A 60,948-nucleotide genomic window follows, 5' to 3' on the forward strand; every position below is an offset into this window, starting at 1 on the left:
TCATACCATCAGCCTTCATGCCTTGGACTGTATTATAGTAATGTTTTAACGCCTAAGTATTAGGTCACTATAACCTGCAAGGCAGAATATTTTATGATCCTACTTTAATTATTCCTGGTTATCACTTAGTGGATCTTTCATCTGTAAATAAAAAAAGAAGCATCGTGGAGCTACATATTGTTATGGTTTTCTTTGAAAAGGTGAATTAATTGTCAAAACATGTATTAGCAAGTCCAGTGATGTTAACTTAAACATATTTTTTCCCGGTATGAATTGATATTTCAAAAGACCCACTTAAGTTGAATTATCACTGCTGGGGATGGAAGAAGGACAACATTACCCAGAATGTAGCATGTAGCCAGGAGATCAAAATACTTATCCAACATCCAACATCTTTTTTTCTTCTTCATTTTTACTTCACTATTTATTATTATTCATGTAGTATTTATTATTGACATTTTTTTTCATTACTTTGCTATTGTGTTTTCATGCCAACCAATGAGTTTCCTTGGGGTTTTTTTTGTCTTCTTTTCCCTTTTTTATTTTTATGACACCTCATCTATTTCCTGATGGCCGCTGACCTTACTTTATCACCATCAAAGTCACAAAGTTCTCTTTACCCCTTGACCCCCAAACCCCCCCCCCCTTTGGTTCCCTGCCTCACAAGGTCACACAGAGAGCCGTAACATTCCCTTTTATATGGGATTTAAACTTTGGTTTTAACCTGATTTCCCACATTTCTCTGGCAACCGCCTCAATGAACTACCCCTCACCCCATTTAACTTTAAAATCCTTTCAAGTCAATAGAGCTAGATGTGAAATTAACCATTTTCTATACTTTTCTATACAATTCTTTAAATGTATCTTCATTGTAAGAAGTGCTCCGTAAACTGTTGGATCTATATAAATAAAAGATAGTAATGATGCCCCCCCCAACATGTATATGTTGTGAAATGTATATGTTACGTATGTGTTTGTCTACAGATATTAAGGTTTACCTATTTATCGTTCACATTTATTTCAGTACAGCCATGTATACTTATAGATTCTATGGAGCACAGAGGTGAAATATGATCAAGGAAATAAGCATTGGTGTCTTTATCTATATGTCCCGACAGACTTTAAGGGTGATTGATGGTTGTTGTTGGGAAATCCCCCATAAACAGGACATGGTGGAAAAGACAATAGCTAGACTTCAGAGAGATAAAGAAGGGGCAGAAATGTCAGGAAGAGGCGTATAAGCGGAATGGGCAGCCTTCCCGCATACCTCTGCTGCAGGTGGAAAGCCACCGCTTTGGATGCGTTAGCTTTGCCAAAAAGATTTATACAGAAGAAGCTCCGCTTGGCTTGCTTGTGCACCTTGACTGTTGTGTTTGTAGGAGCTTTTCGTACACACCATTTGGTTTTTATTCATTGCCATAATTGAGGTTTTGTTTACTAGTATTCGCTCCTGTTGAGTGTGGCACCCTCCCAAAGTTCAGCTTCAGAACTGAGCTCACAATGAAGCCCAGCTCAGGGGACGTATTAAAAAGTAAAGCTTCTCTGTGAAAGTGGAATCAGCAGGAGCCAAACTCTCATCATTTCAACCCGGTATTTAAAACTCATAGTTTTTGTTGCTCTTACAACACTATTCTAACTATATATGTGTGTGTGTATATGTATAATATATATATATCAATAGGAACACCATCTCCATTTTTTTGAGGAACACAGAAATAATGTAATTATTAATCTTTATTTACTTTGGATTTTCTAAAATATGTACCAAAAACAGCTTGAATCAAGAGAGGAGAATACTCCTGGGGACAAATAAATCAGATGTTTCTTAAGTGGAGATGCACCTTCAGTTAAAGATGTTGTTAGCAGATGGCACATCTTCTGATCAGTGGTATCATCTGGAACTTTAGATCCAATAATGCCTGTATAAAATGCAATATAAGGGCACTGGAATTAACTGATGGGTTTCTGTAGGGCCATTATAATAGAATCTTATGATAGAATCTTTGTAGGGATATGTGAGTATTGGTTGCTTGTAGGTCAGCTGCCACCTGTGTGTTCTGCTTGCTGGTCATCGAAATTAAAGTATAACACAGAATATGATATAATAAAAGACACCACAATTTCCACGTCATTTCAAAAAAAGTTTGATTTATTTATGTTTCCTTCACAAGAGAAGCTCAATGCACCGTCTAAATCCTCACAAACGTTTTGTTGTTTAAATTTATTCCAGGACAGCCCCCTCTTTAAGCCCATTTCCCACCCCAGCTTGAAATTGCATAAGAATGTTTTAGCCATTCAACCAGGCAGAGAAAAGTAATAAAATCGTCATTGTTTTGCTACTTCCACATCTATTCAAACGCATAAACTCAGACGCACACACACTTATTGCCTTCTCAAAGGTAAAAATCGAGGAGCAGTTGCCCATTTAGCTCTATAGTGCCAAGAAGAGCTATTGTACAGATTAACATGGAATAAAGAAACCAAAAATCACAAGTCTCACAGAAACCACATATCCTTTACATTATATAGGATTTTGCTACTAATACCTTTTACATCTTTTTTCCTGCCTCCATTAAACATCCGGCCAAACCTGGACACACAGACCAGAAGGACAGAGAAACATGGGAAAAACAGGGTACAGAAGCAATGTCAACTGTATTTGTTTATGTGGTGTATATGTGGAATGGCCTTCCAGCAGAAGTGGTAGAGGCTAATACATTGAGGCAATTTAAGCGTGCATGAGATAGGGATAAGGCTCCACTAAACATAAAAACAAGGCCAAGAACCAAATGGGATTTTACAACTGCTAGTAGTAAACTAGTGAATACTAGAGTAGCTGAGCGGTTCCTATTGGCTGACCAATTCTATGTTTGTAAATGTAAAGAAAATATATAAATGCGTAAGTCCCCCTTTCAAAATAAAATGTAAAGAGAATAAGTGACTTTTAGTATTTAGCTATAATAAAATATTGTATATCTACCCCTCTTCTCCAAAGTAATGTCATTTCAAAAAGCAAAAATATTCCCACCGATCAGAGACAGCACTCCTTCACTACCGAAACAGTCTCTCTGACAAACTAAACATTAGTCAAGTAAGTATAGGATGTTTGGTCAGCACATATGAGACAAGATAGCGTGGTATAGGAGGGACACATTGCACATATTCCAGAACAGCTCATAAATCAGATTAGTTTCTGATTTCACGTTCTATTATTCTGTCCCTCCAAATAAGACTATAATTAAAAAGCCAGTGTAGAAGAGAGTTGCAGGGATTGAAGATAAACCCGCAGTTCTTCTGTGATTTCTAGAAAAATAAGTACAAAAGTTTTTCTTCTTTTTTTTTTACATATTGTTTTCATAAGTACTCTTCTTTTGTGTAGAGAACAGTATTTGTTGATGTTCTTACACCCAGAGTCCATGATGTAATTTGGGCCCATAACCTTCAGGCTTTTTCTCTTGGGAGAGACAGTCTTGTTCCCAAGTTTTGTTAACACCGGAATTGGGGCCACCTGCTCTGTGAATTAGTTAAAGTTCATTAAAAGTATATTTATAAATTCTTCTAATTTACATATTTATAAAGTTTATCAATATAAATGTCTATAATGTTTGTCAGTGTCTTTGAGATGTTGATGGACCCACTATAAATAAGATCCTATGGCAGACCAGTCGTTCAGCTCTGGAGGAAAGGCTTCGTTGAGATCAAACAGGTGTTCCAGATTGGCAGAGTTAGTGAGGTAATCATTCCTCCCCTCATCCCATGGGTGCTGGAGGAAGGAAGTTGCCAGGAAGGTTTCATCAAAATCCATGTTGTTCTGCACCATTGCATGGTCCTGCCCCATGGGGAACCATTGCTGGGGGCAGTCTATGTGCTTGCCATGGACAGTTAGGTCAACAGAGCGGGTCACTGGACTTAAGGGAGGGGTGGCTTCTAGGTCTTCGAAAGCAGAGAAGTTGCCATTGTTAAGAGTAGAGTCAAAGATGACCTCCCAGTCAAAGTCACCTTTAAGGGGTCCCAGTTCTGCTTGCTCTTCTTGGGCTTGCTCATCAAGCATGGGTGAACTGGATAGACGTGGTACCTTGAACATACGTTTGGGTAACGGCTGCTTGCGCTTGTGACCTTTTGCATCTACTGAAGTGTTCCAGACTTGCTCACCCAGTAAGTTCCAGCTGTGCTCGTTTGTAGCTTCTTCAAACTCCTTCAGCAACTGGTGGGACTCTGGGTTGACACTTACCATCCATGGGGATGACCCATTGCATTCAGCAGAGGCTGCTGCCTGGGCACCTGCGAATGCTGGATGAATCTGCACAGGTGGCAGCCGACGCTTCTTAATGGCACCATTCATAAGCCGGTCAGCATACTGTGGGTCAATCTTCCAGAAACCCCCCTTGCCTGGCTCGTCCTTCTCACGAGGAACTTTAATGAAGCACTTATTCAGAGAGAGATTGTGTCTGATGGAATTCTAAGATGAGAAGAAAACACAAAAAAGATGAGCATGATTATAAACAAAAATGTAGGACAGATTTGTCAAATTTGTTACATATTATTCTTCAACACAGAACTAGGGATCATTTTGCTCAGGTGTTTTGTTTTTTTATATATAACATAGGAAAGGCTAATTAATATGGATTGTCAACCAATTGAAGGAAAGAACAAGAATATAATATTGTGAAGCAGTGTAATCTAGCATTAAGAATGCTGGAGAGGTGTCTAGAGAAACGTGACAAAAACATAAGTGAGTTATTATAGAACATCGAAGAACCTCCAGAGGATCTGTATTCCTAACTTAAGTGTAGGCTCAATCCTCTCCTCTATTCAAAGTATGAACAAAAACCATGAAACTCAGCCATCTTTAAAGCACCCATTATCCAGTTCAGTATCTGTAAGTCTCACATACATCTTCTCAGCTGGAAGAGAAGGCAGATGACTTTACAGGACAACTAGGCTTTCAGAATTGAGGAGGAGAATAATGGGGAAATGTTTGCATTTAGTGGGGTAGGAGGAGACCTTAAGGGTAATGAAAAGGAAACAATACGTTCTGCGTTAAAAAGTTTTCACCGCAGCTAGTAGGACCAACAACACATTGTTCTGGAATGCTATGTAAATTGCTCAGAGGCTTTTAAAAATGTATTTCTTCTACTCTTCTCTACATTTTTTCCCTCATCCCCAGGGATCCCGGATATTCCCGATTCGCTTTTTTATTGTTTAATGAAATTTAACTAGGGGGGGGCAAGCTCTAGCTAAAAGCCCCCTACCCACACACATCACCTTTCACTCTATTCATCCCTTTCTGCTGTGGTACTCAGAAAGCTTATTGCTTGGCCCGTTAAACATATTTATCATTCCTGCCTCAGCAGCTTCCATCCTATGTGTAGTGGGGGCACCCCCCACGGCTGACATTTAATTAAACTCCATCAAGAGTCTTGAGGTGAATTTAATCCTATACCTCCAGGAAGGTCGATAGCTGGAAAACCCTGGTTCTTTGCTGAAATACTTTTAAGTTTAGGTAGGTAGGTAGGTAGAAAGATAGATAGATAGATAGACAGTTCTAAACATAAGCAATGCTTCTCTAACTCAAATATTTAATTTGGGGTACATAGAACACTAATATTTGCATCCTGTAGACTCTGTGTGACCCATGCAATGTTTTAATTGTATTTGAAAGAGGCTCTATTCAGATAAATAATAGGTAAACACAAAGATAGGCATGTGTTTCATTAATTAGTCTTTGGGCTGAAACAGTGACACCTCACAAAGGAAAGAAGGAGAAGCTATCATTTTAAACTAGCTGGGAGGGCTTCTAGTATCCCCCTTCCGGGAATCCACCCCCCCCCCCCCAACAGCATGACTGTACAAGATTTCCCCTATAAACCAGTATGGCCTGGACCCTCCCACTACCCATCCATTACTGGGAGACAATGGGGTGTCAGGGCCACACAGAGTCTACAGGATAAGGGGTGGAGAAGGACCTGACTCCCACAGCCTAAAAACAACCTGATATATGGCAGTCTAGTTACTGACCTTGCTTAGGACCCTAGAGCGACCTACCCCTGCCCTCAGAAAATACACCATAACCATTGCATGGTAGCTCCACTCTACTCAAAATACTTTTGAAGGGATGTTATAACCACCGATATATCACAGTGGTGGAAGAGTTAAAGTAATTGTTGGTGCTGTGGGATGTAGGATGTACAATATAGTAAAGCAACAATCACAGCATCACAGAGTAATTATACACAGGGGACGGAAGGAAATGTAGAGACATACCCACTGTGTGCCTTATTGCTTAACGCTACTGTCATGTTTAGTGATATTTTAAGAAGTTGGGACACAGCGAGGTAGGAATACTTTTTGGTGGATTCACAGGCACACAGAGATGGTGCATTAAAGATGGCTGTTTTCTGTGCTATCATGGATGTTCAGATAACTGTCGTATAAAAAGCAGCAACTTACTTTTTTAAATATGACTAAATTGCAGTATTTATAGGAAAATGACACACAGAACTTTCCTCTTTAAGTTTCCCCATAAGACTTTGCCCCATCTCCCTCCACATCAACAACATCAGTACCTGCCAAGTGGGGTCCGCATGCCGAAAGTAGCAGAAATTGTCTGTTATCCACTTGTAGATGGCAGACAGTGTGATCTTAGTCTTCTTGCTTGCCTGCATGGCCATGCATATGAGAGTTGCGTAGGAGTAGGGGGGCTTCACATGAGGGTTGGTCTTGTAGTCAATCTCCTCCATGGGCTGGAGGCCCATGTGTGCCGCTCTTGAGGTAGATGAGGAAGTGGGTTTTCCTGGGGTGTGAGGCATTCCCAGGCATGCAGGATCAGCAGCTAGTGGAGAACAAGGAGCGCCTGAGCCTGGCATGTGCCTGTGCCCCTGATGTTCTCCAGCTGATGAAGCTGTCTTCCCAACATTGGCATTGATGATGGAGAACTCTTGTAGCCATTGAAGGCTTGTAAGGCTGTCATCAAGGTTGACGGAACTGGAGTCCTGTTCACTGTCCCCCTCATTCTGGAAGGTGTGCCAGTTATCTGCCATTTCTGACGGGGCTGCTGCAGGCAAGTCAAACATTCAGAAGGCCTCAGCGGTCCCAAGACTGCTTCTGAAAAGTAACCAGAATTATTTTTTTGAGCCACTGATACATCTTTATCCACCACAACTAATACTAGAAATGTATACTTTATAATCAACAACCCCCAAATCACATACCAACCTTTGATGAGCTCACTCTGAAAGACAGAATTGCATAAAAAGTAGGACATACCACTAAAAATATCAAATGATTTGTATTAGATATAAGAGGGGTTCAAATACCCCTCCTTTAAATCATAAGCCATATTTACATATCCAATATAGATTTAACCAAACCGGAATGGATAGGTGGAGGTTTAAGTGTAGGTGGTGGCGTTCCAAGAGCTAGTCAATCTCTGATGGCCATAAAAAGTTATTGCTTTTACATAGTGTAGCTCACAAGCGTAAAGTCAAGGTTGGCTGGATGGGCTCCCTCCCACAGACCCATACTAAGCCAAAAGTAAATAAGATGAAGGAATTATTTCCAAGTCCTGAAAATAATTAAATTTGGGGGTCAAAGGTGCAGACTTTCTGTAGTTGCTTTAATACATCAAACTCTGTGTTTGATCATTGATGTGATTTTATTAGCTAAACACACTCTATGGAATACTAATAAATGAACAGCACAAAATGCTAGGGAGAATCACCTGATTGTGACTTTTCTCCCCAGAAATGTCCCCCGAACCACTCTTAAGCCTAAAAAGCCAAGTTTATCTACTATAATCAATATCATTGACCAAACATTTCATTTCATCGCATATAACCTTTAAACAAAACATAGCGCAAGACACAAGAATTAATCATTCATGTAACTACATGAAAGATGATCTGGATTTTGCTTAAAATGACATTTTATCACTGTATGTCGAATACAATCAACTTTCAGACTGATCCCCCATTTGCTAAATAAATCAGAATATATTTCATGAAAGGGGAGCAAAACTTATCTGAAAAACTTAAGGAAGCCTGGTATATTTTGAAAAGCATGCCAAGAAAGGACCAGGGGGCTGCTGGAGGGGAGCAAATCAAATAGCTATTGAAGACAGTCCTGTTTAAAATGCATCACACAATGTCTCCCCCATACACCCCTCCATCCTTGGAGTTCTGTGCCAAGCCCTGGGTGACCCGTTAAGCCATTTGTAAACCAGCCACAGTCTTTTGAGATCCATTGGCAGAAAGCACAATAAACTGCACCCCCAGAACCGGTGCCTACAGCGCAATACATTTAAATACCACGTGACTGCAGAAGATTAAGGACCAACCTGCAACACCAAGTCTCTGCCCCAGAGTTATGCAGCATAATCAATGTGCAGATACCATGCCAGGGCTGCTAGTGGGGATTATACCCCCCCGGGTAATCCAGGGACAGGCAAGATACTGTAGGCACAGAGTCTCTGAGATCACCCCCTTTTTACCTGGATAATGGTGAATGAGGACGCAGCAAGATGACCAGGAAGCTTCTGGAACCAGCAGCAGGGGTTGTAATGAGCCCAAGATGAGTTATTGCCCTGCCAGCTCCTCTCTTTATCTGCCCCCTGCTTCTCCTGCCAGGCATTAAGTACCAGAGGTTCTGAAAGGCTTCCCTGGACACCATGGAAACGCCACACCCCCGTAAACAGCTTCCAGTGCAGTTATTGGGTACTGGGTCACCATGGAGAGTTCGGTCCTGCCCCCTCCTCTAGTGGCTCTGCACTATGGGCATTAGCAGAGGGGCAGGAAGGTGTAACGGGGTATTTTATGTATGTATTGAAAACGCGCAGCACATACATACACACGTGTGCCTATGTATATGTAAGTATGTATATATAGTATATAGAATATATAATGTATGGCTATGACTGCAGTTTTTGTTGCAGGCTTTTGAGTTTGTTGCCCTTGCTGTGTAAATGCCCCCCACACCCCGAATAACCCAGCCCGGGCTCAGGCTGAGATGTCTGCATTTTTATCTACAGGGCACAAAACATTATATAAACTGCACCAACATACACTGTATGAGGATCACTCCAATACTACATCCTTATATAATTATATATTAACTATATGTCAGTATATGTATTTATATATCCGCACATATATATATTATTATTGTTATTATTTATTGATTTATAGAGCCCCAACATATTCTGCAGCGCAGTACAATGGGTAAACAGGACATAGCAAGTTCTGCATCATGTAGGAGCAAATGGTAGAGAGGGACCTGCTCAAAGATGCATCTAGTTTGTGTGTGTGTGTATATATATATATATATATATATATATCCTACTTTCCTGACACTTACAGAACTGTTGTATTATTATCCATCTGTACAATAACATGACATCACATTTAGTTTTAAATGCAATGTGTATCATGCCCCAGGTTTTACGGTATACATGCATACCCATATATGCTTTACATACCCATTCCCTGCTTTACATGCGCAGCAGGATGGGAATGTATTAAATGTATGAATATAATGGGGGCAGAGACTGCGCCCCAATAACACAATTCCTTCTGATGGACTCTTTGGCCTCCGTTTTGTCGTTTGGGTGCAGCGCCCGCCCCTCAGCTTCTCCTGGTTACAGCCTCGTCCCCATGTGTGCTGCGGCAGAGCAAAGGACCCATTCATTGGGGTTTTTTTTCCCATAGGCAAAATCTGGAATCTGAAAAGATCCCCCAAAATACTATGAGTGGAGGAGGAGGGTGGGGGTGTCTGGCATTGTGCCACAGACATGCCACCTATTAGCATAACAATGGCATCCTGGGCGAGATACCTGCTTAACCCATTCATTTATGGGGACAGGACTGTCTTAGTGGGTTAATGGGTTAACGTTAAGATAACAAACTGTTTTCTTGGGGTGTGTGGTGCGGTAGGGGGCAGATTTATAGTTATCACTACTAATACCATATACTGAAGGTCTCTGTGCCGGGGAACTGGTTAAGGGGTATTTAACAATAAATATGGAGGGATTGTATGCAGTTCCTGCTTGAGTACTCTGACTCTTCAGACACTTGATTTGTTTTTGTGAAAGACGCTTAGACCCCGTACACAGAGAAGTTCTAATAACCACTGCGCTAATTAATAAAATCATAATGTAAAAAGTATCGCTTGTCTCCAAAAACAGGACACCCCTTCATCACACGCATCTTTAGATCTTCAGCTATACGATTGGAATAGAATTCTCACCTAATATGCAGCTTAAATGTACAATCGGTGCTGCCCGTTTCAATTCGTTTTGTTTCTTATATTTTAGCATACTTTCAAAAATAAGGCTTTCCGCGGGGGCTTTGTATTATTGGAGTTTAGTGTTATTTAAATGTCGTGTGACCCTGTGAATTATTGATGCCGTTTAGATCCCTTACACAAACCCCTCCAAAGAAATGCTATCCTAACATACTAACCGGCTGCGCTGGAACATGTGAGATGCCCCCAAGCCGGGACGCAGCGTAGGGCAGGCTGTGAAGGGGCTTCTGTCCGTGCTGAGCATCTCATACTCTTTTTGTATGGCACCTCCTCGCCCTCCTGTGCCTAGAGGGATGCCAACCATACCCCACTGACGAAGCCAGTGAAGGCCACAACGTACCCTGCACTGGAGCCCTGCAACTTTCCAGTTAGTCTTCTAGAATAGCAAGATGGTTGCCCCCTTAGTCATATATATTATAATTTATGTATATAATTATATATTATAATTTATAATATATATACCTTTTAAGCTGTTATTAATCAGAACGATCATCCTATTTGATGCACAGATGTAAAAATGGGAATTAAAGTCCACTTCACTCAGTTGTGGAGGGAGAGGCATTTGGCGGGACATTTGCCACAGATTTTGTAGAATTTCCCACCAAAAAGTGGCTTCTGAAGAGCTCCCTGTCCTCGCCCTAAACATCAGGACTCTATAGAGGATGGTTGAGCATCTTCGGTGTAAAGGCATTGCTAGTGACCTTATCTCCCGCTGGATCTGTGCTCCGTTCCCTCTCTCTGCTGCATGTACGTCCCCGGGACATTAACATCCCAGATAACAAAAGCCTTTTATGCGTTTCCCTCTAGGGATGTCCAGAGCTCCCCTTGCCTGCTTTGATCACCTGTAGCACTGTTTGTGGATTGAGAAAGCTGTACAGACACTTGTTTACGGGACTGAATTGGGAGCCATTATTATGTGGATGCAGGCTGTCTGCTTACAGTCTAACTCAGCTTAAGTTGAGCATTGTGTCATTGTGCATTGTGTCAATCGATCTGAACCACTGGATAGACCTGAAGATATGGCACCTATAAACAGATTCATATAGAAAACACTAAGGCGATTTACAGCCTAATATACAAGGCGGTGAATATTCTCATTGGACTGTTACTTGAAACAGAATCAGTGACATCATTTTCTACCAGTGTTACCGTATTACATGGCAGGACAATTATATTATGTTCTTCCCAAATAACCTTCTGATCTTACCCAATTGGGCCAGGACTCTTTCCTTTTTTAGGTGCCTTTATGAATATAGTTATCTGCTAATGTTAAATACGGGCACTAATTTAGTTCCATGCCATTCGATTCTCTTTGGAAAATCAAGCTAGATGTAATTTAGATTAATATTACAGCATCTTACCCCAGTGAAAGGGAGGAGAGAACCATGGCAGGAACCCCCAAAAACTGACTCTGAGCCCTCTTCCTTTTATTTTTTATACTGTTTAATGGTTCCCCACGTAACCCAAAGGGTGATAAAGTAAGTGGATGCCCACCCAAGAAAAGCCACCAAAGGTTTCTATCTGCATGAGGTCCATCGAACAATCGAAGGGTTGTGTCCTCACCAGCTTGGCAGTTCTGGATTTTAAGAGTGCGCTAGTAACTGTAACTATAGCTATAACTTTGTACTGATGTGAATTAAAAGCTACTAATTACATTGGCAACATTAGACATGCTGGCAGATACCCCCATTCTTCAACAGGTTTCATTTTAACTTCAGCAATGTAGAAACTAGTAGGATAAAATAGTTGGGATATTCCCCATTACTGGTGATTACATTAGTGTGAGAGCGCACGCCGAGCATAATTCATATGGTTAAGGAACCGGCATATTTGTAAAAGGTACATTTCTCTGCCTCCTAGACATCTGATGGTCCACTGAACAACAGGGAGATCAATACCTCTGTCTTCTCAAATCCCTCTACTGCTCCCTCATTATCTGTCTCCACCGGATCATTTGATATTATTTGATGGGATCAGTACCTTTCTGCTGTGATTCTATACCGAAGGGGGACCGGAACCCAAAGTGTAGAAAGCAGTTAAACCCCAAAACTAAACAGATTAACCCTGAGGGTGTAGGAGTCCATATTTTTTTTGTAAAAGAACTAGACCAATACCCCGCAGCTTTAAAAGAGTTAATAAATGTGCCCCAGACCCCCCATGAATTAAAAATACATATTCTCGGATGCAACAGGAAAAGAAACTGGTTTCGCTACTTGTCTAAAACCAGTTCTAGTTTCCTGCCCCGCTCCAGTCCGTGTATTAAGAAGTGTCTGCTTTCACAGCTAAGACTCCCAGCATCTTCTAGAAAGCAAACAGCGCTGTAGTCCTGAAACTAGAATCTGGCAAAGGTCTCACCCAGAATCTGAAGGGGAATACATCCCACAAATAAAACCCCTGTGTGTTGTTTCTCGATAACTTTAACCTTGCTCTTTCATTGTCCATAATAAACCATTCCTAATAATTGTGATTGTTTGCCCTCCGTATAATTATTACGTATCCTAATGTAAGCGGCACGGATACATGCCAAACCATTGGCCTCAAACAGCTGGGGTGTCTGCTGAGTGTCATTAAGGGTCGCCATATTAGCCATTTCTTAGAGGAACACACATGCATGGCGTGTGATACCAACGGCACATGTAAAGCGCTGCCCTGCAATGTAAGTGATGGTCGTCACGTCATTGTCTTCACTTCCTATGGGGAAGGGTTTGGGGACACTATTGCTTGTGATTTAGTGGGGAAGCGGGGATTTTTGTTCTTGGGGTGTATTTACCCCCACCTGCCCATTGAAGGGCTCCTCATTCTAGAAAAATATGTCATTGATGCATGAAATTACTGTATCAAGGCAGGGCTGGCAGCATTTACCCTGGGGTGCAAGCCCAAGAAAGCGGACCAAACATATTTGACAAAAGACATGCCTAATGGCCTCTATCTAGTCCTTCTATTCAACAAATTCACCAAAAGGAACTGTAGTTAGGAGTAGCCATATCAGTCCAGTAATGTATATTCCACAATCTTCTAATACCTTTTTATTGGACTAACAATATTTTGTAACGACAAGCTTTTGGGTCCAGCCGGTCAGAAATGCTTTTCACTCAATAAAAGGAAGACTCCTGAAAGCTTGTCCAATAAAAAAAGTTTTATACAATTCTGCAACATTCTGTTACATTCTGCAACCTGAAAGGAAAACCCAAGAAAAGGCAGCTAGAAGGGATAGAGTCACGGCATAGATGCCGCCATTTTTATTCGACACCCCAGGATTGCATATATCTAAAGAACTGCAAGAGGAACAAAGAAAAGAAAATCATCAGGTGGTGCCCCCAAAATCTTTCAACCAGCAGGCATTTGTTTGGTTAGGGCTCATCTATTTTGATATGTGTGTGTAGAAAAAAGCATTGATAGGACTAGCTCTAAGAAGGAACATTAGAACATTCTGCCAAGCCCATGGCCTGTGGTCCCCTCTGATCTATAACCAACGGTGTCACAAGACAAAGGTCCTCCACCCACATTCAAACACTTCAATAAAGTTTTACTTCACAGGTGGAAAATATTCCTCCTTGTTATGTCCCTGGAAGAGAGGTCAAGTTGACCAACATCCCTTTTGTAATGAAGGCTCGTAAGTAAATTTCAGGATGTGATACAGTTTATGGACTACAAGAACATGGCCCTGGGGCTCCTAGATAAGTGATATACATTTATAACAGGCCCAGTTCTAACTTCTCGCATTGAGTTTTTCCATGTGATTTCTTTAAATGGCTTTTCTTGGCCCTTTAAAAATGCATAATACAGAATCTGTAGCAATTTAGATGGAAAAAATGAGACGCAAAGTAAAATTGCAAATTCATAACCTCAATAGTAATACATTGAGCCGAGGGGTACCTGGGCCGAGGGGTATCGTCTCCATTTCTGTAGATGTCGTTAGTGCTGGCTTCAGATGGTCCATTTGGGCATCAGTAAGCTTTGGGGACCAGAAGAGATTATAGGAGGTGTGGAGAGCTGGAGACAATAGTAGACTTACAGAAAAGACGTTTTAAACAAGAAATGGTATTTGAAGGCCACATACAATTTTGGGTTTTAACCAGATTTTTATAATAACAACAATGAATAGTATTATTAAAGGGCATTTAACTTAATGCAATTGGTTTATTACTTTATATGTCTGTTTCTGCCAAAAGTATTTTTTATGTCCGAGCAGAAGATGTTCATAGGTCCATCCGAATGACACAGAGAGAGGAAGCATTATTGGTGTTGTATAGATTGTATCTAGATGGATATTTGACGAATCCCTTGGGTTTTTTTGCGTGTGTGTAAATTTATATAGTTTAGTGTTATTTTTTTATGGAGATTTTTAATTGGATAATTTTACATTGCATCTCAATTTTTAACCAAGATGTCATTATTTTTTCCATCATAATCCTGAAAATGTAGTGTTACCCAATCTCTGATTTTCTTGAAATTTGATTGGTCAGGTAAATGAAGTATCTTCTGATTTTGTAGTTCTCTGGCACTTTATGATTGTGAACAAATCTCGACATTGTACCCATAATTTAGGGTGGCAACAAGGTCATTTTGAGGCTTGGTTTCCAAAAAGATAAATACTCTGGGCAAAATTGACTAAAATCCCCCAAATCCTGTAATTTTGTAGAATTAAGGATTAAATCCTACTAATCACACAGCAAGTGGCTCTATGTCTAATTAGCAGGTAATACATTGCAATCAACAGACAAATTCTTGGAAGGGTGAACCACATAAATAAACTGGCTTTATAGAGCCGTCCACTGGATGCTTGTAATGCTGACGTTCCATTAGCATTTCAATGAGCCCCAAAAGACTAATCACCGTGAGCATTGTTGGTGTGTACGAAGGGTTAACCACATTTCTCTTCCTTTGCCCCTTTCTGGCAGTGAAACTGTCACACCGCTGATGTCACTTATCACATCCTCTTTAGTGGACCACCGCCGCAAGAGAAGTAAACACAAAGAGTGGGCTGAAGGGGAGAAAGGACAGAGAAACATGGCCAGAGACAGAAAGTACTAGAAAAAGCCAGCAGTGCGATGTGTATTCAGGGTTAATTGGAAACCGTAAACCCCGACACTTGAAGTTCACATGCTAAGGAGGGCACTTTGGCAGGAGTATGTAATAAGTATGCGGTGCCAAAGCTCATTTCTTCATCACACCATAAGCACGGACATGAATAATTAATCAACCCAAAGCGACAGGACAGGACATTTATATGTAATGAGGTCTTAAAAGTGTCGTGTTTGTAGACCAAAAATGTGATAAATTTCATAAAAATATATTCATTTTTTATGCTTTCTTTACACATTACTGGTGCTTAGGTCTCTTTTAGAAGTGAGGATCTGCATTATAGACACTGCCGGGGCCGGTACGGTCAGTGACCGGTTCTGGGACAGAGAGATGCCACGCAGGATAAGTAACATTATTGTTATTAACATTCCTTTTTATTGAGTCTCTTTAAATAACAAAGAAGTGCGGTTTAGTGATAAAATGTTTGTTTCTTTTAATATATATTGTAGCCGTTTTATTCTTCTATTGTTTTATGTTCGAGTTTAAGTTTCTTTCTGAGCGTTAGTTGTTCTGGAGCAGATACCCAACGCCTCATCCATGTCTGGAACATGCAGGTTGCCGGAAGGATACTCAGTAGCATCCAGAGAGCTAACAGTAGCCAACAAGCTGTTGTTTGAAGACCCCCTGATATAAAACTTTACTATTATGTAACCGGGATATTGTCAGACGCTTCAAAAATGATACATGAAAAACAATAGAGTTTGCTGGTCCGTAAATATTAAATGTTGGTCCGTATTATTAAATGTAATCATAGAAAGATAGAATTTGACGGCACATAAGAACTGCTCGGCCCCTTTTTTTCCTGATGTAAAAAACATCAAACCTTTTTTGAGCCTTGGTTTTGTCTTATGTCTATCCCATAGTCATATGCCTATCCCATGTATGTTTACATTGCCTCAGGTACCACATTTACTGGAAAACTGTTCCACTTATGTAGCACTCAGTAAAGTAAAACTTCCTTATGTTCCTCTGATTTTTTGTTTTCGTCTGGATTGCGTCTAAATTCTCAGTATTGCTGGGTGACACTCACACTTGCACACACTGTAAGTCTAGTGTTACCGCTAGCAAGAGCAAACCGTTGTTGGGCCGCCATGCTTTAGGACTTGGTAGGTTGGAGGGTCCTGGTACCAGATTCCAGGCTTGGCATTAAGGAAGCCAAACTGGAACCGGAGCTGTCCGCTGGTAGAGTTACCTTGAAATCTCCTTTGGATCGCTTGGGGATCCTGCGGAGGAGACGCTCACAACAGGCTTAGCTTCTGCTTCTGTTTCAATGACTTTTACAATTAAGACAATTTAAGAAATTTCATGCTCATTGAGGGATTAAAACCAAACTGCGATCTCTGCACAACGCTTCATGTTTGCCTTGGGGAGCTTGCTGTCTTTTTGTGAATAGACATGGTTGGCATCTTGTCTCGTCCCCTACATAATTTTTACAGGCCACAGAGAAAGGGGGCAAATGCCAGGCAGACCAGCAGTGTAATTTGGCTAATACTTAATCCCCCAAAGGTACGTTGTAGGTATAAACACTGGCCGTTTTTTGGGGTAATATTAGCATATGATTGTTCCTTTACATGTTATAACCATGTTATATCAGTGCTGGTGTACATTTTATCAGACTGTCATGCTGTACACAAAGTCTGATTTCCCACGCGTGTATTTCAATACATGTTTGGCTGCAATATTCAATGTATTGGTAAAACCGCCATCTATTATTTTCCTAGGCAGGTTAACAAGATTTAGGGTGATATCCACTGATGGCGCAGGAATATATGGGATCCATTTCCTATAAATAAACTAGTTGTAATGTGGTCTGGATCCCCGCTACTATTTATTAACCTGGGAGTGCATAGGAGGCTGCATTGTGTTCCCACTGCCCCCGTGTGGCCATACGAGGAACTGCCCATAAACATCCAAAACAGCAAGAAATCAGCACATACCCAGCGAATACCAATCAAATACGCCTATATGAGCATAAATATCGGGGATTCCCTAAATGGCCGCCACTACGTCAAAGTACCCCAAGTTTGGCGAGTTCTATGTCATTTACAGCTATATTGCTTACCAAGGAGCTGGACATCTGGACATCATTAATGCAAATATCCACAAAAAAAAAATACAGAAAGGGGAACACAGCCTTAAGAGCATAAAAGACATATACATTCAGATTCCCGGGTTGTACTGGATGGATACATATAGAACTTTTTTAGTATTGAATCTGGTGCTTTGAATGCAGATTGCAGAAGGGAAAATGTTAAAGAATATGTCATTTGTAGCAAAATAGCTAGGAAATGTGTACATTAATCTATTTTGTATTCCTGTCCATGACATCAGCAGTTAAGGGTATCCTTCTACATTGCCAATGAGTGGGGCATCAAGATGTCACTTTGTGTCCTACTGATATTAGTTACACAATCTAATTCTGCTATTTAAATACACATTACTGTGACCTGTATGGCTGTATACACCTGTATATCCACCAAACATTCTAAGCCCCCCGACATCATGGAAGGAAAGAGGGACAGAATGATTTGATTCCCAAAGAGGGACTGTACCTCCTAACCAAGGACTTTTGGGAGGACTGCTTTATGGAATACACAGACGGTATGTTGTATTCGTATCATTGCTGCCCTGTACGATGCGTACAATTTGGGCTAAATGCAGTGCTTTTGTAGTCAAGAAGATTGTAAATCTCGTGGTATCTGATATAACGTGGGCACTAGAAGTGTAGTCAGGGACATATTTATTATAGATAAGGGGTAAGGCAGTGAAAGTGTTAGATTTATGGCCGGACAAGCTTTAGTTCATGCCCCGGTTGCAGATCTGGAAGAACCGGCTAGGATGAGCGTGGTGTACACTTAGGGTGGGGATGACCTGGAATTGCTGAAGGCATCTCAGATATCTGCAGCACTGGCCTTTTAAAATTAACAGCAGAGCCCTGTAATCTGAAAAGTGGGCTCATTCTCTAGGTTTGTGCTAATGCGTTGATTTATTCGCTGTTAAAATGCCAGTTTGAACATGTTCTGCTTTCCATAACCAGGCAACCTAGGAACATGGCTGAGCAGTTCTGATCCAGAGGTACCGGAAGCACCCCGGTATTAAATCCAGGGGTTCAATAACTTTTTCCACCAACGCTGTGAATCTTTAATGGATGTGTTCAATAAGACATAGAGATTATCATTGTGTTTTATTAGCTTAAGCACGTTGTGTTTATCTATACTGACTTAAATATAGATCAGATCACATTTTATGGACAATTAATGCAGAAAACCAGGGGGTTCCAAAGGGTTCATTTAGTTTTTCTTGTCACCGTATAATGTGATTTTAAATGTAAAACATAGCTTTTATTCCAACAACCTTAAAACAAACAGCCTGGTGCGATAGGGAACACGTCAGCAAACTACCAGCGCATTTCATCCATAGAATCTGAATGAGTTGGTGTAAAAAAAAAAAAGACTAGTATACTTCTATACTTACTTCTTTTCTATAGTAAGTTGTATCTAAAACTATATAGTCCCTGGTGAATGTATAGGGTAGAATAAAGATCCTTATCGGTTTTATTAGGTGTGTGTCCTGCATAGCACATAAATCTGAAAATAAAATAATTAAGATTATCAACTACATTTCAGTGTATGAGTAGAAATCATCGTAATATCATCCGATGTATCGATCGCAGAACAGTAAATTGTACAGGGCTGCGGAATACCCTGAAAGTTTGTAAATAATTACCCAAAAATATATTTTTCCAGTTATCTGGATTTTTCGCTAGTTGTAAAGACTAAAGAAGAAACATTGCGTGATTTAGGACTAAACTTAAACATAACTAAAATTCATTGTGAAAAATGCCAGCTCCGCGCTTTGTGGTTATATTTATGGCTCGAACCCGAGGAAATTCTCTGCTCTAGAATAGGAGATATCTGGGAAATATTTCTTCTGTCTGCGGTGCCCTCTGCTGTTGAAACCTGGGTACTGCATATTCTATTCAGGGCTCCTGATTTCCAAGTCAGGATATGAATTACTGGCATCAAATAAAAAGAACAAAAATGTTTTAATTCTTACTAGCTGTAAGTGGCTTTTGATTCTATGGCACCGGTGGTTGCTGCTAAGTAACCTGGCCCCCTGCAACTTTATTCACTAAACTATGACCATCATATAGCAGAAGATCATTAGGGTTGCCCCTTTAACGCATAGTGACGTCAAACTGCTTTTAATTCACTGAAACTCATCTGCCAAAAAATTTATTGAATAAACCCTGAATGTTAAAGGTCTAGGGAGAGGACCAGAAAAATGTGCCTAGAAGAATCGATGCTGTTTTGAAGGCAAAGGGTGGTCACACTAAATATTGATTTGATTTAGATTTTTCTTCTGTTCCCTCACGTTGCATTTTGTGAAATGGTAAAGAAAATAAACCATGACTATTTTTGAAAGCATTCTTATAGCAGTTTTTTCTCACCTGCCTAAAAAAACTTTTGCACAGTACTGTGTGATTACAGTAATTCATTTTGGGTCACTAGTAAAACAAGTATATATATATATAAAAAATAAATAAATAAATATATATATAATATATATACAGTGGATCTTGTGATGTTAAAGAATGAGACAAAGATAAATCATGTCAGAACTTTCCCCACCTTTAATGTGACCTATAAAGATTTTCATGTCTTCCCTGTCAGAAGCGTTTGTTCAATATTTTGCAGAGTAGAATACATTTTAAAGAAAATCTGCACCGAATTCTGACTATCCAGTTATCTACCTGCATCCAAAAGTGTCTGTAATATGAATTGTTGCCGTAATTACTGTAAGTTGCCGAGTCCCTCAAGTGAAGATCTAGAGATAAATAACGAGATTGAAGCGATTAGCAGTATTTCCTGATGAACTGGCGGAGCCAGCTGTTCCAGCCTAATGCAAAGAAGGGACGGGGTTTGTGTTTAATGAATGTAATTGCTTCTGTTAGAGTCGCTTTTTTGCTGAAGGTCTCCTAAAACTTAGAGTCCCCAACATCGGTAACGAAGAGTAATTGGGTGACCCATTGGGCTTATGGTGTACTAAAATCCCGCAACATCCGTAGATCTGGACGGACACTGCAAAATAACTCTACTCAGTAGCGCATTGCTCCACACATGTCCTAAAAGTGTTTGTTGCAACCTGAAAATATGTTGTTAAAGTATATGATATGGGTTGTATTTAATACAAGGGCAGCTCGCAGGAACGGATAGGCAGAAAGGTGTCACTGGTGCAAATAGGGAAAAAGTCACTAAAAGTTTAGCAATGCTTAGATTTATGAATGAAAAGTTGCATAATAACAAGTGGTATACTATACACCCCATGTATAACTATATGGTTTTTGAACTATACAAAATATGAATATGACATCAGAAGTGGCCAATAATGCATCTACAATGAAGGTATATGCATCCAAAAGTGGTAAGGCTATAGTGGAGACCGGGTGCTGACTGCTGATTCTTCCTCTTCTGGGGCCACACTTCTCAACCGCAGCCCCTAACTCCCATCACAGGCAGAAACCTTCTTCTAGGGTCTCCCCAAAAGAAGGACCTAACAAAGTATTCAAGGAGGAGTAGGGTACAGCTTAGCAAATCATGTGAGAAGTGCCCAGACGGACCAAGTACTCACTTATTATTATTAACCAAAAGGCTGAGAAGTCTTCTGCTGAGACTTTTTAGATAAGTACATCTTAACCATGTTCTTGTACTTTCTATAAAAATGCCCTATGCCTATGTCCAGGAGGCACTGCTCCTTGTTACTGGGACGCATGTAGGCTATCAGTTTCATCTTTACTGTGGGTTTATGGGAAAGGTAGAGACATGTGCATGAAATAACCTGGTTCTGTGTTTCCATTGGTTCAGTTTTTGTTTTATGTGTTCCCATTTAAATCTTTGTAACTATAGCTGGACCAGTCCAACACCTGGCTCAGCTTGTTCACAGTGGAGGAACCCAACTCCTACCCCTTTTTATGGTTTGGTCCATTGACCATTGCTAAGCTCACCAGCTGGCACCGCACAATATTTAACCCGGTGCTGTTTCATTAAACCAGACACCATATAAATCTGACTTCTTTTAACACCTAATATGTATTTGAAGGCGATATATTCTCACAGTTAATCTTCCAGTAAGAAAAAAAAAAACACACGCTCTTCTTGTGAGGATCTCTCTGGATTTTTTTTATTATGTTTCTCAGAAATCTATGCATATTTATTGGAAAAAACTGGTGCCAAATATTTCACGAACGGAAATGGTAACTGAGCTACATTATTATTTGATACCTTAAATAATGTCATTGCAGGCTGACAGCCAGCCCTGGCTTTTAACGGAAGTAAAATTAGGTCATTTTTCCATTGTGACCAAGGTGCTATGTAATGTTTCAGTAAGAAGTGATATACAGTAACATGCTCTTCCCTGCTTCTCCTGATATTGGTGCCAAAGCCCACGGGCTTACATCCCATAGCAGTGAATCCATGGGTTTAGTGCATAATAGCGTATCCAGGAACGTTAAATAGCTGGCCCCTCGGTCTCTCCCTCTTATTGAGTTGGGGCTTGCAATGCACATAGGACACTTTACAAAGCGTGGAGATGGGATCGGACCAGGATGGGGAGTGACTAGTGACCCAAAAATCCCCTTTCCTGACCAAGAGACCCTTCAATCTCATGTGATGTGAGTTTTGTTATGGCTTTTTAGTGTGTCACAGTGTTTTACAGTCACTTGACTTGTATATCAATGGCAGAATATGTGTTCAGCAATTCAGCTGTGTACATAACATACATTATTTCTCATCTAAATTCACCACACTTAATGGCTCTGGATAGGTCACATAAAAAGTCCTGGTAGAGCTGCCCCAGTGCCATACCTCTAACTATGCCCCTAAAACAAAATTGTCCCTCTTTGGCATGTAGAAATGTTGGGATGGTTGCATAGGATCTTGTAGCTTCAGCAGTGCTGGGCCTCCTTCAGACATCTTGATCGGCAGTGGGGCCGGCGCTATTGCGAATGACTTTGCAGATAAAAAGAGCGAAATTCGCGCAAGCAGTGTGTTTGGTGGGACAGTCATTAGCCATATCACAATACAATAACGGGGAGGGTGCATCTCAACAAGGAATCTTATGTTATACCTCTGCCCTCTGATGCAGTCACAAAGCCTTGTTCTCTTGACTGGCCAAGTTCATTAAGGACAAGGCCAGGAAGTTCTCTACAACTGTTTTTTTTTTATGAACAAAAAAACTAATTTGCTTCACTGATCCCAGGCAGGGAGCAGATAGCAACATCTATCCAGGTGGACAGGCCCACCTTGGGTTTGATTCAATGACCCTTCTAAAGTTTAGACTTTCTGAGAATGAAGATCACACACTAAGTACACAAAATATCACTAGCTGCTCTAAAACACATACATTTTCAGTAAACATACCTTATAATTACAGCCAGCATCTACCGCTCCCCAGTCTAAACCACTGCCCATCTAATAAGGTCAAAAGAAAACATCAAACTCATGTTAGTAGATGTTGCTACGGCAGGAGCTCATCAGAGATGCAATCACACATGGCAAATACTGGGATCAGGAGGAGCACTTCTGTAGGATGTGTTCTGGGTCCATACAGAGCTCAACGCATTAATATATTCCTTGATTTTAATTGAACTGAAAGGTGGTAACCCTGTAGCTGGCATAATGAAGATCCTCAGGCTCTTAATATTTCTTATAATATGCATTGATTGGTATGATACAGAAAGTAGATGTGAAGATTTAACTTGACTTTATTATCAAATGCCCAAAATGTATTATTGCATTTTTAAGGAATATTCACGGCGCGTAGTGATTTTTATACATGACACTATCGTTTTTTTTAACGTTTTTCTGGAAGTAGGTTAACACCAAATAAGGTTTCCGCAAGTCATTGAATCGATGGCTGCGCACAAGGCTTGTATTCTAAAGCAAGCGGTAGCGGGTCACCCAGGGCGGTCACTCGGCACGGCATAGTTTTAGGTTCCCTGCTTGCTCATTGATGTTCTGAGCACACTAAGGTCTGATACATGCTAAGGCGCACACATGTTAATCTGTAGCTGGTTTGCAAGGTGATGTCCAGCCTGATATGACCCTGCTGTAACAGCACAGGCTGTAAGGAAAGTGCAAGAAAAAAAGGAAAAAAAAATGCCCTAGAATTGAAAAAGTTGCCTATTTTCTGGTTTCATTAAATCCTATTTAGGGTATACACTCTGGCAGGATGTTTTTTTTTTAGTATTTTTAACATGCATTTAAAAGATATTAAAATAAATTAGCGATTTAAAAATCAAATCTGAAATATATTCATTGTTACCTTCTGATTCCCGTACCATGTATAGTTAAATTATGCACCAGTGTACTAAAAAAAAAAAGGCAGACGTGGAATGAAAGTGTATCGTGTTATTAACATGTCTCTGCTTGGTGTAACCACATTATATCAGAACGGTACAGAATCAAGAGACTTCTAATTGTCAGATCCAGTTCTCAATTTCTTCTGCATTAAAGTGCAGGCTGTCTAAATGACACCAAGTCCCTGCCTTTCCTGCCAGACATCTGGTTAGCATAAAATATACATTAAAACTAAACTGTTACTCCGTATTACAAGTCAACACTTTCTACACTGATAGTGAGCCACGTTCAGATCTGGGGCAACTATCTCACCTATCGAGACCGGAGCAGGGGTAGGCAGCAACAGTCTTTGTGAAGGACATTAGACTAAATGCCCCATGAACAGGAATGGCTTCTATAAGCCTTATCCCGGACACTTTACCTACCCCGAGACTGGAGTAGGATAGGTGGTTCCGGAACGACTATAACTCCTTCCAATCACAAACACACAGTACCTTATACTATATTTCTCGGAAGGCAGGCAGTGAAACAGTAATTTGTGAACAAAGGAAACCATTTATAGAAAATAAACAAAAGCCCAGGCAGTGCTGGGCTCCCCCACCCCTCCGGAGCACAGAAAATATCAATCACTGCTTCTTCTGCATCAGCGCAGCACATTTTTCTGCCCCAATGCTGGAAAAACACCAGCTATATTTCACTATGGAGTGTCACCACCCTTTCACTATTACAGCAGAGGACGTTTCCCACCGGACGAGTGGTCTACAGGTTCTAGCCCTGGCACCACTCACTCATTCCGTACATAATGCACAGGATATAATATATATATATATATATATATATATATATATATATATATATAGATAGATAGATAGATAGATAAATGCAATGGTTCAGAGTTACTTCCCCAGGGTACAAAAACCACACGTATTTCAACAGTCCCAGCCGTTTCTCTATTGCTTAACAGATACAGTAGGGAAATTACCAACATCTCTGTATTTTAAACAGTATAAGACTGGATCCAGGCAGTGCCACTAAACTCTTGATGGGAGTTTTATACACAGAATATGTACACCATGGACCAAATACAAACAAAATATACAGCAGTGGTACCAGCCACCCCTTCCTTCCTTCCTGTGGATGTTGTGAGATGGGTTCACCATAACCCTTCCTAGTGCCGGGAGTGTGAGAGCGTGGCAATGAGCTGGGGCAACTGGCACCAGGAGGGATCAGTGGGGTGTCCTGAGTGACTGTGGTGGGAGCCTCTCTCGGTGGCCTGCGGGGGAAGGTGTCCACAAAGTAAGCAGTACGTCTGTGGCGGTGAGAGAGGCAATCACGCATCCTGAGTGCCCGGCCGGCTCTGCTTGTCACCCACCTCCTGCAGGGAAACACGGGTGTCCAGGGCATGGTATGGGGGCCTCTCTGTGTGTCCAGGGGCATCAGGTAAATTTACATCTGAAAGTAATTGACAGAGTTGGATAAGGAGAATAAGGAAAAGGAGATCACCAAATGGCCTGATGACTTAGAAGAGTGGGAAGGCCGGCTGAATACATGAGAGCATTAACACTACAAGATAGATGAGTAAACTTTATAACAACGAGGAGCAACTGATTAGGTTAGACACAAAAAATTACAATGGATGACAAGGTAAGAGAAATGGGAAAGAAGGATATGGACATGAAATAAATATTATATAGGTCGTTATTAGATACTCAGATCAAATACATCATGTTTATCTGTAAGGACCAGACTGTTAGCATTAATCTGTCCTTGGTGAGAGCGCCGCAGGGACACCCTGGACAGATGTCTTTAACATACCGGCGCAGACCATATTCAAAACCTTGGGACATAAAAGTTCCTGTTCCACTTAGGTTATGCAAGATGACTATATTTTCTGTCATTTTGTTCTTTTATCAGAAAGTTTAATCACGTAAATGCGGTAAAGAAACATCTAATACACTTTTTCCGTTTCTATGGTAATAATATATATCCTTTTTTGTCGTATGACAATCAGGTGTTCTCACCAAAAAATGAGCGAGGCAACATTTTGGTTATTTCTGGGTTATTTTTGTGCATTTAACAGCACTGGGAATGACCTTTCTAATGCTTCAGTTTGTTACAAAAGCTTAAAGCCGGCAGAGCAGGTGAAATGAGACCTTTTGGAACAATAGACTGATGATGGGTAAGGTCAGGGTGTGCGTACCTAATCTCCAGATGGTAGAGGACGTGGATCCAGAACCACTGCAGAGGGGCGGCAGAGAAAGAAAAGGTGCAAGTGAATACATGATAGATGGAGGGTGGAAGGCAGTTTAATGTGAGGGGCAGATAAAGTGATGGCCTTACACTTTTGGAGCATACGGTCATGTGCATTAGCTGGTGGCCACACGATCAGCCACAGAAGCGTCAATACAGTTATAAGGGCAGCATTATTGGCATCACCCCACTGAGTATTTGCACGGTTTGCCTGATGGACAGTCTGAGCCGGAATACAGGGGGTAACAAAGTGCTTGTTACTTTTTACACACAAGGGGCAGCAGAGTACTGTCATCCGATGCAGGCACCAACAACCTCTTTTTTCCTCCAAATCGCAGTTGCAGATAGGCACCAAAGGGTATTTCAGATGAATACGTGGCTGGAATTTGCGGCAACCGCAAATGCAGCAAAATCTTGATATGGAGTTTATCTTGTTATTAGATTTCCTATACCTAGTGGGAAGGATATATTGTGTGACCTGCATACGTTCTGCGTGTAATTCACCGTTCCTCTCAATCCTATCAAACCGTCTTTGATGCTGTTATATTGTCTTTCGCATATAGTCCATATTTAAGAGTAAAGGAAGCTGAACAATTAGTGCCACATACGGTGCCATGAAATGGAATAACAACAGGGAGGAACAATCATGCGAAGTCCTAATGATAGAGTTAACCTTGTCTGGTCCAGTATTCCAAATGTGGAACTCTGGTCTTAAGGCTAGAGAAGCTATGAAGCCCGCAGTAAACTCAGAACCCCCGTTAGGTTCAAAGGTGCACTTGGCATGTACATCATTTACAGTCAGTTTGTCTTGAGTTGGTAATGCATAGGGCAAAACTTCCATGCACCTTTTTATTTCTTCCCCCACTTCTCAGAAATGCCACCTAATGTTTGTCATATGATCCCTGGCACTTATTGTTTGTGATGGTGGTGGGATGGCCACCACTCACCCTTGAAGACTTCAGTGGTTCCCCTCCTCAGAGTAGGACCTAGAAGATCCTGCCCTAGGCTTTGGCAAGTGAGGGAAGAAATGGGCTGCATAGCCCCAGAAGCCAAGGACTGGGGATCCGGTGTCCGTTGTGGCCCTGATACCTCAGGCTTCTCTGAAACAAAAATATCAACATGGCGCATGTATTCTCATGCAGCAGAAGCCTAACGGGGTTAAGAGTATTCCTCCCCGGGTTGCTGGGGAACATGCTGTTCCTATGGGGCTGCAGCAGGTAGGTTAGCAGGGTCAGGCAGAGCACAAAGCAGTGAGCAAGAACTGACACATAGCGAACATGAACTTTTACAGCAGAAAGAAACGGCTACAGCCCTCGACAGCATAAAAGAAAACATAATAAAATAAAACCACAGATAGAGAAGAGAGTGGGCAGATGAATCGGGTAAATCAAGGAAGTGAGGAACAAAATGAACTAATTTATAAAGTAGTGCTTTATTCTGTAGTACCGTTCAATTAAATCAAAACATGCATGGTACAGAAAAAGGGAACAGACTGGACAAGAGGAAATAGTGAGTCTAGAAGTGGAAAACGTAAGAATGAAAGAGACAGAGCATGGCAGCCATGAATTGAGTGAAAGAGTGAATGACTAGGTTTGATTCTGCCCACCCGGGGCACAGGGTGACATGCTCAGTGTCTGGATCCCCTATGAAGTTAGGGGTATTTAAGGGAAGCAGGGAGTTCATGTTCGGGAGGCAGCCACTCACCGGCCAGGCAGCCCTCAGAGCCCCTCACATTGTCCAGAGCGTCCCTCAGCGTGACCTGAGCGGCATTGTTATTGTCACACTCTCTGCCAGTTCTCTGCCCTGCAACGGATTTAAGGAGGTTAAGGGTGGGCAGAGGAGGCACCCAACATACTGCCCCGAAAAGGAAGTACTTAGTGTGCACAATAAGAAGGTTATTGTTAGTGCAAAGCTCACAGCCGACTCAATGCCACTGCCATGCTGGGCACATGGGTGGCTGCATGCAGTCACTCACTCGGGTGTATACACCGTGGAGTGGCATGAAGGGGAATATATGTTTTAATGGAGGCTTCTTTAGCTGCAGGGATATAACCACTCTGCTGCTGGAAGAACCTGCCAAGCATTATGAAAGACCCCTGGAGAGCCTTGCATGTAGGGTGCATAAGCCCTAATTAGTATTTAAAAGGTGAAATAATAAGCGTGTTACCATCGTCCTCCTCTGGGGATGCAAATTCCTCCTCTGTGACGTTCCCCTAGAATACAAACCAGCGTTACAAGGCAGCAAGGCTCTCCTGTGTGCTACTTACAAAGAGCTATTTCATATATATAACACTTTCAAAAAGATGGTCAGCACTCCAGGTCTTTAAATTGACAATTTCATTTTATTCAAAGTCAAGTCGACGTTTCAGTCATTACTGACTTTCATCAGGACATGGTGCTGACCATCTTTTTGAAAGTGTTTTGTATGGAAACTGCTGGTTACTAGCACCGGGCTTGGAATATTTGGAATGGTGTGCAATGGACTCTGTGAGTAAATGGATATATATATATATATATATATATATATATATACATACATAAATATAAAATACAAGATATCATCTGAAATTAAGCTTAATTAAATATGTGAAACTAATTGAGTTTCCTTTCTGATTCTGCTCCACCCTTCTGGTGTTCTCTATCTTAACCACATCTCGTACGCCTGGCTCTTCATTCTGTATCCTCTTCTTATTCTCTACTCCGTCTCACAGACCATCAATCCCATCAATCTGTGTTTCCCTGAAACATTGCTGGCAAAAGTACCTCAACATCAATCTCTTCTCCAGACATGGTTACAAAGTGTCCCTCTGGCGTCTCGACCAGTGAAAGCTGTGAATAGTATGAAAGACTATGTTAGAGTGTCTGACTCCATTTCAGGACTTGGTGGCAATGTTGGAGAGAGGCTCACCTCACCCTCCTCTGAGGGGGATCCACTGGGGGCAGCTGGAGGCGAAGGTGTGATGCCCCCTTCCTCTTCATCCATTCCACCTGCTGTGTAGGAGCCAGACATGGAGGACACTGTGTCCGTGCTGAGCTGGGACTGATGGCTTTGGGAAGAGGCCATGGACATTACTGACTGCGCCAGGCTACTGCTCAGGGGGTCTGCATTAGGAGAACAAAGTAGATAGGGATGAAAAAAAGGCGAGCTAGACAATGGATACAAATATTGGTCATCTAGAGGGTAAGATAAAAATGTAGATGTAAATATAAACAAACATGACGGCAGCAGAGAGCTAGAAGATGGAAACAGAAAGACAAAAAGAACATAAATAATGGCGTAAGAATGGGACACGATTGTGGGAGAAGAAGAACTAAATGGTCATGGAACAACAAACAAAGCAAATCCTGTGATTCTGATCAGGAATTTTGATATCAGCAAACATGCAAAAAGGTCTTTTCCAACTCGACGTTCATGAGACTTTTCATCAGAGACAAAAGAGTCCACATACTGCATATACAAGTAAACCAAGTGCAAACTTCTAAAACTAGAACAATGAGGAAAAATATGTTGGTTCTATGGAGATAATGAGAACTCTGCCTCCAAATCAATCCATTGTGAGCCCTGATCAATATGATCTATTATATTTATACTGTAAAGGTACCCTTAACGTGTGACTTTCAGCTGTGGCGGTGTAGCCTTCAAGGGAAGTCCCTGAAATCCCGGTACCCGAGCTCCCTCTCTGTATGCTGGAAACTAAGTCACAGTTCATCTTACTATGGGGAGTTCTAAGACTCTGCTTTTTTGTTACGGAAAGTCCCTTTAATGTCACTATGGGGGTTTTTATGTGAGATTTGTCCCTCACGATTGGGGCTGCAGCGTGGCTGTCATTGTGTGAACTTCTGAATGGAAGGTTCATTACCTCACTCCTCATTCTCTACACATGAGTGTTTTTTCTTCTATGATTGGCTCTCGGAGTGTGCGTCATGTCCTGTATTGTGGGTTTGCGATGAGAGAATACTCTTTGTGACATATGACTAGAATACATCTAACCACAAACCAACATCAAAATATCACAGAAAGACACCTGGGAAGCCTCCCTGGCTCAGACACGTGTGTACCAGGAACCCGCGGCGCATGATTCTGTGCATGATTATGTTACCTATTATGGTAATACTAACACAGGGCATTTTTGTGATTATGTCACACAGAGTTTGGTGTCACATCCGTATTTGGTGTAATGAAGTGGTTAAAGTAACTGACCTTCGGGGGAAGTGATCGTGGAAGATAAGGGGGTCCCGGTACAGGAAGACTGATCGATGGCTCCAGAGGAAGACAGGGTCAGATTCTCGCTTTCTGGGGTTGCTCCGCACTCCTGAAGGAAGGCATATTAATGAGAAATAGCCAACTAAACCCATGCTCACATTATACCTTGGTGTCTCCATGCTTGGCAAGTTTCTCCCCTCCATCCATCCCTAATACCCCCCACGGGTTGTGCATTTGCCCATTCGTCCTCTCAATCATATCACTTAATTACCCATCACACTAACATACACACTAATCCGCCCCAATCTGTCTTCCATCTGCAGGATTCTGCATTCTAATTAGCTTCATTCTGTTATCTTAATGGCCCAACTCTGGCATTTTTTGCCTGCAAGAATGGCAATGGTTACCTATAGATTATGTGGGCTGTTGTTGTAGGAGAAACTCAATGGCATTGGCCCTAAAACGTACAAACTCTCACTTTTGGTCATGAAGTAAAAAAAAAATTGTCTCCTTGTTCACTTCATTTGCCTTGACCCGCTTTCCAGCCCGCAGAGCGACCGTCTTCTTTCATCCATCCCTCCCTACCACTCTTATCTTGCATTTTATCATTTGCTTGCCTGCTTGCTTTCTCACCTCTGCCAGCTGGGGTGTTTTTTTCCTAGAAGTCAGGATCTCTGCTTCACTAAATGATTTCTCCATCTCATCCTCCTGCAGCACTGAGGAATTCTGGGAAATTGACCTGAAAAACCACACCACTCAAGTAATGAATACCTAATTACCAAGTAACTCTCGGAATGGCTTCGCAGGCAGTGGCACCTTTCACATGGTCATCTAGTCAGATACAGGGTTGTGATCATGTGGGAACAAATACAGATACATTACACATCAAAAAACCTCGCTCACCTGGAGATGCTCTTCTTCAGTTTTAATGCCTGGCTCCCACACAGATGTTGCAAGGGCGAGTGCATTCGAAGATGGGGTAACTGGATGTCACTGCCATAAGTTGGAAGACCACCAGGACGCCGGTTTTCCCCAAGAGCCCGTAATGGTGGAGCAGATGGGGATGGCGTGAGGGGTCCGTTCAGGGCCTCTAGGAGCGAGACCACCTCATACCCAGGAGGCACATGTTCAGATGACTGAGAAGGACAAATAGGGTAGACACCCGCGGTGAGACAGTTGGAACAGTTGGAGATAATGAAGAAAACAAATACCGTATTGGCTCGGATATAGGCCGCCCCCGTATATAGGCCGCACCCTAAAAGTTTGGTGTTTTTTTCTTTAAAAAAGCACCAAAAAAACATGCTGCCACTCTGTCTCCCCCCCCCGAGATATGCTGCCACTGTCCCCCCCCGAGATATGCTGCCACTGTCCTCCCCCCCCCGAGATATGCTGCCACTGTCGTCCTCCCCCCCCCCCCCGAGGTATGCTGCCACTGTCGTCCTCCTCCCCCCCCCGACTTACCAGAGGAGACTCCCGGGTGTCTTGCGGGGCCGGCGGGGGACATCTACGCAATACGCGTATACAACTTCCGGTGCCGGCACTCAGCGGATGTGCCGGCACCGGAAGTTGTATACGCGTATTGCGTAGATGTCCCCCGCCGGCCCCGTAAGACACCCGGGAGTCTGCTCTGGTAAGTCTTGGGGGCAGAGGTAAAACGAATCGTGCGGACGGTCACCGGCTGCGGCGATGCGGGTAAACAACCTCCGCAGCCGGTGACTGTCCGCACGATGCGCTTAGACAACCTCCCGTGCCGGCACACCCCCCCCCCCCCGTGGAAAGTGCTGGCAGGGGAGGCTGTCTGAGCGTATCGGAGAGTAGGATGCAGGTCCCCTGCACCGCTGCGGGGGATCTGTATCCTAACCCTGCTGCCTGCCCGGCGGGCGCTAGACCCCGAATATAGGCCGCACCCCCACTTTAAAGACTTAAAGTGGGGGGAAAAAGTGCGGCCTATATTTGAGCCAATACGGTAGTTACTTTTGCGTAATAATGCTTAAAAGAGAAAGGAAAAAGAAGAATGCAACAATTTAGCAACATACTTCCTTAACCATACAAATATCTAACCAAACAAAAAGAATACGAAAGGAAACCAGTTGAGCAAGTATATGCGAGAAGTACAAATAATATATTTTTACATGGTGCAATGGGAAAAGTTAAGATTAAAAAAACTTATACTTTATTATGTATTTTTTTATGAAAAAGAGGGCTATGTATATATTAAAAAGTAGGATAAGAATGCGTAGGGTCAGTTCTCTTGATTATATGTATTGTACTAAATGCTGCTATATAATGGCGCTATATAAATAAAAGATAATAATAATAATATATAAATACATAACATTGGATGAGTTTTTAATTTTACCCTTGACTAGCAATATATACATTCACACAAATGGCGTACATATACACATATATAAGCGTCTCGTACAGATATTCATTGGCTGGGTTAGCAGGGTAGTGTGGTAGTAGGTATCTTAGTGGGAGAGCTGGGCTTCATGTTTAAAGTGAGTGAGAGAAGACTGCCACTCACCGTGTGCTCCTCTGAGTCAGAGGTCGGAGCAGCGAGGATCGGGCTGAATCCGGCCGGGGAGTGAGGACCAGGGACCTTCCTCATAGCTCGGATTTGAAGGAGAGCTCGAAATGCTGGCGAGTGAGAGGAATGAAAAAACAAGTGTTATCAGAGTCCGTTTGGGTTGGCCACTAATTGTGAGTTTGGGATCTGAGTGTAGAAGATGAGAATCACAAAATACAGAGAAAGACGAAAGGATTTCTGTATCTGTGAAAGAAGAAGAGAAACTACAACGTGTAAAAACCAACAAGGGATAAATGGATGTTTGACTTAGACGGGGTAGTAGGAGAGTGAATGACAAACACTGACTGAAAAGCACAAGTTTAACGCTGGGAGTCTGAGTGTCCGCGGTACTCACGGAGCCGGCAGATGGGGCAGTTACTGGCCTGGTAACGCAAGGTGTCCGCACACGTGTTACACAGACAGAGGTGTCTGCACGGCAGAATGAGCGTGTCCCGGACATCGGACAGACACACCACACACTCTGCGCTGTTATCACTAACTTCGTCTTCCATCACCTGGGAAAGGAAATTATTTCAAAACAGTGTCCTCATCCCACGGCACAAAACGTATACACGTGTGAACACGGCACACAAATACTACAATAAGAACATAGAGCAGTATCCCCCACAGATTACCGAATGTAATTGTTAAAAAGAGGCATATGAAAAATCCAGATAAAACAACAAACTACTTCTACAGCAGGTGTGAATATGCACGTTAATGGGTGTTCTTGAGCCCAGCTACATATTATGGGCACATATACATATACATATATAAGGCATGTATTTTGTCTAAGACAGACAGCATGCTGCAGGCATCATCTCAGCTGCTGGATCACCATGGAGGAGCAAGGGCAAATTTTATAACATTGTCACCACTGGTGACCGTATTGTGCATAAGCACGGAAAAGCCTGTTTGTGAATCCACATATAAATGAATATATTTTTTTACCTTGGGGTCACATGAATTGTACTTATTTTCAATCCCATAGATCTCCTGTAGAAGGTAACTGACTCCATCCACCTGTAGAAGGTGAAAGATAACATAACTCCATAGCAGCCCCACTTAGATAATTAGACCCCCTTCAGTTCTCCCCTTCTCACCACTTGCTTCTGCTTCAAGGGCTTCACACAAAAACCTCCATCCGCATGCTGCAAAGAGAGAAGGTAGTGAGATAAACTACGGGAAAGGGACGTGCATCCGCTCTACAGCCACGGTCCACTCACACCATTGGGAGCTCAGCTGGGTTGCACTCGTTTTACAGGGAACTGAACCAGCCTCCATTCAATAAACAGGGAACTGAACCAGCCTCCATTCAATAAACAGGAAGATAAACCAGCATCCATTCAATAAACAGGGAACTGAACCAGTCTCCATTCAATAAACAGGAAGATAAACCAGCCTCCATTCAATAAACAGGAAGATAAACCAGCCTCCATTCAATAAACAGGAAGATAAACCAGCCTCCATTCAATAAACAGGAAGATAAACCAGCCTCCATTCAATAAACAGAGCTAAACCAACCTTCATTTAATAAACAGGGAGCTCAACCAAGCTGTACTCCATAAATGCTCCAGCCTCCACTTAAGAAAGAGACAGAACTTCAAGGCTAAAGTCACTGCTGAACCCCCCACTCAAAGACAAAATGCATAAGGAGGCTCCAATCACAGCAGACAACCCCAGTAACCCTTTACAGGATAACGCAGTTTAGTGATTAACCAAATCCAGTGTTTTCTGGTTACTCACCTTTTCAAATGTTGCCATAAGAACATGGGAGTGCCCTAGATGCTCTGGGGAAAAAAAGGATATAATTAAAATGTGAGCAGTAAATATAACTGTATTTCTTCGTGTCACCAGCAGAGAAAGTATCCACATACAGCCTACACAAGAGCACGTCCTTCTTCAAACAGGTACCAAACACGCTGACCAAGGAGGAGACCTTTTACCCAACCCGGTTCCTCATTTTTGGTCAGACGTGGCCTCCTCCATCCTGCTGGGACCTCAAGAGACCAATTTCAAACAAACACTATTTCTGAAAGTAGTTTGTCATTACTGCAGGTCATTTGCTGCGTAGGGACAGTTTTTTGGGTTTTTTCGTACGAACTATGAGGATGATGGGGCCTACAAATGGTTATTCATAACTGACTGGACAGGTTCACTGGTTGCCATGGTGATAACACCACTTATAACTTAAAACCTTATACTGAATTCCCTCTTCATTCATAAAACCTCAATAGGTGGAGGCCAACATGTCGCATGCTCCGGTAACTGTGTAAAGTATTATTAGAACACAATGCATTGTCAGGTTTCAGTCTGAAAGACAGACACCAGAATAAAAATATGAGCTGGGGTGGGGAAAAAATGAGTAGATATGAAGAGACATTGAAAGACAGGTAAACATCTCACCTTCTCCTTCCTCCACCACAGCGTGAATCACCATAGGATAAACCTCTCTATCCAGGTCAAAAGGAAGCTGGAAACCACAAGGAATGGTAATTGACATACATACCAGAAATGTGACTTTATATAGACAATCTGAAACACTGAATCTCTTGGCCCATCTAGTCTACATATTGTTCCTAAAGTAGAGACTCAAACCTTAGACAGTCCTTGGTCTTGTCTTATATTCAGAATAGTTTTATGTCTATCCCACACGTTTCAATTACCGTACTGTTTTAGCCTCTACCACTTCCGCTGTGAGGTCGGTCCACTTATCTACCAACTTCTCTGTAAAGTAAAAACTCCTTACGTCACATCTAAGCCTCGGACACTCTAGTTTTAGATTATGATCTCTTGTTCTGACGTTTCTCCTCACTGAGCAGTTATTCACTAATACACTATGTTTTGCATGGTACCATTGCTGATCTTTCTCGCCTGGGGGGGTTGTAGCAGATTCAGCACCAGCTGTGTGTTCTAAATAATATTGAAAGAGTTTCCTAAAGTGATCGCATGATCACATACCTTACATGACACCAAGAAGACTCAATCAATGGCATATTTTATACAAAGAAAAAATAATAATGTTCAACCTAGACTAGAATATCTCAGACTGTGCTAGATATAGCCCACCTTAACCAAGGAGGAGGGGTACTTATTTACCTAATTACCTACAGTAGTATAGTACTTTCGGAATGACTGCTGAAGAATTTATTTGGATTAATGGATTAATAGTCTAACCCCCATATATATGTAACATGGTCGTGTGATACGAGTTGCATGTGAGGTTAAATAGCTGGGTTTCAGATCAGCCGGTGGAGCGCTGGAAAACAGAGAGCAGACGTACCTCCTCTTCCCTCCACTCGGAGGGGTCCACGGTGTGTGAAGGGAGACAGAACTGCTGGCTGGCCCCTCTCTTATAATGCACGGTGTCTGACCGCAGGTTGCTGGACTTGGGGACATAACTGCGGGGCACACGAGCATACAATCCGTTGTCTGTACCTGTGCAAGGGCTAACACACCTAACAGATTGACGATTCACCAACATACTGGGCCTGACCTACTTCCCAATACAAGACTTGACATGCAAAGCTGTTACAGGTCCTTCAAAACATTGCCCGGCCATTAATGAGATATTACATGACAGAGGCCAGCTCCCCGCTGGAGAGATCCAGCCGCCTGCCAATTAATAAGGACACGTTATACAACTACAAGGAGTTACCAAGCACTGCAAAGAACCTCATACCCATTACAGCAACGGACCCATCTACTCATCACAGAATCAGCCCGAACCAGCCACAGCCTGAGCTACCGTTTCAAGACACCCTTCCCCGGGGCTACAGCAGACAGTAGCAACCATCTTTAAAAACACCCTGGCTTTAATTATGCCCATTCACCTGGCAATGCCTCCCTGGAACTCCTCAGACGCCTGGTAATAAATGGTGATTGCAACCCGTGCATCTGTATCAAAGGTGAACTCCACATTGTAACGCACCTTGGGCCGGGTCCCCTCTGCCCCGCCGGTCTTAACTTCTTCAGTGAACCTGCCGAGAAAGAGGATCAGTATCCGAGATCTGCAGGGCTGCAACCAAGTAGTAGTGATTGTGACAGGGCCAGGCTAGCTGGCTCTTATGTCATATGAAGTTTAGCCGGGTCACGGAGCGCTTTTGTGTCCGGTTCTGTATACTGTGACCCGGTAATATATTATATTGTGTTTATTGTGTAACCGGCCCAGAGACTGATGTGGATTCAGCCCCAGCCTTCAAAGAGACGATCCTATAATCTGGCTGGGGCTCTTAATCAGCCAGCACAGCCCTGTCTGCCCAGACGGCACCCGCACTACAGGGGGGATAACACAGGTGGGGGAACCCATTGTATTCTGTAATCCCCTCACCTGATACATCCCCTGTATACTGACGGGATTTGTGATGGGATGTGGCTGATGGGATTGGGGGTTGGGTTCGGTACACATTGCATTGAGATTGTATATAAATTCTGTGTGTTTGTAAATAAAAGAGTTCTTCTTGGTTTACTACGAATGGTGGTCTGGATGATCCGTGGATAGCTGAGTGCTATCTGTATGAGGGACTGACTGGTGATTCCTCAGCCCTCAAACAGGGGTACCCAGCCTTGGGTACGGTGACCCTGTAACAGTGATAGTATCATAAACTTAGTGATATAGGAACTACATTTATCATATTATTGGAATAATGACATTCTAAAGAAGCAGTCGTGTCCCATTCTTTGAAAAATAGGACATAGCTTATTTTACTGATCCTTAAAAAAAAATGATGTTACTATCCATTTAAATATCTATAACCCAATGTGATATGATAGCAGCCTATATGTAGGAGTAGGCAAGACTTGGGTCCATGACTGTAACTTAAGCTCCCATGGATCCCAGCCATTCACAATGGCTCTCTGTTTGACAGTACCTGCCATCTTCTGGGTAACCCAACCAAAAACCGGTAGAACCACATGGTGACTCTGCCTTCACCTATATCAATGGCAGGCATATATAGTAAAGCGGAGGATGCTACACAGGCTGTACTTAATATAAAGTTGCTATACCTTGAATGGTTACATCAGGTAGGTATTTTTTAGACTATTCTACTCCAGCAGAAACAAAATAATTGACCACACGGCATCGTGGCATAAAGTAGGAAGCGCAATCGATTGTAGGTCTCTCTCCTAGAAGGAGACTGGGCTCTTCCTCCAGCCGAAAACAATGTACTGGCCTCTTAGGAAGGGAAAGGATCAAGCAGTGCCCCATCTCGATGTACAGTGCTGTGTAAAAGTATTTACAGCTTCCCAATTTCTTCTTCAAGTAAACAGTAAATAATTGCCCACTTAGTTACTAAATCAAACATTTAACCAAATGTAATTGATAACTGGCAATTTCACTAGACACACCCAGCCTTGATATCTGGCAGCCCTGATGAATTTAAACATCAATTAAATAGAACCAGTCTTGCAAAATGAAGTAGGATAAAACGTCTCAAAGAGCAGCACATGATGTCACAATCTAAAGAAATTCACGAACAGATGAGAAACAAAGTCATTGACATCTATCAGTCTGGAAAGGGTTACAAAGACATTTCTCAGGCTCTGGGACTCCAACGAACCAGGGTGAGAGCCAATATCTACAAATGGAGACAACTTGGAACAGCGTGAACCTTCCCAGGAGTTACTGGTCTACCAAAATTACTCCAAGAGTGGACTCATCCAGGTCACAAAAGAACCCAGACTAGCATGTAAAGAACTGCAGGCCTCACTTGCCTCAGGTAAGTTCAGTGTTCGAGATTCCACAATAAGAAAGAGATTGAGCAAAAATGGCATCCATAGGAGAGGTGAAAACCACTGCTGACCAAAAAGAACCAAAAGGCTCCTCTCACGTTTGCCAAAACAATCTTGATGCCTCCAAGACTTTGATGAGTCAAAAGTGGAACTTTTTGGAAGACATCGGTCCTGTTACATCTGGTGAAAAGCTAACAGAATAAGATCACCATACCAACAGTCAAATGCATTGGTGGCAGCGTCATGGTGGGGCTGCTTTGTTTCTTTAGGACCTGGGCAGCTTGCCATAATTAATGGAACCCTGAATTCTGCTCTCTACCAAAAAATCCTGAAGGAGAACGTCCGGCCATCAGTTTATTACCTAAAGCTCCAGCAAAGTTGGGTTATGCAGCAGGACATTGATCCGAAGCACACAAGCAAATCCACCTCTGAGCGGCTCCAAAGAAACAAAATAAAGGTTTAGGAGTGTCCGAGTGACTTGAATTTGATTGAGTTGCTGGGGCATGACGTTAAAAAAGAGCTAAAAAACCCTCCACTGTGGATGAATTAAAACCATTCTGCCAAGAAGAGTGGCCAGAATTCCTCCACAATGATGTAAAAGATGAATTGGTGGCTGTTGTTAGGTTTAGGAGGGCAATTAGTTTTTCACATGGGTGATATAGGTTTTAATTAACCCTTCACCTTCACTAAACAAGAGCTGCACTTTGTCTTTACTCACATTGTTTTTGCCTTATAATAAAATTATTTTGATGATCTGAAACATTTAATAAATCAAGGAAATCTGGACACTTTTCCACAGCGCTGTATGCAGAAGGTAATGCGGCAGCTCACCTGACCAGGCGCAGGGTGTCTTTGCGGATGTTAATCAGACTGCGCAGGGTCTTCACTGGCTCCTGAGGGGAGGGGGCCGCATACGGGAACTGTGACGGGAGAAAGCAGGACATGTGACAAAACCCACCACCAAACTTGCAAGCAGACTTAATATATAGAACGGACATTGTCAGATGTATAGGGAGTGGTATTAACAATAAGCAATGAACTCAACTGATGGACTTCACTCTCACACCAACCCCCCACACACACACACGTTTACAGACGTTTCGTCAAACCCCAAACCAACCCAAAGTTTAGTGAAGAACCGTAAGGATGACATATTTCTTAAAAAATTGGTGTGTCAGTGCGGGTTCTTCAGACTAAACATTTACAAGTCAGCGGCTGGTGCGCTATAACTCGCTATAACGGAATGAAAGCTTAAGACATAAGGAAAGGCACTTTTCTATAAAGTCCCCATTTTCTTGTGTGTTAATGCGATGCTTGTTGTATGCTAAAAAAAAAAAATCAGTAATATGTTTTTGCAAAAAATTAACTTGTGCAATTCACAAAAACCGGCAAGAAAACTATTTTAAAAAAAATGGCACTTCTTATTATCAGTTTCCGAACATTATACATGTGTATGTCACGGCTGCATAATATGAGATATCCGCAGATAACAATCAGAGGTTCGTACCCCCGATGTCTGGCTAAAGCTATTAATATCATCCGTCTGTCATGAAGGCGCCCGCTACCCCGCCAGCTATCACTTATACCCCATCTCTTATATTTCTCCACGTTACCCCTACGCTAACAGACCTGGGGTATTTATAACTCTGAAAGGCAGTTAATATGCAGTTTATCTGCAAACCGTGTACTAAAAGGTTTATTTAGGTGCAAAGTGTCATCTTCCTCCAGTGTGTACCCACCGCTTACATGATCTAAATAGCTCTCTTATGTCATCATCTTCTTCCAGTCATATCACACGCTGTTAAACATTACAACGCATGTCAATACACCATTAATATAGACAAAGGTCCATAAAGCACGGTAATGATAACAGTGACATGTAACACAGGGACCGAGCCACAGTATACACGATAACGTATAGAAGTGAAACTGGAGCCACCAAGGTGAGACCCACCAGAAGCTGAGTGATACGGTATACAGGGATATCTCACGGAAGCCCAGCAACACTAAACAAGCACCAGAAATCACAAGAAAATCAAGAGAGGAATGGAAATAAAAGGTGAAAAATTAAGAAAAAAAAAAAGAGTTGTGAGGAACCAAGAAGTGCATGCAAAGGATCCTAAGGGTCAGGTAGATGCGCGAGGAGGAGCCCACACCGTAGAGAAGAGCTTTAGCCGACTTCCACTGTGTCAATAGACTTGTAGGGGGAACTATTTGCTCTAAATAGCTTTTGGAAAGCTCAGCTAAAACCGAGGCCTCTGACCCTCATCAACATTATTGTCCCCAACATCACATTAGACATGGAGTTCTTAAAACTCATTCTGCTTTTTATAAAAGTTATAGTTCTTGCATAATACGATTATGTGTTCTAGATATTATCTCAATCTACTAGACAAACAACCTGAGTCCTTATCGTACTACCTTGAGGTATAAAATAGAATGACACAGTCTTAATCACCCTTACACTGACCAATGAAAGTCTTTAAAGGGTTTTTATTGCAGTCTGGGGACACGCTGTACGTTAGATACACGCTGGACTTCATCAGCCGTGCCGTAAAGAATCATTTAAACATTTTATTTGCTGTTGTATGTGTATATTTTTTTTAAAAACTGTATTTCTTTTTTAGGGTCAGTTTAGCCAAAATAGCTACGCACACAAGACCTGCGGACAGATGACCGTCCCTGCTCTACAAACCTGCGCAGGGGAAGCTGGAACCTAGAACACGGAGGACAAGATTTACTCCAAAATTCAAACTTTAGGGATTCCTTCAACATAAAGGATTTTTAAATATTGAACGCCTGATATCTAAAATATTTTGCTTCTGGAAAAGAGTTTATTTGTATTATTTTATGAGGCCTTGAAGCTGCTACCCAATAGCATGCGCTCTCTGAACTCATGGATCACAGCCTGGTACGGACACTCGGGGCTAAGCTAACAATTGATTCTGGCGCAATGTTTGGACAATGGTCAATGATCCAATCAGATCTGCCCCTAAGCATATCGATAAATTGATCAATGTGAAGTTTAATAAAAAAGAATATATACCATAAAGTGATATAACTATCGGAAACGTGTCACGCTTCTACTGCTCTCTGCCCTTTATCATTTAAGGCCACCTTAACCTTGGACCAACAAGGGCCCTAAGCAGCTGCCTAATATGCTTATATAGTAGAACCACCTCTCTGTCCAATTAACAGGCACATTCCATTGGTTGCCATGGTGATAACACCCTGCCAAGGCCACTTTCTATAGATTTAACAATAAATAGTATTTAGAAACCCTTCGGAGATCCTGTCTCTTTTTCTTGTCTGCATCTGTATTTTCCTGTTATTTATTAAGGCATGTTAAGACTGTTAAAGAAACTGATGAGCGAGAGATCGTGTGGCCACGGTGTGGCTCTGCGTGGGGTTAGACTGCAGCAGCGAGGGTTGGAGCGATAATCTGTGTGCAGATGGTGTCCGGTGCTTAGATGCTGGGCATCTGTGTCTGAGGAGGCATGGCAGTGAGGGTTAACAGCGTGCATGCAGGATTAGCCATGCACGTGTGAGCGAGGCTGGTACAGGAGAGGAGGGGGTGTTATCCCGGTGTGCCCTGGCCATGCAGACTGACACAGGAGGGGGACATCCTTGGGATGAGCAGCACAGCAGGTTCAGAAGTAAATAGACAATGAATGTAATGCAGACAGAACGATGAAAGGCTCTGTATAAATGTATCTGATTATTCACACGTATCTGAACACAGGGATTAACTGGATCGCACCGCGACGCCGATATTCTCCCCCCTACTGATACGATAAAGATCAAGCTTCGCAGCATTCGAGTCGCGCCGTGAGACGCACCGTGACGGGACGGCTCCCCAGGAAGTTCAGGTCGCTGTTCTCTCCAAACAGGTACCCTTCAGGGTGACTGGATTCAAACTTCTCCCCACCCATGATGAAATGGCTGGCGAAGTAACTGCCTACGGCGGCAAAGAAACACAAAGTAAGCGGTGAGAAGAAAACAAGCTGATGCAAACATAGTGGGCTAATCACAGAATGATTCTCTATAACACATCAGTCTCTAACACATTTTACCACCTCGTACCTGTCAAAAATCATGCATCCTACATTTTAAAATAGTGGTCAAAATTCTAGGTCCACCCTTCAGGTGGCCCACAGTGCTGCTGCTTTCTCCATCTCTCCCTCAACTTGTGGTCTGTGCGTCACTGAATAAAGTCGTACAATATGACATCATATCCCAGCTAGGCCTGTTAGTTCCAGCGACGGGTAATATTACATCATACGAAGACGTTTCAGATTGTATGCTTCCGACTTTGTGGAACCAGTTTGAGGAAGGCCCTTTTCTATTCCAGCGTGACTGCGCCCGGGGCACCATATGGACCATAAACACATGGTTGGATGAGTTTGGGTTGGATGAGTTTGAGGTGGAAGAACTTGACCGGCCGCACAGAGCCCTGACCTCGACCCCATCGAACACCTTTGGGATGAACTGAGCCGGACCTTCTCATCCAACATCAGCGCCTGACCTCACAAATACTCTACTGGGGATGAACAGGCAAAAATTCCCACAGAAACTCTCCAAAATCTCATGGAAAGACTTCCCAGAAGAGTGGAAGCCGTTATAGGGGCAAAGGGAGTTAACTTCATAGCAATGGCCGTGTTTTTGGAATTAATTAACGAATGTATAACTCTTTGTTTCTCTGTGCTGAAAGAAATTGTTAAAATGTGCAAAAAAACAGCCCACAGAAAGCTTGGTAAACGTAATTAAAATAACACTCCCTGAAAACACGTGACATCGGGGGGAGACATGCAGTACAGAAACTAAAAGTAGAGGACGACGAAGAAGATCATGACCGGCTTCATCTGCCAGAATAAATAATAATATAAATAAAAAATGATAATTTAACAATGAATAGCTTTTCTGACTTAAACACTGACTACGAGTTATGTGCTAAAATAGGCTGAGCCCAGATGCATTGACACGTGAGGAGGAATAATAATAATAGATAAAAAAAGAGTGTGCCCGTGGCTTACAGAGACTCTGCATTACTGCAGGGTTGGCTGAGCAAATAGTTCTATCTGACAAGCATTGCCTTATTGCACATACCGGTCACATGTAATATGTAGCAATATGTAAGATGTGCCTTAGTTACCCCGGCAGAACGATGCGTGACCTTCTAGGTGGAAGATGACTCTGCTGAGCTGCCGCTGTACATTATGATGCAATGCGGCCCCAGCCAGACAAGTGCTATTACTTGCAGAGTCAGTCTTAGATCTGGGAAGGGTTAATGCTCAGCGCATGCCACTAACGCTCTTAACACAAGGACTTCCGCCGTGCAGCGCATGCATTATTCATGCTGGCTGCTTTCTGGAAACACTGCATTATTAAATAGAAGAGGTAGGTAGTCTGGGCAGTAATGGGGAAGAACAGGTGCGTGGGGGGGGGGACGCTAACCTGAGAATGACAAGATGACAGGTAAAGAAGTACAAGCTCTGAGCACGACCTTCATCTGCATCCCGGAGGTTATAATATTAAACAGAAACTAAGACTGTCTCAGCCGGCCCCGATTATCTGCAGTCAGGGGGCTCACCGTAAATTATATACAAACTCAATACTGTCCGTCCATCTGTGTCTCCATAATCTGCAGTCAGGGGGCTCACTGTACGTTAGAAACAATCCCAGCCCTGTCTGCGCCTGTCCTGATAATCTGCACTCTGTATAAACCACACACAGTGTATTTCTGCCGGTGTCAATCCTTATGACAGAGTCCAAGGTTATCGTACAGCGCGTTACGTCACCGGTCTTCTATATCTATATTAAGGAGGGCTAATGGTCCAAGAATGATAATAATCCTTAGTCGTTTGGCTCCGCTATGCGATCTGATTGCTTGCAGTGCACGCTGATGAAGTGACAGCAGTGCTGCAGCGCTCTCTGCCCCTATGCGAGGCTCCGCAGCGCTGATGCAGCGACTCCATGCAGTGACGCAGCGTGCAGACACAAGGTGCCGGCTACTGCGACCGGACGCCTCTGGCCCGGCTCTCCCCACTTGTAACCTCACAATCACAACACGCACCCCGCTATCTCACAATACAGGATAACACAGATATTTGAAAACTACCCCAAAATTCATACAATTGCATCTATTTAAATGTGCAAAATTATTTAACCCCCTGAGATTGTAACATGATATATTATACATTTTCAATCAGTTACTTAATGGTTTTTAAAAATATATATTTTATGTATATATATTGTTTATACATTACACTAATATGTACAAAAAAAATGGACAAAGGGTTTACAGCCAGATGTAACAATCTAAGAACAGAGGCTAAATATATATATATATATATATATATATATATATATATATATATATAGTGTAATTATACAACATACTGTACTAAATATATATATATATATATATATATATATATATATATATATATATATATATATATATATATATAGTGTGTAATTATACCACATAATGTACTATATATAGTGTAATTATACAACATACTGTACTAAATATATATATATATATATATATATATATATATATATATATATAGTGTAATTATACAACATACTGTACTATATATATATATATATATATATATATATATATATATAGTGTAATTATACCACATACTGTACTATATATATATATATATATATATATATATATATATAGTGTAATTATACAACATACTGTACTAGTTTAGAATTGTGCCCCGGGTATAGAGAGGAGACGTAACAATATGTCTTGGCGCGTTTAACGGGTGTGCAGAGCGCTCTGCAGAAAGCAGATTAGGCCCTACACATGCAGTGGATGAATACTAGAGGTAAGAACCCATCACTAACACTCCAAATCTCTGAGCCAAGCATCATGGGAATTGTAGTCCACAGCAGCCAGAGTACTTCTGGGTAAGAACCCCAGTATTTCTGCACACTTTTGGCAGAAGCGCCATGCAGACTGCATGTAGGCATATAACCCATATAATGCCATGTAGCAACATCACATGCGTGTAGCACGGCGCATGGCAGAACAGTGCACTGTATCATACCCACTTACCTGTCCAAGAAAATGGTTCAAAGCTCAATGTATGCATGCGCTTTCCCAAAGAGGCCCTGCGGATGTATTTTTCATAAGGTCATTTGTAACTGGTTCACTACTGGGGAGAACTCTTAAGTGATGGGCTCCGCTTGCCAAGGCGCAGAAATGCATCACATTTAAGGAGCACGCAGGGATGACGAATACCGTGTGCACAGAACGTACCGCATTACACTCATTTTTAAATGCCATTGTACAGCGCCGCGGAGTATGATAGCACTATATAAATCAATAAACAATTGTAGCTTAACACGCACCTGTCCTGCATCTCAGAAGAGCATCTTAAATCTGACGTACGTTATTAGCCAAATAAACGTATGGGCTGGCTGCGCATGATAGGATGTGGGATTCTCCAGCTCAGGAAGATATTTTGAAGTAGTATATGCCCCATAATGCAACATACAAGGGCTATTAACGCACAGGGTGTGTTACTGGTACACAGCGGTTTCACATGCATGTACATATTAGCAGAAGAAAACTTTATCATACGAAATATAAATATTATACATCGAAGATAATATAGATTTGACATATATGTTGGTGTTTATATGAGATCCCTTTTATTCCTCTACATAATATGTATGTACTACATACAGATAAATACAATAAATACAACTCCGTGTACTCCTAATCCCAGCTTCATGATTCGGCATCCCCAGGCACTTACCAGACTTCGGTGGGTATCTGTAGATAGAACTAGGTGGCATGTCTACTTCTTCGACACCCGCATGCTGGCGGCTTGTAAGCGCCCCCATCCTTACTCGGCTCCGCTCGGAAATGCCACCCTTAGTACAGTCCTGGCAGCCCAGCTCCTGGCATCACTTCTCTTCCCTGCCAACCACTGATAAAGAGAGAATCGCTGTAATCGCCAAGCCGCTGCTCCCTGCTCAAAATAAGCTAAAAACCTGAGCTCAGGCGAGTCTATGACCGAAAGCCAAAAGTTATACTGGTTACTGAAACCTGTCCTGTCAGTGGGATCTGTGAATGAAACCTGTCCTGTCAGTGGGATCTGTGAAGCAAACATGTCCTCTCAGTGGGATCTGTCACTAAAACTTGTCCTTTTTATAGGCCATATCACTAAAACCAGTTCTTCATACTGGGATCTCACACAGAAATGTCTTCTATAAGGGAATCTCTCACTGAGACATGCCTTTATACACTGCTCCCTTCTCTCTATACTTGGATCTACCATTCCACCTGACACCTATCACTGAGATTAAACTCTTTATACTAGGAGCTGTCACCGAGATCTCTATTCCCTGTGATCTGTCACTGAATCCTGTCCTTTTATTGGAACCTGACATTAACACTGCCCTTTATGCAATGGTTACTTAGACCTATATCCTCCATAAGGAGATCTATCACTGAGATCTGTCACTGAGACCTATCCTATACAGCCAGGGATCTGTCACTGAGATCTATCCTATACAGGGATCTGTCACTGAGATCTATCCTATACAGGGATCTGTCACTGAGATCTATCCTATACAGGGATCTGTCACTGAGATCTATCCTATACAGGGATATGTCACTGATATCTATACTATACAGGGATCTATCACTGAGATCTATACTATACAGGGATCTATCACTGAGATCTATACTATACAGGGATCTATCACTGAGATCTATACTATACAGGGATCTATCACTGAGATCTATACTATACAGGGATCTATCACTGAGATCTATCCCACACACGGATCTATCACTGAGACCTATCCTACACACGGGATCTGTCACTGAGACCTATCCTACACACGGGATCTGTCACTGAGACCTACTCTTTCTAGGATGCGTCTTTGGCCCCTGTCTCTCTACACTGGTGGACATATAAAGCCAATGGCTGGATCTACGAGATTCTGCACTTGGCTCTCACCCCAGCAGCCACCAACGACCATAAGATGTTAACTTATACCGAGTACTGTACTGCGGAATACGATGGCGCCTCATCAATACTCAATAGCGATTAACCGAATAACTGCCCGGCCCCTGTCAGCCGTATGTCAGACACCGAGACACTGCACCATCTGCTGCCCATCTCTAGCTTTCTACCAGCCACCCCCAGTCCGTACCCGGTCCTTACCCCTCCAGCCGGCTCCTGCAGCAGCTGCAGGATATTAGGTGACGTCATAGATGCGTGAAAGCCCCAGCCCACGGACCTTGGCCAATAGTGCGTGGGGGCGGGGCTACAGTCCCTATGACAACCACCTGCCCTCACCCGGGAACCACGTGTTTATTGCCTAGGACAGAGGGATATACCAGCGAGTCACGGGGGGTGGGGGCGAAACCATCTAAGAGCCTGTCTTTATATGAGAGAGGAAGAAAATCGCAATGACTGCTTTAGAGGAGGAAGTAATAAAGAGAGAAAACACTAAGGGAGTAATATCTAAAGAGCGCAGGAACCTTGGGAGGCCACTCTCAAAACAAGGATACGCAGCACATCACTTACAAGTAAATACTGTCAATGAAGGAAGATAGAGACTTCCCTGAGTTAGCACAGAGGGTAATAAAGGGTTAAAGAGTGCACAGAAGAAGATGGATCAACTAAGGACTAAAAGAAGGTCAATACCAGATCATCCAGGGTTAAACCACGACTTTGGATAGAAAGCTAGAAAGAGGATCCGTGTGCGCCATCTGGTGGTAGATGACCTAGACTGCAGGCTGGGTTTTCAGCGCACCTCAGCGTAGGAAATAAAGCCTATGGTTGCATGTGATGGATGTACCTGGGAACTATCAGGGGTTTCAACCAAAATCAGAGGCTACTGGGTTGTTGAGAAAACTCCCTGATATCTACTTTGATTTAGTGATTCCGGAGCACCCCAATTGGTACTTTACTTATTGCTAAATCACAATTAAAATTCCTTCTTGAACATAGGGGAAATGCAGAATGTCTTTACCTCCTGACAGTTAAAGGGTCAACTCATTGAAAGGGTTCTAGGTACGATAGCTGAACTTGCTTTGATACTATAGTATTCTTGTTTTTGATTGATGGAACGCAGCATTATCAAGGAGTACATTATCACTATTCACGTTCTTCGACGCAAGGCCCTCTTGACTTGTACCAGCATGTTTTAACATTTTATTTGAATGTTACACTGTGACCAAAAACAATTGGGATGAATTAAGGGTCCATTAGTTTTTGGACAACAAATGTAGTTTCCTGTCCTTTCAGTGCGGATAAAATTCAGAGGCCTTCTCATCCAACATCAGTACCTGACCTCACAAATACTCTACTGGATGAATGGGCAAAAATTCCAGCAGAAACTCTCCAAAATCTTCCGTAAAGCCTTCCCAGAAGAGTGGAAGCCATTATAGCTGCAAAGGGGTAACCAGCTACATATTAATGTCTATGTATTTAGAATGTGATGTCATAAAAGTCCCTGTTGGTGTAAAAGTCAGGTGTCCCAATACTTTTTTCCACATAGTGTATCTGGGACAATGCCTGAAAATCAGCCCTGTCCCACGAAAACCAGACTGTTGAGAAATATTTATACATGAACACAGTATCGACATGTGAACAGTCATTTGGCTTTTACGTCTGTTGATTATGTGCATAGTAAGTTTGTCCTGAAAATTTGGATACATGCTATAGAAGGGAAAATTCTACTTCTTTATTCACCTCTTTAATTGCATTTATTTTTAGTAATTTACTTCTATCACAAATACTTGATTTGCTTTTAATTGGATTAAGATATTATCTTACTTTTCAGTGCTGCAAAAATAGCAGCTTAGTAAGCGGTTAACACCAGTTAACCGATAATGTTGACGGCACCTTATTCTGTTGACCTCTGTGTGACGGAAATTGACCAACGAGCTGGAAACAGTGCCGGGTCTGATATGTGTACTCATTAGATTACATCAATGAAACCTTTAAAAGGGTAAACTTAATGATTATCTGGAGCCTGTTATACATATAAAGGCACAGAACATGGGAATTATTAACTCAGGCTGACTCCCTCAACCACACGAAAGTTGAACTACCCAATCTAGCATGGGCAACGTTCCAGTGCAGATCCATGAACCATCTTTTACTAGCTACTTATTGTATCAGAGACTCATTCATCTACCACCATTCCTCTATAGTAAACCCCAGAATCAGGTGAGGTTTTTAACCAGCTTCTTGGGCTTAAGTTGATCTTCTAACCGTATCATCCCCAATGCAGGGTGCTGCAAGGATTATATGTTGTATATATGCTTAGTAGACCTGGTGACACTACCTGCCAGGAGGTGGGCCACTGAATATATGGTTTCTCCATCTTTGGTAATTCTACTTACATTACGTGAATTAAAACATTTAATTTCCTAGTGTCAGTATGGAAGAAAATCACCCATCTCGTTTATGGGAAGTGGCGTCCCGTTCTGGGGAAACACTCAGAAAAAAAAAAAGTTGTGCCCACATCTGCATACTTTTCAAGGGCCCAGATTTTTAGGGGACAGTCACGATTTCTGGCCACTGTCCTGCATTTGAGGGCAATGGGAATCATGGGTCAGTTCCTCTGATCTCCTTCTGATCAATGGTGGTCTTGCACTGTTGCAGCACAGACCACCATTGCAGCTCCCTTGTGGCCACTTTGCAATGATCTGAAGCTGCGTAAGTTGGGCAGGTGGGCACATACTAGCCCCACCCACTTTCACCTCTGCCCCACCCACTTTCACCTCTGCCTCTAACCACAGCTCCCGACACACCTGAAACGTTCAGGGGCATGCGTCAGAGTTTCCACTCGTGTACACATGATGAGTGCTGTGGCCTGAAGTTCATGACGCACGGGTCGTTTAAAGAGTTGTGGTTTTTTGGTGCTCATCGTGACTTTCCCACGAATCACTGTGGAAAGCCCAGCTGCAGCCACAATCATGAATGTTTAAACAGCACTAAATATGTGTATAATTCAGCGTTCCGAGATACTGTACATTGTTGTTGTTCCGAGAGGATTGTACACTTGACTTGATGCAACAGTCTATCCAACCAATGAAAACCACAGGAAGCGGTTTGACAAATCACAGAGACAACAGATTCTCGGATTGTATCTTGTTAGGTGTCCTGGCTAAGCTTTGCCCTACAATTCCTGGGATATATGGGGTTAATCATATGAGGTTAATGAAACATTTCGTTTTTATCACGAGAATAATTTAGATTGCCAGCTCTTGTGCGCGACATGCTGTTTCCTGTTTTAAGCCTGTGCACACATTCTGGCAGCTCTGCAAACATTCCAGAATCTAAACAATGAGACAGGAAGTGAGTCACCCCCCACCCCACCCACACAAAGGACGCGCTCACAGGGTTTTCTCTAGGGTTAATAATGTCTTTTTCACTACACAGGGCCCAGGGTCCCATCACGTGAGGGTCACAGGTCTTTCCCGTGTGCTTCACAAGCCAACATCCTCTCTCTCTCTTCCAGGGGCAGAAACCCAGGATAGACAGTCACAGCCATTAATAATCTATGTATACATGTATATTTACATCCATGCGTCTGTATATGTAAATATTTGGTATGTTCAATGTAGCTCGGAGTTCTAGTCATCCACCGTCCCGAGTAAAAGAAAATCCTGCCAAGCAGAGGATTCGCAGACGTAATGCGCAGGTTAAGCGGTGGCATGTAATGTCTAGCCTGGGGTATTTCACAGCCGACGTTATTGTATAGGTCGAGGAAAGGCAACCTATCTCTTCCAAAGAAACGAACCTAGATGTAAATGCTTTTTACCCTCAGGGGGAATGCCACGCGTGCGCTCACTTTAGGTGGAGAAGCTCCAGCTCACAAGCGCACGATCTGAACTGTATTATATCCCATACGCTAATTGCTTGTGTGATATTTTTTTAAGGAATAATCAAAAAAATGATTCTTCCCAAATAATAGCGAGTTCACTGTTACACATCAGGCATCTGCGTTAGTAAATATAATTAGTAACAAAGAAAGTGGTGATAAAACAAACCAATAAATAGCATAAATCTATTCACAGGTTCGGGTAAATACTCACAAACTTTACTCTGTTCTAAAGGGAAAACTCCACTTGTTTAGTTTACCCCGAGGTTATTGCGCTCTTGGCGAGCTACGTTACGGAGTATACTGCACATGCACGCGTGATCCCGATGTTTTCTCTCTTGGTGGCACCCATCCAACGTGATGGCACATTAGCCTTTGGCCTAGAAAGTCAGCACGAAGGGAAGGGCTTGGGTACGATCTGCCAGGCAGGTTAATGTATGATTGTGCTGAATGGGGTGGAGATAAGTGACTCTGTGGTTTGGGGCATAACCGTTCCTTTACGGGAACTGCTAGTGTTAAAGATGGCATATGCCAACATAAAGAATGCTTCCGTCAAATGAGAAAAGAGACACACATGTTCCTTTAAATAGCCCCCTACCCACCCCCAGGTACCCGTCTGATGCGGCACACAGGGCAGCCTCTCGATTGTTTTATTACAAGCCCCTCGTCGGTTATAATCTCACATTTTACTGCACAAAATAGCTATATATAGAGATTTTTACCTATATATATATATATATATAAATCTCACCATAAATGACCACACAATGAAATATACATGTATTAATATTAGTTGTATAAAGCGGCAAACCTTTTCAATAACTGTATAGTTCACTTGGGGAAGGGTATTATGGGCACATTTTGTGGTGTTATTACCAGCAATAAAACTACTTGGTTTCAAAACATAAAATATTTCTATTTTGTCCTTAAACCTTTAAATGCTGCTGTTTGTACCTCTCATAACCCTTGAAACAGAGACTAGTGGACTAGGGTGCTGGGCCTGCGGCTCCTTCACTCAGTAGCCCGGGAGCATTTTCCACAACCGTTCACGGAGAGGAAGCAGGAGGTCTTTGCCTCCAATTTCAGGGATCTTGTACCTCCTGCTGATCGCAGTTTTGCCGTGGCCAATTAAATAGGTTTGCAGATCTGATCACTGTGGTGATCGGAGAAATTCGGACAAATCCCTCCTTTTGTTACGTACAACCTCTTTCTTTCTGTGTTTGTCAGCCAATCAAATGGCAGAACTACCATACCTGGGATCTTCCAAGAGCAGGCTACCTGAAGTGCTTCCTCTTGTGGGGGTGTGGCTTTGGAAGGGGAGGAGCTAGCTCCAGATAACAATACAAGTGTTAATGGTATTGGGTGGGGCGTGGGCTAAATGCAGCTTCAATGCCCGGAGAAAAAGAAGAGTCACCATGAGATCCAGTAAAGCGACACTTCACCCAGAGACTCTAGGTAACACCCAGAGTTCTATCCGGTGACTCTAGGTAACACCCAGAGTTCTATCCGGTGACTCTAGGTAACACCCAGAGTTCTATCCGGTGACTCTGGGTAACAAGTAGAGTTCTATCCGGTGACTCTGGGTAACAAGTAGAGTTCTATCCGGTGACTCTAGGTAACACCCAGAGTTCTATCCGGTGACTCTGGGTAACACCCAGAGTTCTATCCGGTGACTCTGGGTAACAAGTAGAGTTCTATCCGGTGACTCTCGGTAACAAGTACAGTTCTATCCGGTGACTCTGGGTAACAAGTAGAGTTCTATCCGGTGACTCTGGGTAACAAGTAGAGTTCTATCCGGTGACTCTGGGTAACAAGTAGAGTTCTATCCGGTGACTCTGGGTAAAACCCAGAGAGTTCACTTGTACGGTTACTACTGATAACCAAACTCATATGAGACTAATCTCACGATGGCCCATTTTTACCACCCAATCTTCATAACATTTGCATACATGTATACACACATATATGTATGTATCTGATGTCAAACCATGCAGTCCCATTCAGAAGAACCCATAGAGGCCATGACAGGACATAAGTGGCACTGATCGCAGGCCAGTCTTGCAGGGGCCTCCTAAGTGCTTATATCTCCCTAAAACCGAACACATCAGCAAATTCCCAGATTCCCTCTCTCCATGGACATTGCCACATTTTAAGGCTGTTTTATTCCGGGTGAGAGGTGTAAAAGGCGTGGACAGGGGGTGTGACTGTTAAAGTGATTAATAGAAATCTATAGGATTTATAAACATGCTATGGTGACTTTCGGACGCTCTCATACCCCCTTAACAGCTTGAGAAATATAAAGAGGACATCAGGGAGCAGAGGGGCCGGGTGGTGAATGTCTAATGGGGTCATCACTGGCTTTAAAAAAGGTCTATTATATTAGACTTTCAAATGACTGTTTTGTAATTTAATAAACTATTCGAAATACCATAAATACTGCAATATTTACTTTTTTCGCAAAAGCCTGGCTATTTTATAATAAAAATAAGACACTGTATTAAATTAGGAACAATAGATTAATTGATGTTTTAGTGGCAGGCTGATCCGCACACACAACACTCCTGGGCCTCTGTCTCTTCCCCTCACAAAGTCCTCAATGAACTTGGCCACATTTCCCTGTTGTTACATACGGGTACTTAGTAACCAATCAGATAATGGTAAGCCTCGGAGACTTGCGTTCAAACTATCGAAGAAAACCCAATCAGCAAGTCCCTCAAACCTAGATTGATCGCATCGGCCAATCGGAGAACAGGAAGCTTATGTCTGCGGTCGTCAACACAGACGAATAGCCAACGAACGCGATCCAAAACATCAGAGGGGGCGGGAAGAAAATCTCTTCCAATCACAACCCACAGGAACCCAAAACAAGCTGGCGAGCCAATACGGTTGGAAGTCTTGGAGTGTAGTGAGCGTGACCGACGGCTATACGAGCCAGTGAGTGTGCGCAGTGTAGGGCCGGGCTCCGCCTTGTTGTGGGTGACGTGCCGGTTTCACTGAAGGAAGACATAGCGAGGAGGCCGGGTGGGGAGTGTGGAGTGGCGCCCGGGATGTCGGTGAACATGGAGGAGTTGCGGCACCAAGTGATGATTAATCAGTTCGTGTTGGCGGCCGGGTGCGCGTCGGACCAGGCGAAGCAGCTACTGCAGGCGGCGCACTGGCAGTTTGAGGTGAGGGGATGCACGCGTTTAACGCACATGCCGTGGGATTCTATTATTATTTATTGATTTGTATAGCGCCACCATGTACCGGAGCGCTATACTGTATAGCATTACACGCCTGCATAGACTGCATGTGCTTAAAATCTGTGTGCTATATTTATATATGTATGTGTGTGTGTGTGTGTATGTATATATATATATATATATAATTACATCTCCTTAGGTGTATGCTCGTGGTCTTTAAAGAGATGGGTCCCCCGATCCCTATATTTATAGATAATACATGAATATGTCCCATGTGCTATTCGCACACGCCACATATACACCGGTTTAGAGCGTGTTGTATGTATAAATAGAAAGTGTCATCATTGTTTGTAACGTTGAATTATGGATACATGGCTGATACAAGTAATCGATGCACAGCAGCAAATGCTGAGAGGCTGACATTGGCCCTAAGAGCTTGCAGTCTGTTATTGCTGAAATCAGATATTCTATTGGATGTGTGATAATTCTTTATATACATAAAGGCGCAGGGAGCGTGCGTCTTAAACACACAGAAAATTTATATTTCAATGAGAATTTCCAATGTATTCAGGTCACATTTTGCTGATTACAACCTCATTGTTCCACAGCCCTGAATTATATGATGTCATACAATAATATAAACACATGCCCATCCCCCATCAAAACCTAATCCTGTAGGTTGAATCATTGTTTCAATGCATTTTCACATACGCATAGGAATACCAATATATACGATTAAGTAATGACATCGCTAGATTTGCACAATCGTGTTCTTTGTGTGTATGCTGTACCGAGTCACTAATGCGTGTGTGTGTATGTATGTATGTGTATATATATATATATATATATATATATATATATATATATATATATATATATATACACACAATATATTATCAGCCTGAAACGCATTCTATTTCTACATGCACTTGTACTTGTCTCTCGCATGTCAGCCTCTGGTCTCCTAGTCTTCCTTAGGAATATTATTTATAGGATCAGTGTGTTAGGCCCCTTTGTTGTGTCAAATATTGTTGCGATACAATGTTTGTGTTTGTATTTTTGGTGTGCAGTGTAGTTATTGTGGGCAGGGGGAGTGCGGTTTGGGGTGTTAAACCTGTTTGTTGAGCCCGGGGAGGAGGTGGGGGTTGGTATGAAGCCCACGTGTCTATTTATAAACACAGTAATTTTATCTCCCATGTATACTTACAGCTTACTATGAGCCTGACATAAAACAAGACCCCCCCACTGTATGGCCAGTTTAATGGAAACCAGCACGCTGCGTATAGAAGTAAAGGGGCCCTTATCTGTACACGGCTATCTGAACACATCTTTGCCCTAAGAAACAAATGCTAAAAATAGCGATACGTATGTACGCGTGTATCGAATGCAAGCCAAAACGCCAAGATTGGCTTTCTGTACATATATCATTATTATTATTTATATAGCGCCAACAATTTATGTAGTGCTTCTTAAAATCCGTATACACATTTACAGCCCTCCCCAAATACATCGCATCGCCTTGAAGGTATTTTCTGGTTACAAAAGGTGAATGGTCTACATCTCCCTTAGACTGAATATTTCACTTTTGCTTGATGTAAATAGCTCTCGATTGGCGTGTGCGCTTTAATATTTATTATTACATATTCTTATGCATTAAACAGTCATTGGCATTTCGTAATATAAACAGGAAACTGTTCTTTTTATATGTTCCAGTCATACTCGATTCCCCTGGCGGTGTCACATGCTTTTATTACGAAATCCTGCAGTGTGACTCCCAGGCACTGAATGGGTTAACGTTCCATTGTTATTGTTGTCAGTTTGATCTCCGCCTCCTTTTGCCGCACAAAAAAATAAAAAATAAAACGAGCCACAGAAGCCCCATGTGGAATGTTTTGTGTTTCTGCTGCTGGTGGAATATGGGGTATAATATGAGAAACTTTTACTAATACCCCCACCCCTATCTCCAGGGGCAGTACTCATTGTTTGGAGCCTGTAAGGAGGGGGCAGAGACAGGCCGAGCTTCCCGTACTGCCCCCGAGTCCTATCTATTACTGCGTGCATGGATTGCACAACGTGTACACAGAGCAAGCTGTAACGGCAGCGTGGAATGTATATGTAGCGTACTCATTATACACACAGCTAAGTGTATGTAAAAGGCTCCATATATGTAAGCGGTTTAACACATGTTCCCTGTGTTTATACAGCCCTGTGTAAGTGCAATATGTCCATGTATCTGGCTACCTCATGTTGCGTTCGTACAAGCTGCTCCCCCGTGTATGCGCATGCATGTTTGTCACTGGTAAAGGTACTCTATTAGCGAGCCGGTCATGTTGAAATCCGCTTGTAATTTGAATTCACAACCAGCTGGCTTCCTTTATATGATGCCCACCGCATAGCAGCATCTTTGTTAAAATGAATTGCTTTAGAACGCAGGCTTTTTAGGGTTATTGTGGGTTCCTGTGTGCCCGCGTGTCTGTGTACACTGCTCGCTTGCCTAGTGTGTTCACAAGATGTTTCTGTTTGCACCGTAAACACTGTTTCCAGGTGTGTTTGCTGTAAGCCGACTGACCCTCCATGTTTGTCTCTTTGTATTCAGACCGCTCTCAGCACTTTTTTTCAAGAATCCAACGTCCCCAGCGCCCAGCATCACCCGCACATGGTGAGTATGCAGAATGCGCAGCATGCTGGGGGTTAATACGGCTTTTTCCTGGGTGTACACATGTCTGAACTAGCTGTCCCCGCTGGAAGGAATGTATAAGAGCCCGGTGAGCGTGTGACACTGCAGGGCCGCCCCCGGCAGCATGTAAACACAGCAGGGGCCGAGTGTGCAACAACCACAACAAAATGGCTTCCAGGAAACTGTGCGGGTGTGAGGGGGGTGCAGCGTGGCCTGGATGTGCAGAAATGGCCGAGAATACATTTACACCGTAATGAGTTAACGGCCATATTTAACCGGGATTCTATATGTGCCCTTCGTGTGCGCTTGGCTCGTGGACGTTCTCTAATGTATAAACGAGATTAAATCGCATTATTTGCTCGTCATTCGGATTGAAAGACTAAACGTAAACAGAAAGAAAGGTTGGAATGCAGCACTCAGCAGTGAAATGGTGCACGAGGGTACCACCAAGTCCCTCAATAAATCCAAAATAAACAAGCAGAGGCTCAGCACTCAAATGATAAGGTGAGTTTATTTCACGCAGGCAACGTTTCGACGCACAGGCCTAGAAGGCTTGAGAAAGACCTGTGCGTCGAAACGTTGCCTGCGTGAAATAAACTCACCTTATCATTTGAGTGCTGAGCCTCTGCTTCTTTATTTTAAACGTAAACACAGACTGGTCCTCTGACCGGCTTAAGCTGGGCCTTCACTCTTATTTACCGGCTGTTGTTAATCTCGTTTAAGCCCTAAACGAACCTATTGCTTTTTTTTTGTGACTGCGCAGGCCTGTGATGTATGCGAATGGCTGACCGGAGGAGATTTGGCGATAGCGGGCTCCCCCCTGGCTATTGACCTTTGAAACTCCCGTTGCTGCTGTTTACATCAGTCGTTTGAACCGGCCTTTGCACCTTCGCAGTCAGGGGGAAAAACAAAGTTGTCCAGTAACGGGGATCTCGACTCGTTTCTAACGGCAGTAACATTTTTGGCTCTGCTGGATCGTTTTAAAAGGGATCTTTTAGCATTTTGGGGTATTCGGCAAATCAATCCCCCTCTCTGGCTGTAGCCTACGAGAGGTGTGGAGGGGCCTTGCTTGCCAGACTGTACAGTCGTTAACCTTTTTTAATTCCACCTTTGCATTTCATTCTCATTATTTTACAGAAATGTAATCCAAAATCTGCAACAAATTTCCAAGTTTCATTTAGTTCTACTTTTAGTATTCAAATGTGTGTGAAAAGGGCATGTTTTCTAGTTTAGGTTACTCATTACCGAAGGTGTTTATAGTGAAAGTTATATCTATCATTCCTATCTAGGATTTCAATACAACAAACGCCTGCTAGTGCCGGACAAATTCAACTTGAAATGTCACCCGTAGAGATTCCTATAAGATGGCAGAAGGATTTATGTACCGGCGATGCCCCTTAGGATATTATTGGCAGGACCCATTAAACCAGCCTACCTGGTTAAAAAAAACAAAAACTATTCTTAGCAGGACTTGGTTGGCAAAAAGTGCAAAATCTTGCTTAGTGTTTAAAAAGTAATAAAAAATAATAAAAATAAATAAATAAAAGTAAACGTAACGGCGTATAGGAGCCATGTAGAAACGTTACTGGCAGATTTAGTACCAGATATTAATGAAGTTGAAGGAAAAAGTTTTAGTAAATGGTGAATTGTGGTGCGAGAGGAAATCTCATTAACCCCGCGGCTGTGAGAAGGGCTGTTTTCGGCCTTTATAACGCGTGGTTAAATACTGCAGATTTTTCATGTTAATGATTAAAGAGAAAATGTCACCTTCACAGCTTTTAGCATAACTAGTATAAAGCGTGTCTCACATTTGCTTTGTTTTTTCTTGTTTTGTTAGGAGTGTTTTATATTAGCACCATTACCTCACTTAATTTAGCGTATAGAACCATAAAATGTACGCTGATACATTTACTAAACCATAATACATGTGTCACTTCCCCAGTTCCTACAGTTATATTCTTAACCCATACGGTGCTTTTCATAGATTTAAAGAATCAATTGCATTAAATTGTTGGAAGGGATCAGAAAATATCTTGGGGTTTTTTTGCCCCCTTTGTTGGGACAGTGGTTTTATTCGGTTACGTTTCATAATGTCTAGTCGCCATGTCCAACGGATAAACAGGCTTATTCATACTTTCTGCCTTCCTGAAGTAGATAACACATTGTGTGTGTTGCGTGTATACACCATGGCTTCCTGTTGACAGGATTTTTTATTATTATTCCTCCTCATTAAGTTACTTCTCTATTTTTTTTTTTGTCTTAATAAAGCTTTAGTTGCCGCAGAAGGCAGGGTGAGGAGAAGGGTGGTGTGTTCACGGGGGAAGTCATTACTTATGCAGCTCTTCTCACCAAAAGCCTCAGACCTCGAGCTTTGCTTGGGTGAAATAGTCTATTATTTGTAGACTAAAAATCTCCAAAATGCTGGCAAAGGTTGAAATGAAAGCACAGGGTATAGTTTATTGTGTTTCAAACTATAAGCTGTGCAAGTGAAGGGACTTTATAATCTCTGGATGTTAGATGGACGGCTTGTTGATATAGCAGCACATGGCATGCAGGGGAGGGGGGTTAACAATTTATTTTCAATACAGTTTTATAGCGACCATTAAAAATTGTTCATTATCCAGAAGTAGGTCTCGTTAAATGAGCCGTAGATAGATACTTCAGGTATAAGCTTCAGGCTCTTATTTTTATAGGCAGTTAAGGGTTTTGATTGCATGTGTGTTCCTCTCTATAGTCTTATTTGTGTTTATTTTGTTTCAGATGTGTACCCCAAGTAACACACCAGCCACTCCGCCCAACTTCCCAGATGCACTGGCGATGTTTTCTAAACTACGCACCTCAGAGAGTCTGCAGAACAGCAGCCCAGCTGCTTCCAACGCTTGCTCTCCTCCTGGTAACTTTAACCCCTACTGGGCCTCCTCACCCCCAGGGCAGCAGCCAGTCTGGCTTCCTTCGGCTTCTCCTACCACACACCTCCACCACCACCACCATCATCCTCAACCAGCATGGCCCCCCAGTTCCCAGCCTGCAGGGGGCCCTCAGAAAGCCATGACTGCCATGGATGGGCAGAGATAAGACTTGACAGGAGCGCAGTAGGGGAGGCTGTTAAAAGCAGGGCCTCCTCCTCTTTGCCTCTCTCTCCCCTCATGTTTTGTGAACTGATTTTTTTTCCTTTTTAGTCTTATTTTTATTTTATAAACAAGAGGTTTCTTTGTTTTTTGTTCTTTTTCCCCCTTCCTTGAGAGATTAAAAAGGGGGATATGATGGAAAAGAGCTTCCAGCCCCCTCCTGACACCTCTCTTTTTATAATATATAAGTTTAATATATATATATATATATATATAAAGATTATGAAATGAATCTATGTGAGGTGCTGGAGGAGGGATGTGAAAACCTGTTGTGTTTTGATGGAGGTTGACACCACACACTTTGTTCAGGATTGTAATTTGGATCTGGAAAAAAAACAATGCCCCTCCAGAAGAGGATTTGATTTCTCCCTTCTGACCTTTTACGAACATTACCCCCATTAGAATTGTGCTTGTTTCCTGATCCGGGCGCGATTGATGAAGAATACAGTATGGTCATGAAATCATCTTTTGATTACATCATTACAGAAAATAGTCCATTAGGATGCTTTACAGATAAATTTAGAGAGGGTGGGAAATACAGTATAACTATCTAAAAAAAAATATATAAATACATGTATGTCTAGATGT

General features: G+C 42.4%; 3 protein-coding genes across 3 annotated transcripts; 1 reads left to right on the forward strand and 2 right to left on the reverse strand.

Moving 5' to 3' along the window:
* Positions 1 to 3,637: 3,637 nt before the first annotated feature.
* Positions 3,638 to 7,073, reverse strand: LOC149275984 (forkhead box protein J1-B-like). The gene is made up of 2 exons (XM_089504062.1): positions 6,567 to 7,073; positions 3,638 to 4,459 (listed from the first exon to the last, which is right to left on the reverse strand). The coding sequence occupies exons 1-2, from the start codon at positions 7,071 to 7,073 to the stop codon at positions 3,638 to 3,640; spliced, it is 1,329 nt and encodes a 442-aa protein (XP_089360188.1).
* A 17,995-nt stretch (positions 7,074 to 25,068) lies between these two features.
* LOC149275985 (E3 ubiquitin ligase Rnf157) lies at positions 25,069 to 46,366 on the reverse strand. The gene is made up of 19 exons (XM_089504069.1): positions 46,279 to 46,366; positions 42,334 to 42,452; positions 39,326 to 39,414; positions 36,595 to 36,741; positions 36,045 to 36,162; positions 35,168 to 35,234; positions 34,508 to 34,551; positions 33,865 to 33,912; positions 33,713 to 33,784; positions 33,117 to 33,276; positions 32,720 to 32,832; positions 31,096 to 31,328; positions 30,826 to 30,931; positions 30,190 to 30,301; positions 28,897 to 29,090; positions 28,752 to 28,817; positions 28,156 to 28,201; positions 27,693 to 27,791; positions 25,069 to 25,190 (listed from the first exon to the last, which is right to left on the reverse strand). The coding sequence occupies exons 1-19, from the start codon at positions 46,364 to 46,366 to the stop codon at positions 25,069 to 25,071; spliced, it is 2,043 nt and encodes a 680-aa protein (XP_089360195.1).
* Positions 46,367 to 54,420: 8,054 nt separating this feature from the next.
* On the forward strand, positions 54,421 to 60,307 carry LOC149275986 (UBA-like domain-containing protein 2). The gene is made up of 3 exons (XM_089504061.1): positions 54,421 to 54,540; positions 57,152 to 57,214; positions 59,993 to 60,307. Exons 1-3 carry the CDS (start codon positions 54,421 to 54,423, stop codon positions 60,305 to 60,307), a joined length of 498 nt encoding a protein of 165 aa, XP_089360187.1.
* Positions 60,308 to 60,948: the final 641 nt, after the last annotated feature.

This window comes from Sceloporus occidentalis, unplaced genomic scaffold (assembly GCF_023333645.1).
Source record: "Sceloporus occidentalis isolate IW3139 unplaced genomic scaffold, rSceOcc1.0.p SCAF_253, whole genome shotgun sequence".
Lineage (NCBI taxonomy): Eukaryota > Metazoa > Chordata > Lepidosauria > Squamata > Phrynosomatidae > Sceloporus > Sceloporus occidentalis.

Coding starts and splice junctions, on each gene's coding strand:
- LOC149275986 (XM_089504061.1), top strand. CDS start 54,421: ATGTCGGTGAACATGGAGGAGTTGCGGCACCAAGTGATGATTAATCAG. Junction 54,541..57,151: donor CGGCGCACTGGCAGTTTGAG/GTGAGGGGATGC, acceptor CTTTGTATTCAG/ACCGCTCTCAGCACTTTTTT. Junction 57,215..59,992: donor CCCAGCATCACCCGCACATG/GTGAGTATGCAG, acceptor ATTTTGTTTCAG/ATGTGTACCCCAAGTAACAC.
- LOC149275985 (XM_089504069.1), bottom strand. CDS start 46,366: ATGGGGGCGCTTACAAGCCGCCAGCATGCGGGTGTCGAAGAAGTAGAC. Junction 34,552..35,167: donor TGTGGTGGAGGAAGGAGAAG/GTGAGATGTTTA, acceptor TTTTTTCCCCAG/AGCATCTAGGGCACTCCCAT. Junction 31,329..32,719: donor CTGACTCAGAGGAGCACACG/GTGAGTGGCAGT, acceptor TGTCCTTCTCAG/TCATCTGAACATGTGCCTCC.
- LOC149275984 (XM_089504062.1), bottom strand. CDS start 7,073: ATGTTTGACTTGCCTGCAGCAGCCCCGTCAGAAATGGCAGATAACTGG. Junction 4,460..6,566: donor ATGCGGACCCCACTTGGCAG/GTACTGATGTTG, acceptor TTCTCATCTTAG/AATTCCATCAGACACAATCT.